This window comes from Hippocampus comes, unplaced genomic scaffold (genome assembly GCF_001891065.2).
Source record: "Hippocampus comes isolate QL1 unplaced genomic scaffold, H_comes_QL1_v1.1 scaffold217, whole genome shotgun sequence".
Taxonomy (NCBI): domain Eukaryota; kingdom Metazoa; phylum Chordata; class Actinopteri; order Syngnathiformes; family Syngnathidae; genus Hippocampus; species Hippocampus comes.
In genome coordinates, this window is record NW_017805334.1 from 406,570 (window position 1) to 473,877 (window position 67,308).

The 67,308-nt window shown below is 43.0% G+C and overlaps 7 protein-coding genes and 1 long non-coding RNA gene across 9 annotated transcripts; 6 read left to right on the top strand and 2 right to left on the bottom strand.

Moving 5' to 3' along the window:
* Positions 1-16,180: 16,180 nt before the first annotated feature.
* Positions 16,181-21,694, top strand: best4 (bestrophin 4). The gene is made up of 10 exons (XM_019871637.1): positions 16,181-16,251; positions 18,482-18,563; positions 18,652-18,805; positions 19,278-19,378; positions 19,456-19,689; positions 19,772-19,926; positions 20,041-20,118; positions 20,181-20,414; positions 20,487-20,641; positions 21,422-21,694. Exons 3-10 carry the CDS (start codon positions 18,654-18,656, stop codon positions 21,603-21,605), a joined length of 1,293 nt encoding a protein of 430 aa, XP_019727196.1. The 5' UTR covers positions 16,181-16,251; positions 18,482-18,563; positions 18,652-18,653; the 3' UTR covers positions 21,606-21,694.
* Positions 21,695-22,246: 552 nt separating this feature from the next.
* Positions 22,247-24,694, bottom strand: LOC109516846 (uncharacterized). Its single transcript, XR_002168432.1, has 6 exons — positions 24,562-24,694; positions 24,153-24,235; positions 23,288-23,349; positions 22,909-22,953; positions 22,634-22,671; positions 22,247-22,387 (listed from the first exon to the last, which is right to left on the bottom strand). It is a non-coding gene; the product is annotated as an uncharacterized LOC109516846 (long non-coding RNA).
* A 277-nt stretch (positions 24,695-24,971) lies between these two features.
* Positions 24,972-31,969, top strand: hectd3 (HECT domain containing 3). Its single transcript, XM_019871674.1, is given in 19 exon segments — positions 24,972-25,089; positions 25,375-25,803; positions 26,231-26,484; positions 27,033-27,168; positions 27,247-27,368; positions 27,451-27,564; positions 27,656-27,738; positions 28,354-28,519; positions 28,610-28,691; positions 29,010-29,192; positions 29,535-29,713; positions 30,226-30,379; positions 30,460-30,549; positions 30,662-30,868; positions 30,944-31,073; positions 31,275-31,349; positions 31,434-31,521; positions 31,595-31,663; positions 31,762-31,969. Coding segments are annotated over 18 exon segments (2,568 nt in total). The 5' UTR covers positions 24,972-25,089; positions 25,375-25,452; the 3' UTR covers positions 31,847-31,969.
* Positions 31,970-32,815: 846 nt separating this feature from the next.
* Positions 32,816-34,986, top strand: rps8a (ribosomal protein S8a). The gene is made up of 6 exons (XM_019871676.1): positions 32,816-32,908; positions 33,617-33,723; positions 33,934-34,033; positions 34,221-34,396; positions 34,590-34,719; positions 34,839-34,986. Exons 1-6 carry the CDS (start codon positions 32,905-32,907, stop codon positions 34,946-34,948), a joined length of 627 nt encoding a protein of 208 aa, XP_019727235.1. The 5' UTR covers positions 32,816-32,904; the 3' UTR covers positions 34,949-34,986.
* Positions 34,987-35,699: 713 nt separating this feature from the next.
* Positions 35,700-40,620, top strand: acadm (acyl-CoA dehydrogenase medium chain). Its single transcript, XM_019871662.1, has 12 exons — positions 35,700-35,831; positions 36,115-36,229; positions 37,292-37,389; positions 37,466-37,535; positions 37,605-37,705; positions 37,812-37,892; positions 38,233-38,363; positions 38,438-38,546; positions 39,229-39,369; positions 39,448-39,543; positions 39,685-39,933; positions 40,232-40,620. Exons 1-12 carry the CDS (start codon positions 35,817-35,819, stop codon positions 40,301-40,303), a joined length of 1,278 nt encoding a protein of 425 aa, XP_019727221.1. The 5' UTR covers positions 35,700-35,816; the 3' UTR covers positions 40,304-40,620.
* A 414-nt stretch (positions 40,621-41,034) lies between these two features.
* On the bottom strand, positions 41,035-42,538 carry LOC109516874 (replication initiator 1-like). The gene is made up of 2 exons (XM_019871666.1): positions 42,234-42,538; positions 41,035-41,750 (listed from the first exon to the last, which is right to left on the bottom strand). The coding sequence occupies exons 1-2, from the start codon at positions 42,406-42,408 to the stop codon at positions 41,038-41,040; spliced, it is 888 nt and encodes a 295-aa protein (XP_019727225.1). The 5' UTR covers positions 42,409-42,538; the 3' UTR covers positions 41,035-41,037.
* Positions 42,539-42,840: 302 nt separating this feature from the next.
* rabggtb (Rab geranylgeranyltransferase subunit beta) lies at positions 42,841-46,499 on the top strand. The gene is made up of 9 exons (XM_019871663.1): positions 42,841-42,968; positions 43,076-43,183; positions 44,206-44,403; positions 44,487-44,592; positions 45,239-45,291; positions 45,374-45,484; positions 45,624-45,749; positions 45,996-46,145; positions 46,212-46,499. The coding sequence occupies exons 1-9, from the start codon at positions 42,897-42,899 to the stop codon at positions 46,350-46,352; spliced, it is 1,065 nt and encodes a 354-aa protein (XP_019727222.1). The 5' UTR covers positions 42,841-42,896; the 3' UTR covers positions 46,353-46,499.
* Positions 46,500-47,585: 1,086 nt separating this feature from the next.
* On the top strand, positions 47,586-60,125 carry st6galnac3 (ST6 (alpha-N-acetyl-neuraminyl-2,3-beta-galactosyl-1,3)-N-acetylgalactosaminide alpha-2,6-sialyltransferase 3). 2 transcript variants are annotated; one of them, XM_019871665.1, is made up of 6 exons: positions 47,586-47,817; positions 47,912-47,977; positions 50,958-51,140; positions 54,715-55,124; positions 59,567-59,674; positions 59,808-60,125. In XM_019871665.1, the coding sequence occupies exons 1-6, from the start codon at positions 47,800-47,802 to the stop codon at positions 59,995-59,997; spliced, it is 975 nt and encodes a 324-aa protein (XP_019727224.1). In that variant the 5' UTR covers positions 47,586-47,799; the 3' UTR covers positions 59,998-60,125. The 2 variants fall into 2 exon arrangements, with proteins under 2 accessions (XP_019727224.1, XP_019727223.1); XM_019871664.1 differs by having other exon boundaries at positions 47,684-47,817; positions 47,912-47,956.
* The last annotated feature ends 7,183 nt before the right edge of the window (positions 60,126-67,308 follow it).

Consider the following 67,308-nt stretch of genomic DNA (forward strand, 5'->3'; position numbering starts at 1 on the left):
GAGTCTTCTTGCTCAGCATTTCATCATCTAACAATCATGCTGAAGGGTGCTGAAGGTGATGGTTGAAGTGTGTACTAATGACAAAATGATCACCTTTCTGAGTTAATAAATGCACATCTTAAATGTGTTTTTCCACATGTGATACCAGGCTCTAGGGTATTAAAGGTGAGTTTTGTTTGTAATTTTGGCCTTGGCTTCAGCCCAAAGAATTGATTCATTGCCTTGTTTTTATTGCTTCCCCCGCCCCTGTATGTGAGTGTTACTAAAGCACTTTTGTTTGATCACATACAATCACACAGTCTCGTTTTTTGTTGCAATTGCCATATGGCAGGACATGGGACCGAGACGGAAAGAATTCCAAAAGTTGCATTTATTCATGATTATGGACTACTCTGCTCACCAGCCACACGTTACGCTTTCACGCCTTCTTTCCTGAGATTTGTATGACCAAATTATGCACGTATCAAGACCATAATGCGTCGACACGGTCTATGAAGTATCAGAGGTGAATTCTAAACTGGTGATGACACCTGAGAGCATTTGCTCAAGGCTACCAAGCAATTCCAAAACTAAGGAAATCCTCAAAAGAACTGTCATAAAATAAAGCCCAACCATTAAACCCACCAATGCATATAATATCTAAAAAAAAAAGAAAAAAAAAGAAATCATTGCACCATGAGTTTTGTGTGGCCCTTGAAGGACTAAATGCCCCCCCCCGCACCTGTGTTTGAAGGCAAGCTTTTTCATGAAAATATCTAATTAAGGCAAGCGACTGCTATTCAACAACTTAAACATAACCACAGCTACCCGGAGAGCTGTCGTTTCTCCTCGGTCGCTTGCCTCGCATCGTTTGCAAGGTGACACAAATGAACAAACATAAGGGGACCATGCAACTTCAGACAACTTCACTGACCTGCTCTGATGCGACTTGCCGAAAGCTTTCCCAATTCAGGCAGCCTTGCGGTGCTCGCTCTCTGCCAAACAGCGGCGCGTTCACACAAGTCCTGAGCCACTTGCCGTTTTACGCGGACCTCGGTGTATCGAGGTGTCAGCCGCCTCTGGTTTGTGGTGCTGGGGGTGGTGGTGACGGCGGTCCGGGCTGGTTGCGCTGGGCTCAGATGTGCCCTCTCATCTCATCCGCTCAGCTGCAGTGAAGAATGCGAAGATGAGCCCAGCGAGCTGCTCCACTTGCTCTCTTGCTGGGAAGCTGAAGCGCCCCCTCCCCACCTTGCTCTCTCTTTCTCTCGCTCCCTCTCTTGCTCGGGCTGTCAGATGCTCACTCTGACTGATGGATGCTAGCTCACCATTTTATTTTCTCCTGTTCTCCATTGAATTCTCAGGTACTTTCTCCATCTCTCTTCATCGATGCGTGCACTGGTGTCATAGAGAGTGCAGCCTCTAGTGGCAGCCTTCTCTCCATGCTTCTCTGTGTCTAAAAATGTGCCTCAGGACTGCTGCTGTTCAACCCTGGAGCCTGGCTGTGCACCAACACTAGCAGAAAAAAAAAAGATACATAATGTCATTCTAATTATGCCAAATAGGGAAAAATAACTACTTAATATAGCAGATTCTTGCTTGTGATTAATGGATGTAACTCATCTAAAATGTAAAAAGTTTTTTTTTAACTGTTATCTGGTACCCAAAATTCATAGAGCATTCGTGCACACAAGTAGACTTTAATTTCCCAACCTTTATTGAGCCAAGGCTACTACTTTGCATTAGAAAATGTCACAGCACAGTTCCAATCAAAAATGTCACACAAATTATGCACATGCACCACTCTCGTTACTCAAAAACAGTAATTTCTCAAATTGTCTTTCACTGTCGAAAAGAAAGGAATGCCATTAATATGTTGTTGCCCACATAAAACGCCATCAAAAATAATAAAGAAAAATAGCACTCGACAGAACTGTAATGATTTCATAGGATACAAAGAAGACGAGTCAAAGATGGATGTTCTTAAACTACACTTTTTAAACTATTACTTGAATGCAAACCAACCTTATTTTCAAAAGTGTTTTTTTTTTTTTAATTCATGTAATTTTAATGACTCGAGCGTCTGTCGTTGCACTCGTCCCGATGTTCACGTTCAAGTCTGTTCAATTAACGTCAATTAATTTCAAAATTGCAACAACACAAAACACCAAAAAAGTCGCGAATCAGCAGTGATTAGCTTCGGATGGAATGCTTGGATTTAAAATTGAATTTTAGTTAACTGGGCTACAATTAAATATTGCTGACACTCCCAAGTTTCTTTCACGCAGAATTCGAATCGCTATTGTGATTGAATAGCACAGTTAACACACAAATAAGCGCAACCAGCATTGAAACGTAAAAAAAAACCCAAAAAACATATTTCGCGATTAAACGTCATTCCGGTGAAGTGGGGGCTTTATGCGAGGAACACAAGTCAATTTAATGTTTGGTAAAAAGTAACAAACCTTTACGTTGCCTCAACGAGAAGGTGGATTCACGTTAATCAACTCAACGTCACCCGGAAATAGCAAACGAGTTGGTGAGCAACGTGCTGCCTCTGTGACTCAATTGCGAATTACAACATCACCGAAAAGCCTGCAATAAAAATGTTTCGATGAACAATTTTAATACATTTCATAGTGATTGGGTATTAAGAATAATAGAAATGCAATGTCGAAATAGCAACCATTATTGCATGAGTAAGAAGTTTCTATTAAATGAGCCATCTATCCATTTTCAACACGTTTATCCTGAACAAGGGGGGCGAGAGCTAATCCTAGCTGATGTTGAGCGGAAGGCGAACGACACCCAGAACTGGTCGCCAGCCAGTCGCAGGGAACATATTGAGACAAACAACCATTCATACCCACATCGTCATTGAGTGGGAAATGATCCCACACTGCCCGTTCACAACTGAGGCGAGTTTACCACTACTCCATCAGCCACATCCATTAAATAGTATAGTACATTATTAAAAAAATTTATAAGATAGATGGCGGCCAGTGGTTAGCACGTCGACTTCACAGTGCAGAGGTACCGGGTTCGATTCCAGCTCCGGCCTTCATGTGTGCATGTCCTCCCCATGCCTGCGTGGGTTTTCTCCGGGTACTCCAGTTTCCTCCCACAATCTAAATTGACCTTATAGATGTTATTGTGAGTGCAAATGGTTGTTCGTCTATGTGTGCCCTTATAGGTGTTATTGTGAGTGCAAATGGTTGTTAGTCTATGTGTGCCTTGCGATTGGCCGGCAATCAGTCCCCCCCCCGCCTCCTGCCCGATGACAGCTACGATAGGCTCCAGCATGCCCACGACCCTTGTCAGGATAATAGATGGAAAATGGATAGGTGGGTGGATTTCATACTTTCACCGGGCTGTTGCCCCCCTTAAGGTCGGTTTCTTTTGCCTGAATACAATCTTATTTTCAACCGCAGGCTTTGAGACTCATTGCACATATTGCTTTTTGTTTACCTCACCTAACAACCAGTCACGGAGAAAGTAATGCATTTTCAATATCCCATAATGTTTGATCATTCATTGTGGTGTTGCCCATTATGGTGAAGTGGAGCATTTCATGAAACTTTGATACTTAGCAAAGATTTCAATCACAACAGTTTCTTATCGCCGTACCCTTAACTGCTCCCAATTGTCTTCATGCTGCATTGTCAAACGAGGCTTAACAGGCCCGTTGTGTTTGCAGGCAACCATGTTTATATTTACTAAGATGTGATACCGGACTAAATAAGGCTTGTAATAGAGGTTCTTATCTTGGGATCGGTGTGCCCGCTTTTGCTTTGCTGCTGCAAAATGGGTATTGAAGAGGAGAAACAAGGTAGCATACATCAATACGGCCATGGAATAATAATGCAACACTTCAGTCTGGGAAGCTAATTCCATTACAGCGACACAATAGGGCTTCGACGTCACCACATTCTTCCCGGGAAAAGAAGTAAGACGGTATTAGACAAAGACCTGGGTTCATCATGCGCACACAAGTGCAAAACAATTTTCTTGAGGGTTGCCCTTCACGTGACGAGAGTGTGTAAAAGCATATCTGTGCATGTGTGTGTGCGCGTGTCTCCAAAGGATCACGGATGCTGACAGGGGATAAAGCCCCTCCGCACTCAAATCGATATGGCTTTTGCCTTCACGCAACGCTGTCACAACTAGAAAACTGAGGAATTGACTGAACGTAGAGAGGAAAAAATAAAAAACACAATCATTTGTACCACACAGAGAGTGTGGCAAATCACAAAACGAGTATACTGTAAATCATGGTGCTCATTTAAAACACTTTGGAAAAACGAGACTAAATTGCTCAGCGGTCAATTGCAACTGCACTCAGTTCCAGAAACCTCTTATGTGCCACCAGGCGACATAATTTGCTTGTTACTTTTACTACACGTTAGTTGTCTTCTTTTTACACTTGTACACAACAATTAGCAATGTCAAAATACGACTTAAAATTGCTTCCACATTTTATGAAGACTTTTAGAATTTCATCCAGAAACTAAATATATTAGTTACACATTATACTTGTTGAAATTAGAGGCAGCGTAAGTACCTTAAATTTACCGAGAACATATAAATGTCGTTTCAACGAAATGGAAGATCGAGCAATACTAAGCTAGCATTAGCACTGTAAACAACGTTAGACGCGGCTCCTACGCTGGTTGAATGAGTTACGTGTCCAACACTGAACGCAGCTGCGATAGCTGCCGTTCTGGCTGTTCTCCTCCAGCATGAACGTGAAGACGAGTGGCATTTGAGTGATGGAGTCCTGCGGACGATTGCAAGTTGTCGACTGGAAGCACAGCAACACAAACATCTGCCCGAGGACCTCCAGTTGCGAAATCAGCACATTCTCTGCACTTTTTGTTCTTTTATGTCCTCATCATTTATTGTCTCAGGCGTGTCATACTTGCAATTCTGGTTGTTTTTAGGGCCGTCTGCTATTGTCGTGTTGTTTATTTGGTCGAGATGAGGACACAGGTTTAGGCCACCACTGGGTGGTTGTTTTAATGATCTTTTTCACAGCAGTCATTTCATAGTACACCGAAGTACAGGAAACTTTGGAAAAGGCCGTCGCGGAACAAATCGTGAAATTTTGTAGTGTGTCTGGATAAAGGTATACATCCAGTTCCTATTTTTTTTTATTTTCTGGGGCTTGCAAGTGAGCTATTCCAGCTGATTGTGAGCTCGAGTTGGAATGCACCATGGACTTGTCACCAGCAAATTGACTGGCTTCGAGACAAATATAAACCTTCACACTCACGTTTACACCCATAGTTAATTTAGGGTCTTCAGTGAACCTAATATGCATTTTTTTAGAACGCCAGAGTGCCCAGAGAAGCATAGCGTATGTAGAGTGGTGCTTGAAGCAAAAATTTGAGATAGTAGATAGTAGGCGGCAGTGAACTCAACTCAGTTCATTTCAGAACAAGGAGATAATCAATAATTCTACAAAAAAAACATGTGGAGCGGGGCTTTAAGCTGTTTCATGCCACTCCCAATTGACATTCACTGTCAAATCATACATAAAGCAAAAAGGAATTCCAAGTTGAGTATTTAAAACAACCACATATTTTTGCCTTTAAGGCCATTAGCTTAATGCTAACACATGCTGGAAAAGCCATGGCTGGGCAAACGAATACGTCTATGTGGGGGTGTTATAAGGCTTGATATTCTAGCACAAACAGTGCAGCAACACATGTAGAATGGCAAGATACTCACAGGCATATAGTCTTTATAAAAACAGCAAATATTACTGCAGTTACGGGGGGGGGGGCAGCTATGTGACCTTTGCTGGGTATCATCATCATCCATCTCGCAGCTTTGTCCTTGGTTACGAGTGATTCATCCCTCAGGAGAAATGAACAAGCATACCTGTTGGACACATCCCATAATACATCTGTGTTTATGGCGAGACAATCCGGAGGGCAAACTTGGAGAGAAAAACGACACGAGAGGAGCACCAAAGCTTTAAGGGGAGCTTCATCTTAAGCCAGACGAGACAGATCTTGCGGCCGCATAATTAGATTTAAATTTTCGTGCAGGGAGGAGTAATGATGATTGCTTTCTGCACCGAGCTTCTTATGCAGGTATCAACAACGATGAGAAATCCAAATCCAGAAAGTGAAAAACCGTGCCACAATTTGTCTTTCGCGACAGGTACTACGACTCGCCCGGCATGTAGCCTCTTTTTTTACTTTGTGGACTTGAATTTGACACCGCTGGGTATCCTACCGAAATCACGCCAATAAGCATATTGTACATGCAGAGGGTGAAAATTCTTCTTTTATGTTCCCGTCCGTGCAGGACTGTTTTCGTCAATGATGACAAAATGATTTCCATGACATGACACCCGTGTTTTCATGACGATAACGTGACAGCGACAAGCCAAACACGGCAATTTGATGACCTCGTTCGTCCCTGCTTCTGCTGATTTTTAACAAATCTTGCATCCCTATCCAGACTCGATAGATCAGTCATTGTGTTCATCAATATCACCTTAGCTGCATCTTCCTCTTTCTCACTGCATTGCTGTCAAAAATCCACACAGCAATAATGAAAGAAATGTTGGCATTACGCAGTTTAATGTGAAGACCCACTAAACAATAAACGGAAGCACAAATTTATCCCACTCATGCGACGAGATTATTCTCAAATGCCCAATTTGGGAAATATAGCTAGTGAGAGTTTGAGGGCAGAAAGTCATCCAGGGACGCATATTTTTACACCGCACACACATTTTTTTTTTACACTCTATTAATCTACAAATGATTAAAGTTTGCGCCAATCCCACAGGACATTACCACACTTTTCTCTTTAATGTGCTAACTTGTTTAAGTGTTGACAGATAAATTTGCTATTGCCAGGAGAGACCCCTAGTACAAAAATAAACATAGGCACCGTTTATTTATTTATTTTAGACAAACGAGAAAGAAAAAAAAAATAGAGGCTCACTGATCCTGATGTCGGTTCTGCTTCCGCGCTCCTCTCAATGGATATCTTTTTTTTAAGGTGACGTTGCATCAGTTCCACTCTGTTACTTATGATCGCTTGGCATTATTTTGTCAGTTGGCAGGTGACAGCGCAGATTTTCCCAAGCAGGGAAGTGCCATCCAAACAGTCTCTCTGTCGATTCTCAACAAGCACATCTCTGCAAACAAAATACTTCCCAAAGTCATCAAGCCGTTGTTGAGATTCAAAGCGAAGAGATTGTATTTCTGAACATCGACGTGTTGTGTTCCCTCGAGAGTTTTGTATTCCTGACTTCAGGTATCAGATGCTGCTGTTCTGAATAGTGACGCCGGAGATGAGAAACATGAAACAAAGGTGATGATGATGATTTTTGGATCCAGGGACCGCTGACAGTAGAGAATTATCCCAACACTAATTAAAAACAACCACCATGCGCACCCTTCAATGACATTCAAATTATTTTTGAGCATCTCAACTTGAATATTTACGGCCCGTTTAAAAAAAAAAAAAAAAAAAAAAAAAAAAAAACTGAACATAGCCAAATTCAATTGAATTCATCCAAAAATTGTCCGTGGTCACTAGTTGGTGTGCACTGCTCATACTAACAACATGGCTGTCAAGTTGTTTACAAAACAGGCTGAATCTCATTTCTATATTTGCAACTTTCTTCTTTCTCGCAACAGAGGAGCAAGGGGAGTGAGGGGGGGGCAAATAGGGTTATATGGTCTATCTACATGTGCTGTCGCACCATTTGTGTTGTGTTGTGGGTAACAACACAGCCACATGGATGCTAATTGTTAGCTCGCGTGTCTATTGAGTTTCCTATTTTATGTTAGCGTTCAGGTAGAGGAGGCTATGTAGCGTAGCTTTAAATACACAACACGTAATTCTCTTTTTATGCTTAGTTTGGCAGTGACTGTCATCTAGTGGCAATATAAAGTCTGAAGCATTTTTTTTTTGACAAATACTTAACTAAGCTGCTTGTTGTGAAGCGGGTTGAGTCACGGCACCACTGTACAGATACTTTTTGATCTTCCAAGCCGCAAACATTTAATTTGCCTCACCTAGATCACTCTACAACTCACATCGACAGAGAAAAGAGAATGAGAGAGAGTCCAAGTACTGATGATTGCCTGCAGGGATGTCACATCGATGTGCTGATACAGCACAATGATATGACAGTTTTTAATTGGCCCAAAGCTAAGGTAAGGAGGAGTAGTTGGTTGATGATACTGACATAATTTACTGCAAATTATTCTGCAAACCACAAAATAACCACTGACACACTTCAATTAACTTTTATACAAAAACAACATATCTTTCCTCTTTTTCCTCTGTCACAAAGTTGAGTGCAACCATTCCTGAAATGTATTCGTGGAGAAAATGAGAGAAAAGTGCATTCCGAAGTTACTTTTGAAAATATTTCTTTGGCATTATCAGGCAATTAGCTTCTCACAGTCATCAAACGCTGGGGGGAGGGTTCAGTTTTCAATCTCGCATGCAAAGTAACTCTGCTCCTCTGTGACTCACATCCACCAGATCGCACAATCTCATTAATGGCAAGCTTGCATGCGCTGTCACACAAACACACACATACACATAGACGTACAGTAGAGTGCAAGCATGCAATTTGGCCTCAACGTGATTAGCATATCATTTTGCAAAATGAAGGGTGGAGATGAAGCGTCCGTCCGGATATCAGACACACACACACGGTGATGATGACACAAGTGCTGATGTCTCCTGATAGAGCACAGTAATTAGATCTTCAGACTTCAAAACATTTGCCCGAACGGAATCATCCGATTATTGTTCGCTTACACTTTCTTCATCCCATCGGGATTATTTAAAGACGCATATTTGAGCTAGTACATTATCTTATCCTTTTCCTTGCCGTTCTTTGCAAGCGCTTTGTGTTTTCTCGTTACATTGTTTTCCTGGTTCTTGTTTTGACCAGCGTTTTCTGTTGTCCTTTAAGACGGTATTTTTTCGTTTGTAATAAATATTATTTTTTGAGACGAAGGCCTTGTCAGTGTCTGCTGCTTCGGGGATCCACTTATTCTTGTTCGCTCTGTTTGCATACGAAGCAGTCCTTGTTTCCTGCCTTGTATGCAACGTGACACAATTAGCTTCTCACAGTCATCAAACGCTGGGGGGAGGGTTCAGTTTTCAATCTCGCATGCAAAGTAACTCTGCTCCTCTGTGACTCACATCCACCAGATCGCACAATCTCATTAATGGCAAGCTTGCATGCGCTGTCACACAAACACACACATACACATAGACGTACAGTAGAGTGCAAGCATGCAATTTGGCCTCAACGTGATTAGCATATCATTTTGCAAAATGAAGGGTGGAGATGAAGCGTCCGTCCGGATATCAGACACACACACACGGTGATGATGACACAAGTGCTGATGTCTCCTGATAGAGCACAGTAATTAGATCTTCAGACTTCAAAACATTTGCCCGAACGGAATCATCATCATCCTTGTGGTGGATACAAACATTTTCCAGGCAAATGTGATGAAGATGGTGATTGTGGGAAGATAGAAGCCGCAGGCATCGACGATCAATTTTATTTATGGTTACTGTAGGTGGTAAAGACTCATCGGGGACCCGCTGCGCTTTTCTAACAAATCCAAACAACCCACAATGCGTATTAATAAAGATAAAAAGAGGGTGATGACTTTAATGATGAAATACGGGACAAAACAGCAAAAGATTCAGTATTAACTTCTTCCACTAATAAGGGTTTCTTTTTGGCTACGGGTTGGTTGCTTAGTCCGTTTCCTTAGTGCAGGTTTTGGCAAATATTACACAAGGAATTTGCAGGGTTATTCTCAGCTCACCCACCACATTCCATCCATCCATTTTTTTTTTTGAGGGGCAATTTCAAGAGTCTTCAGTGAACCTGACGCTTATTTTTCCAGGAAGTCAGTTGCCCGAGGAAATTCCAAAATAAGCTCTCTAGTTGTCAGGAACTATTGCTATTAATATTGTCCACTGACATGTTGCAATGCATCGTCTCGTGCTTAAACTGTGTTTTAGCATATGTCAACCATGAAAGTTTTCCTTGTGACTTTCTTTTGCATCTGAATTTTAAATGGTGTAAAATGAAATATAGAAAGAAATAGCATTTCTTTTTCTCTTTGCTAAATCCTCTTGTCAGTTTCTCGTGAAAGCAGTTCTCCCGAAGGTTTTCCTGCGTTCATTTTTCAAAAGAAACTTTGCAAATAAATGCTAATCAATAGACGGCAACAATAGGCACATGGCTCTTGTTCCAAACATTGCAAACAGACAAGATAATAACAATTAACCAAAATAGCTCTCAGCAGGATCGTGTTAGGAAAGAAGCGCAAAACAATGAAAGAATTCAATGGCATGGCACGAAATGAAAAGCTGAAAAATGCAACCTGAAGAAAATGGACTTTCAAAGGTCAATACTTTGTTTTCCCAACCTCGTGGGCTCTTTGAAAAAAATGTTGATGGCAGTATTGTTCAAGACACACAAAAACTTGCAGCAGACCATTGTAAAGGGATGAATCCCTTCCAGCTAAAAATAGATGCCACCAGAAAACTAAATATGTGACTGTCTCAGATTCCATCAAAAATATGAACCTTAAAGCCGACACCGATTTAAAAACAGTTCCGCCGACATTGTGCCTACCGTATATTTGTTTCCTCCACGTCATCCTGTCGTCGTCAATGCTTTTCACAGCATCACTACTTATTGAGTTTGATGTGTTACATGCCAACTTTGCTCATTAAACTCCGTTTTATAATATTTTGTGTCACATCTGCTTTAGGGATCCAAGACTCAGCAGGACGCCATTATTACACCCAAGTTTGTGGACGACTGTGACTAATTATTAACCCCAAAAAATACGAGCGTTGACTTGCAGCAGTTCTCCGGCTTCCGTTTAGACAATTTAATTTGTCTCAACAACTGCTCCTCCGAGTGTGGGTTTTAGCACACGACCCAGCATGCCTTCTCGTGTCCTTCTATAGGGATTGGGGAGGTGTTTGCCAATGCTAATTAGGACCAGCTGGCATGTGTCGGCAATCGACACCATAATGGATTTTCAACCACAGGGGCGAGTAATTTTGCACTTAGCGAACTCTCTGAGTCTGACAAAGACTTTTCTTCACAAATCATTTATGAGGAAAAATAACCCAGGAGCATATTGCGGAATGACAACCCCACCCCCCTGTTGTCACGGGACGGATGTAGCATTGAAGTCAGATATTTTCTCTGTCAGGCTCATTTGGCTATGAATAAAACCTCCGACTGCACATGAAGTGAATGTTGCGTAAATGCCAGACGAAGGTTATCCAAAGCAGTAGCCGTTCTCCTTTTTTTCTTTTTTTTTTTTTTTCAATTTGCTGAAAATCACAGTAAAGAACATTTAAACACCTGTTCTCCTACCATTTCCAAGCCATTTCTTAGACCGCCGCAATCTGTCACATGTTAAGAGCTTATGGGGAACATTTGCAACTACAATGAAAAAGATCATTCAAGCACACCTGCTCAATTGTGAGACTTGTGGAAAGCTTCTTCCCTACCTGTCAGTCACAGAGTCCAAAAAACTGAAACTCACATGAAACATGGATAGTTTCGGGCAAAAAGTGTGATCTTCAAAGTTGTGTATCAGACACAGATGTATATAAATACCAGGAAAGAAAATGTGAAAAATTCTTGTTTCATGTTGTTCTTTTGATGCCACATCAAAACGTTTTTTTTTTTAATAGTCTGTCTGCAGAATTCTCGAATGAATGAATGCATTATACCAGCAACACTTCCCTCCATGTCTTCAAGTGTCTCTGGACTAATCATCTCTGAAAGCATCCTTTACCACAATACCCCAAAATGTAAAGCCCGCTCTTTGTCTTACTGAATAGTACAAAGTGATTACTCCTGGGTCTGGACCTCACTTGGAAGTCTCCTTTGATAAAACAGTCTGCCAGATAGGTAAATGTAAATAGCAGGTGGGCGGGGAGGGGGGGGGGGTCTTTTGTTACCATCCAAACAAATCTCCAGAGTATTAAAAAGCTTTCTCAGTGAACTCCCAAGTTGAAACTATTGGAATTGCAAATACGTTCAATACAGTTTATTGTGTGACAGCTGAAAAACAGAGCAGGGAGATTTCTCTGACTGTTGATGTCGCCGTTTTTGTATTGAGCGGTATAGAGGGAGCCAGGTGGAAAAAGGGCAACTGGGAGGAAATTCATTCCGGCCGTGATACATCAGAGCCGCAATCTATAGGCCGTAAAAGACATAGTCGTTTATCCTGTCCGGATGAGGATAACGTTGCCTATCAGTGTCAAGTTTACGTCAAGTGCAATGTGCCAAACACTTACATGGCTGGTCCAAAGTGCCGGTGGGCTTCATTACACAATCGAGGGGCAAGTCAAAGGATCATGAAATGACACCATAAGTGCTGACCTTATTCTAAACTTAACTCTTCACCGCCGTATTACGATCACGGTACTTAGCGTGGTAAAGTGGGAGCAGGCATGTGCAAGTATTTATGTGTGCCAAACGTTCCGCTTATAGCACCTCCCTAGAATTTAAATAACACTTCCATCAAACTTCATATACAGCTGTCACTTCAGAGAAGCAATTCCGTACGCTGTCACCATTTGTGTTTGTCCTGAGGAATGGCGATTTGGAACATATGGTCATGCAAATGGGGAGGATTCTATTTCGCTCCTTCTGCGTTCAGGTGAGATCATCTGTGAGGTCGGTGATCAGTTCCATGAGTATGGATTTAAATTTGAGGCAAGTGGGTCCAAGATTTTAAAACCAGAAATTGGCACTGGTTGCTGGAGAGATGCTTGTCGTTTTGACATCATTGACAACATGTCACCAAACTGTACTGAAAAGAAGTTTTAGTCGAATGTAGGAGGCTGGACTGTGTCAGAATTGTTTGTTATTTATTCCTTTGTTGTGTGTTCACAAACCCCCCATAGAATTTATTTTGTGATTTCCTCGCTTGATTTTCTATTTTTGGTGTATTATTTTTGCTTTTCTTAGTGTCTTTGAATTAATCGTGAATTTACGTTTTTTTTCGGAGGCGGTCTTTGAACCAGAAGAGAAGGCACGGGAACGGAGAAGGACGTGTCTTTATTTGTTGAGGCTGTGAAAAGCATTCATAAAGTGTACGTTTTGAAAACCAACACCACATCTCTCCTCTTTTGGAGCTGCAACACGAATTTACTGAACCTTATTTTGTCAGGTGGTTGCAGAAAATAAAATCATGAGTACTGTATCCAGATTCCGGATTCCAAGTCGAGCACTCTTTCATGTTATGTCACCACAGAACTTCATCGTAAACCAAAGACCCCTCCCCTGTGTTGCATATGGATAAAAACGAGGATTACAAATGAAAGTGTTTCTCATGCTCTCTTGATGAGTGTTAATTTTGCCTTCCGGCTCTCCCCACTTCAGATAACGAGAGCTTAATCCACAAAATTGTTTTCTTCAGGTTACTAATGCAGCAAGTCTACTGAATAATCTCACATTAAAGGATGGCTGTTTATAACCAAATGTCTCACCTTGATTTCCTGGGGAAAATAGTACAAAGCTCCTCCTCTTCACACACACACGTTGCCTGGAGATATATCATTAGCATATATTTACACACAGGGATTTACCTTTAGGATTTATCATGAGGCTTTAGAATAAGAACCAGAGAGAGAGAATAACAAAGACGAGCAATGCCAAATTCCAGGCGGGAGGGCACAAACTAAACTATCATTTTAATTTTGCTCTTATCCTTTCCTCTCCTTCCTCTTAAAATTACTCTCACAGTAGGGTGAACAAGAAAGGTTGTTTATGTGGTGGGTTGGTAACCATAAAGATAAACTGAGGTTGGGCAGTCGGTTGGTTGATTGGTCAGTTAGTTGGATGAGATTGGATTTCATTGGAGTGGGTTTGAATGGAATGAAATAGTTGTACAGAGATTTAAATTGAATCGCGTGAGAAAGTGTGTCGGGCGGGCAGGTAGAAAGAGATCCCATTCGATCCGTAGCGACCGTGACAAGGTCGGACCATGTCAATGATAACCAATTTAAAGTGCTTCTCCAAAACATTGCACACGCTATCGATGCGTTACTATGAAATTTGAATGGATTGTATCGCAGGGGGATGTCCACTGTGCCCTTGCTTTAATGGCATTGTAACTTGACAGACTTGCAGACACATTTGCAATAATGCGCCCCATGGATCACAGATGAAAACCCGCCCGAATCCCCCCCCCCCCTACCCCCCTTCTCTCTTTCTGTCTCGCTCTCTCTCCTCGTTCTTCCTGTGAGGTCATCACCACGGCATCACTAGGGGTTTATTGCATAGAAAGTACCGATAAACCTTGGCGAGAGGTGATTTAAAAGTAAAATATATGCAGTCATCTTCACATCGCTCCCAACTTCTTCAAACCATAGGAAACGACAGTAGACATGTTATGCAGCAGTGCAGAAATAAAATTTTACCAATAATATCTCCGGCATTTTTTTTTTTTTTTTTTTTTTACAGTGAGACACTATGAGCCATTAACTCGTCAGCCCATAATATGTTTGTTTGTTTGTTTTTAAAAAGGAAATAGCACAATTAATATTGTGTTTTATGAAATCAATCATAAAATAAAAAATAAAAGTCAAAATATGATTAAATAGAATGTAGAAAAAAAACAGTTTGTGCATCACGATTTAATGCTGCAATTCAATTCGTTGCGTTGCACCATATGCTGGGGCTGTATAATACAGTTATGCAAAGAAGAATAGTTTCACAACTGACTGTAAGATGCTGTAATGTGTTGCCCGATTTTGTTGAAATATCATTTGCTTTAAGGGGTCTAAAAACTGAGACTATTGATGCTAATGGTTAGCATGTCAACACATGTTTTCCATTGTATATTAACATTAAACTAGCGGGGCCTTTCTTTAGAAGACAGTTGTTTGTGGGGGGGGGGGGGGATTGTTGTTGAGTTGGGCAGTCAGCGTCAACAGAGAGGGGCATTAAAGAGCTTAAAGCTTCTTTTTTTATTTTGTTTAATTCAATAAGGTACCGCTCGGTTGGAGAGGGCTATGATGCAATAACTTTTTGTTGTCAGCTCACATATATTGAAATGAACCTGTCAGTTCTGTAAATGCGCCATTTCCTTCTGAGATATATCCATCCAATCAAAGATGATTCAGTATGCATCTTGGTATATTTTAAGGTGGATCGATTCGGTTCGATTCAATGCATTCGCATCAATCAACAAATGACTTTCCGATGCAAATTGTTTTTTTTTGTTCTACCCCTATTATTTTCGATTAAAAAATACAGATTTATATTTATCCATGCCACCCTCGCATCGAAACAGAACAATCAACTGCTCTTCCACGAGAAGACAAAAGGTACATAATTTAACCCGTATATCCGTATCTACTCTTTGTTCATCGTTTTGCAGAGTGGTGAGCGGTGATATTTTTTTTTAATTATTCACATTTTAGTTTAATTAAAAAAAAATGTCTGTTCCAATACTTTTGGTGTCAAAAGGTGCTGTGTATTGATTCGTTTAACACGTAATGTAATTATAAGCTGGAATTCGGAACTTTTGGCAGATAGACATCTTTGGATCTGAAACCCAAATGTCTAGAATTGACCTTGCTGTTCCAATTATTTTGGAGGGCACTGTGTGTGTGTGTGTGTGTGTGTGTGTGTGTGTGTGTGTGTGTGTGTGTGTGTGTGTGTGTGTGTGTGTGCGCGTGCACTACTGTAAGAATCTTGACAACCTCTTTGAAAGTGAATAATATCTTATAAATATTCATGTTCTCGATTGCTTATCCTCATGAGTTGCAAACTCATGGCATAACTGCACACACACACACGCACACACACATGCACGAGCACCAACATTTACATACTGGTTTGGGTTTTTTTGCATTAAGTATAACAACGTGAGGAAAAAAAACTACTAAAAGCCGAAACAAAGCTTAAAAACTGAAAAAAAAACTGGAAATATCTCTAAAACCTGATGTGCTACATAAAAAGTAATGGCATTTTTCAAATCAGTGTCAAAATAGGTTCAAGGACACCAAACGCCATCTCTGATTAAAATTTGCTGTTGACCAGTGTAATACACCATGCATCGCTGCAATACAGTTAAGGTTTGTGACATCAGAAGTTCTGAAGGTTCTTATTTTAAAAATAACAGCAACTCAGTCGGTGGATGTTTTTCAGAGATCGCAGGGGATGTCAAGGAGAACAGAGCAGAGGCTGTGAGCATTTCAGAAAGCCAGCAAATAACGGTAAGCAAGCAAATGTCATTTGGCCCAGGTGGATTTCTCTCTGCTTGGCTTGTGACATTTCAGTCACTGTATGGGAATAACGTTGCCTTCAGCAAATGCAGAAAGTAAAGTCAAAATAGTCTCCGAGTGCATTCAGTTGCCTTAGACTGATCTTCCATATCCACTTTTTAAATACCATCCCATAATATGAAGCATGTACACAATGTTGCATGTACGCTGGTGCCCTGCTGATACCCGCGAAAGCAAAGAAGTCAAATATTAATTAGCGGATTTGCAAGATGTATTCAGACTTACCTTGACGATCGTAAGTCTACATACACCTGACAAATGCCGGTTTTCTTGTGATATAAAAGAATGGGTCAAAGATAAACCATTTAAAAACTTTTTCCACTATTAATGTGATGATCACATTGAAATTTATTAACCCTCACCATTTACCGCGAATTGCTTCTGATTAACTCTCAAGGACCATTTTTCTGTAGTTGTTTTCTCGCAGATGCTTGAAAGTTCAACCTTGGTTTCATCGGACCATACACAAACACAACACCGCTGGTCGCCAAAAGAATAATCTACACACAGCCAAGCATGGGCATGGCAATGTCATACTTTGGAGCTGTTTTTCCTTCAGCTGGAACTGTAGCCGTAAGCAAGGTCAAATGAATTATGAACAGTTCAAATTAGCAGTCAATGTCAGCACAAAGCCTTCAGGCTTCTGATAGAATGCATAAAACGTTTGGAAAAGGTCCACTAGTACGACTGATATTTATTTGGGATTAATCAGAGGCACTTCAAATTGAGGGGTGTGTTGACTCCCATTTAACCTTGAATTCGACGGCCACATTATAATGAGTGTGACCAGAATGTATCAATTTATTTTCATTTCCCCAATGAAAAATTATTTTTGAATCATTCGTGTTGTGCATGTTAAAGGTCACATTAATGGTGGATTTTTTTTTTTTTTTACATCAAAAAAAAATCAGTAGTTGAACAGAGCTGTGTATATTCTTTCCTCTTCTATTCCAATTTGAGGGAGTCAGACTCTTACAGGAACTGAGGCTCGGAAGATAGTTATACTGTATGACAAATGGCGATAAAGTCAAGATTTGCTGCCTTTTTTACCCCCCAATTGAAAATGTGCTGCTAGGAACTGTCACATTTTTAGCACACGAGTGACATCTAGTGGTGAACATTTTCAGACATGCGTGCATCTTTGAACCATGATTACGTCCACACGTCCCCTTCGGTCTCCCCACGCAGCAACACGCGAACTCTTTCCCGGAGGATACATTTCAGTAAGATGCTTCAAAATGACTTGAAGCAAGCTTTAGCGAAAGAGAGAGGATAAAAGTCGAAGGGCGGGGGTGGTCCCTCCGGCGAGGGGGGTTGTCAAAAATTGGGACTTTGAAGTAGATTCACAAATTAAATTAGGAGAAAGGGTGGATAGGCTATAAAAGTGTAACCACAACTCGTGGCACGCCCTTCAAAAATTAAGTTTCGACTAAGCAGAGCTGTAGTCAAAATGTCTTCAATTAATTTTGAGCGTAAACACGCACACAGACAAACACACACACACACACACACACACACACACACACACACACACACACACACACACGACAAGTTGCTAAAAAAAAAGTCTCTGTCAGGTCTCTACGAAGGGTGAATAGTTTTGCTCCACTCTATTTTATTTTAAAATACTTAGCCTGGAATTGGTGAGAAAGAGAAGTTGGCATGACATCCCAATGAGCGTGAGATGTCTTTCTAAAAGCAAAGCACGAATGATTTACAGCATAAGTGAATGTAGCCATGTGAAAAACAAATAAATGAGCAGAGAACCGCTGCCACGAAACTGACCAAGACCCAATCTGGTGATCTAGCGTTCTTGTTTGCACTGCTCTTATCTCACTGATGGACAATGCGACAAATCATTCTGAAACATATTCATATCGGTGCGATGAGATTGTCTTTGTGACACACACACACACACACACACACACACACACACACACACACACACACACACACACACACACACACGCACGCACACACACACACATTTGAGTTCATCATTAGCATTAGCTTATGTTGCCTTACGTTTGTGGCCTCAAACAGCACTTTTATGAACATTGGTGTCGCGGAGGGAGCGGTGATAAGGTTGATTTGTGTGGAAGTTGTCTTTGGCACAATGTTCCCAGCACATCAATTAAAAATAAAGGTGTGTTATGACAAGGGGATTGCTCAGGAGAGGCTTTAAATTGGGAACCAGAAGAGCAAAGAGCCTCTTTTCGTCAGCTCCAGCGTCCCCTTTGCAGGTGAGCATCCAGGTGCGTTGTGAAATGCAATGGCCCTCTTTATTTGATATTGAGCCCCCCACCACCTCTGCCCATCCCGCTCTTACAGGCATGACTGTGTCATACACTCTTGAGGTGGCTAACGTGAGGTTTGGAGGCTTCTCCAAGCTTTTGTTCAGGTGGAAGGGCAGCATATACAAGCTGCTCTACAAGGAGTTTCTCCTCTTCTGCGGGGTCTACGTCTTTTTCAGTGCGCTCTACAGGTGGGCCATATCTTCATATTATTGGTGACGTGAGAAAATTGGTATCCTGAGCTCAGCATCGTATCATCACACCATGATCTTATTGTTATGGTTGAACAAATATTGTGAAAACACTGTCTTGTGACAATTTTGTTTTTTTTGGTCAAAATATCATTAAGTGTAATGATATCATTGGTATCGTCAGCAAAATATCATGGGACTATATTTATTGGTATTTTTTAGCTACATTTCCCAATAACAACATATTGGGATCCTATTTTTATAGTTGGCTAAATAAAAAAATTCAATTTTGTGATGAATGTGTATTGTTGGAAAAGACGAGTAATAACATCATATTGCAGTGTTATTGGTATCTTTGTTCAAATATACAATTGGCCTATATAATCACATTATTGGTTCATTGTTATATGTATCAATTCATCATCTACCGATATCTGACTCCGGTTTGTTTTGATGTTTTGAACACACAAAGGTTGATGTTGACACCCAAGCAGCAGGATGTGTTTGAGCGTTTCGTTCTTTACTGTGACCAGTTCACCAACACCAGCTTCATCCCTGTTCTCTTTGTTCTTGGTAGGTAGAGTAGCTTTATTCCTACCTTCTATCTCGGACTATAGAAACATTGGCATCAATCTTTAACTATCTTGCAGGATTTTACGTAACATTGGCGTTTAATCGTTGGTGGGGTCAATACACCAGCTTCCCGCTGCCCGACAACCTCATGATGGTGGTCTCTGGGAACGTCCACGGAGCCGACGAGAGGGGTCGCCTGTTGCGGCGCACTCTCATGCGATACGCCAATCTGTCATCAGTGCTGATCCTGCGCTCCATCAGCACCAGAGTTCGCAAGCGCTTCCCCACGCTGGAGCACGTGGTGGAGGCTGGTAGGTGCCACGCAAACACCAGTTTGACATCCAGGCAGTTGCCCACCTGTATAAATCTAAAAAAAAAAAATTTTGTCTTCAGGCTTCATGACATCACCCGAGCTGAAGATTTTGGAGTCGCTGCATTCGGACTTCAACAAGTACTGGATGCCGCTAACCTGGTTCTCCAACCTGGCGTCTAGAGCGAGAGAAGAGGCCCGCGTGAGGGACGACATCGCTTTGAGACTCCTCATGGATGTGATTCACTTTACTTTCTTCTTCAGATGAAACAATCCACTGTCAGGCATCGTATGTATTTTCTGTCCTGTTGAATGGATTCCCTTGAGAAGTCATTCGTGGCTGTCATTGCAGGAGCTGAATAACTATCGGGCCAAATGCAGCCTCTTGTTCCACTATGACTGGATCAGCATCCCTCTGGTCTACACTCAGGTGAGACGACCACACCTCCTCCTTCCATCGTCTTTGTTTGGCTCCACTGTCTCGTTATACAGGTGGTGACGTTAGCAGTCTACTCCTTCTTCGCCTTTTGCGTCGTCGGACGCCAGTTCCTGAACCCGGAAAAAGGCTACAAGGACCACAAGCTTGACCTTTACGTGCCCATCTTCACGCTGCTGCAGTTCTTCTTCTATGTTGGATGGCTCAAGGTGGGAGAGCTGATCATCAACCCGTTTGGAGAGGATGACGACGACTTTGAGACCAACCAGCTGATTGACAGAAATATTCAGGTGCTTGCATTCTATCCCGACAACTTCTGCTTTTTTTTGAGGTGTTACGGTGCTGACATTGTGTCCTTAAAGGTGTCCATGCTGGCTGTGGATGACATGTACCAGAACCTGGCACCACTAGAGAAAGACAAGCACTGGGCCCAAAAACATTTCTCCATCCCTTACACTATGTCCACTGCAGCGGACCGCCTGAGACCTGCTTTCAAAGGCTCCACCTTTGATATGAGGTCTGTCATGTCCTCGTATTGTGTCATCTGTATTTTTAGCCAGGTGTCATGACATTTTCATGTCTTGATACTGTCTGCATCGCTAGTCACATTGTTGACAATAAATGACAATACTGTACGATGATAACTTGATTGTTGGGAAAATATGAAGATATCAGCGTCTTTGGACAAAATTATAAGATCATACAGTATTGTGATATTATCAGTATCGATATTCAGGTATCAGACTTAAATTTAACGGTCTGATTCCAATCCTCTCTCAGAGCGAGAGTTCAGTGGGCTACTATAGTTCTGAAATCAGACCGATCATGCGAAAATTTGGAGCATCCTTAACCACATAACAATCTGTATCATGACAGTATTGATATCATTGGTCAAATATCATAATGCGATATTAGTATCACCTGCTGAATAGTACATCAAATAATACCTCCAAAATACTGCATTTTGATAAGCATATGGGTATTGATGGACTATCATACCACTTCCTGATCACATTGGTATCAGCCCAAATATCTTATCGTGTGACAATAATTGGTAGTTTTATGAAATTATTAGTGCATAACACTGGTATCATTGGCCAGCAATCATCCCGCATCTTGCTAGTATCCATTATGTTGGCCATCATCAGGCTAAACACATTGTGTCATCAAAGTATTGATATCATAGTCAAATATATTGTACTAGATTGGTATCAGTAGCTATGTATTAGTATCAGTAGCTATGTATTAGTATAACCGTCCAAATCCTCGATCTAAAATGGAATTGTCATATTTGCAGGATGAGCCTGGAGGATGTAGAGCTGGAGCAGCCTGATACTTTGCCTCGACGGGGCTCCTCACTGGAGGATAAAGACTGCCTCCGGCTGGGGCACAACCTTCCATCGTTAATGAATGTGTCGACACATAACTTTATGGAGGATGTCAACCAGGAGGATGAGATCCCTTTTACACAAGATGGTTAAAGCAGAATCTACACTAGCCCACCATTTTGTTGGAACACTGAAAATTGATTTCACCCAAATTAAATGGGAAGTCAATTCCATTTTCTTTACAGCAATATGTTCTACGCACCTCCACTAGTCTTTTAAGACATTGTGATTGTGGAATATGAGTTAAGCAGCAAAATCCACCCGTTTTAGTCATCTCAAGGGTGGGCCATTTTGCCACTTTCTGCGAACTGAAAACATCACAGCTCACCTGTTTCCTGAAGCTGAGCCATGACTGGTTGTAACCAGAGCCCCGAGAAACTGGTGTCATTTTCAGTCAACTGCACAGGGCAATATGGCAGGCCCTGAGATGAACAAAAACGGGCGGATTTTCCACTCAACTCGTAGTCCACAAAGGCAATATTAATCAAAATCCCATGTTTACACGACGAGTAGGACTGGACAGAACTTAAGTAAACGTTTGGGTTCATTTCCCCTTTGATGAATTTTCCCACAATTCAAACATCTCAGTTCCTGTGTGTGAAAATAAGCAATAAAAAGGGTTCAACTGACCCACAATCGTTTTAGCTAAAATAGAAATAACTTTACTGACATTTGCTCCAAGGTTAGATGAGGTCACTATACGTCAGCTGCCATTTGAAGTAATGAAAGAATGCAACATTTGACACATTCAATTTAATTAACAGATACAAGACATACTTGTAAAAAAAATCTGTGACAGGACAAAAAAACAGCACAATCCAAGTCGCCTCTGGAGTATGGAAAGAGTCTCCAATCACCACACTTAGCCCAAATCACTAAAAAGAAAAGCGAACATTTATGGGAGAGGGAAACGGCTCGTATTGACATTTAAAGCAAACGTTGGCAGTGTTCCAGGGCTTAAAGTCAGGTTCTGGTAAACTGGATTTCACATGAACCTGTGCCAAGTCCCGACATTTTTCTACCCCAATATGAAGACACCACAGCAGAGATGGTCGTATCTGGCATGGGGAGCAAACGATTGGGGATTTACATCTGCATATTAAAAATACGGGCGCACACACCTGAAAGGGAATCCCCCAGTCAGCAGGGGCCCAAGTCACTATAGAGAAAAAAAGCAGACATTTAAGGGAGAGTGAAGCACACGCCACATTTGCATTTAAATACATTAGGAATGTCTCAGGGCTGCATTTAGGTTCTGGTAAACTGGATTTTACACAACCTGGGTTAGTCCTCATGCTTTTTCTCCCAATACAAAGATTCCACAGCAGAGAGGGTGGTCTCTGGCATGACAGTATATGATTGGGGTTATATCTATCTATAAATAAACATAACACACCTGAAGCCGGGCCTGCCCAAAGCCAGTCAACTGCTGCATTTACCACTGGGGACAGAGGAATAGAGTTTGAAAGTATGTCCATATAAAAGTTAACGAGCAACCGCAACTTGGTGTGCTAAGTGTGAAAGTTCACCATGGTGTTAAGTCTGCATAATGTGTTAGAAAGACATCAGCGCACACATGACGAGTAGGCATGGGCCAGTATCAGATTCTGATGGGATGGTAATTGAGCAAAATCGCACAGTAATGCAGTTACAGCTCAAAGATATATGTTTCAATATTTGCAGGTCCCACTGAAACGGGTGATTTTTAAGTATGTGATCTACCTTAGTACTGGTAACTGGCCCATGCCTAATGACAAATACAATGTACAACTCACCTTGAGTTCAAATTGAGAGTCACTACTGATATCGCGACGTGGCCAGCAGTTGCAAAGTAATGCTGCAAGACAAAAAAACCTCACTAATTGAAACCACTTGCACTTTGATGTTACCTCACAGACATGGAAGATGTTTGGGCAGCAATAGTGGTATTTAACAGGCATCACTCAACCCTTGTGACAGTATTCAAAGGCAACTTTTCCGAGGCTACATTTGTCCAAAATGGCAGTACGTATGAGATGCGTGTGCGGCCCAGCACTAGGCCCGTTCCGGCGAGGGTCCAGGAACGGGCCACTCTCGTCGGGCCTCGCCCTGCAGCCACTCAGCAACAGAAGGTTCTAAAACAGAACCTGTGGGGCTGAGGACATGTGCAGGGACTTCCTCTTCCAGCACAGTAACACTGAGCCAGACACGTCGCCTGGGCAGCTGACTGTGTGCTGGTTGATATAAAAAAATGCCGTTATCTATTTGGCATTTTTGGTGAGGGGATTCTAACTATTTTATCCGAGCACTTAAAATTTATCTCACATAAAGTATCTGATCAACGTAACTTCCAAAACTGCCAATGGAGAACCGGACAAGTTGACTACTCTAATTTTGGCTTCAACCTCACAATTAGCTTAGTTGGTTAGAACTAATGGAATCTTCTGGTGGTAAATGTAACTTCCATAAAATCTTATGACGTTTTTGGTTCTACATAAACAAAAACCACGCAAATAAAAGAGACTCCAGAAATGGTGAATCTCGAATAGGTGGTGTCTCACTCTACTGGGAAGTTGGGAGTCCAAGTTTGAAATGCATGCCTTCAATTGTCACAAACCAATTTAAACGTATTACTCTGGTCTTTACAGCAATGTTGTTTACCTATTTCCAAGGACACAAAGTAGTTTGTTCGTTTCATCCCACGTCTACGGCTCTGATTTCATTCCACTGGGAGGCCCTCATCCCTGAAACAAACAAGTTTGAATTCAAAGCCGGTCTGATGGTCAATCACGAAAGACTGCAGGACCCCGACGTTTAAAATACTGGATATTATACAAAAACGTCATTAATATATGTTCAAAGTATTTTAACTGCGAGTATTAGCACAAGAGCCCTTGAAACCTTTAGCTTTAGCGGTGCATTCCTTAAAAATCGCTCACGTGCATCGTGCCGACCTCGTGCATCGAGTTCCGTCACAATTATTTATGCTCACAATTCAAACAGCATATTAAAATTAACATTATAATGACGGGAAACGATTTACACAAACTGTAACGCGTGAAAATCCTACCGAGGTCAGCTGTACGAGAACTCGACATGGACGACATGTACCACGTGTAAGACATCTCACAGGATCAAGAGCGAGAAGGAGAGAGCGGAAGTCACGTGCCAAAAATATACCCTCTGTCGCTGTGCATTGTGGGGAAAAGTGGGACGGCCTCAAAATCAAATGACATAAATTTCCTTTTACATTCATATTTTTAATGGTTTGTATTTTGTATTACTTATTGGATTTTAAATATTATATTCGTCAATGTTAGTGTCGCTTTGTACATTTTTATTTGATCACATTGCTAATTTACGAAACAATGGTTTTTTTTTTAATTCAAAATCAATAAATTAATTTCTATTTAAACGTTTTTACAGTAAGAAAACCGACTACCCTACCAAAAAAAGACAAATCACATGTAATTTTAAGTACGGAAATCAGAGCGGGTCAAAAGAATCGAAAGCACTTCCGTAGTGTACCGTCACGTCTCCCTATTATCAACACCGATTAAAGATTCAACGAAAAATAAGGCGCTGGCAGCCATTAACGGTACGTGGAATATTAGGTCAATTTAGTTAAATGTCGTTTCTATGTAGTGTCTACCATTTGTTAAGACCCTTTGATAACTTGTGGGCTGCTCAATTCACAACACATTGCTAGCTTGCCGTGTTAGCTTCCTCGAGGACTTGACTGATTTACCACCAGGTCCATCGGAACTTTGCTCACCGATTCACCTTTAGACTCTCTGTGTGAGAGCTTGAAAGCAACGCCCTGCGCGTGACTGCTGCTTTTGTGTTTGACGTTCAGAAATTTCGTTTTTGTTTCGTTTGACAGGTGGGGTCCCAGCGCAAACGGGGAAGACCGTGGGGTCATGTCATCTGACTGCCACTTACATCCATCTCCACCATCATCATGTCTCTGGGGGACAGTCCTCACTTGCTGCTCGGCCGGATTCGCTTTCTGAACCGTTGTATTGAGTGTTTCCGAAAGAGCGAGCCCCTTCCCGACAGCCTGTGTTATGTGCCCAGAGAAGTGTGCTATAAAATCTGCAAGGATTCGTCCTCCAGCTCCTGCGCCGCTGCCTCGGGGGCCTCCACGGGAGGCTCCGGTAAGACTGTGGTATCCGTCTTTGACAGCCCACACCAGAGTCCGATTAATAAGAAACTATGCAAGTACGCCATTGAGCTAAAGAAAGGGATGTGTATCCGGACCTCAGGGGAGGAGTACTGTAACAGCCAAGGTCTCTGGGTCAAGATAAATAAGGTAAGAAGCAGTGGGTCCTGGCCCCGGATGCAATTACCTTCTTTTAACCATGATGTCAAATTTCCGTGCGGCAAAAGCTAAAGACATTTTAGTTACTCCACTGATAAACAAAAACGTCATTTAATCAACCATGGTGGAAACGCGGACAAAGTTAACTTCACCACTAAGGGACAGGCTTATTGACGTTCCTGTTGCTTGGATAAATGGCACTGACATGCTCTTGACATTGAAATAGTGTGTTATAGTATACTAGCAAGCTAGCCATAATGTTTTACTACAAACCCAATTCCAGTGAAGTTGTGATGTTGTATTGAACATTAATGAAAACAGAATACAGTGATTTGAAAATCATGTTCAACCCATATTTAATTGAATACAAAGACACAATGTTTCATGTTCAAAAATGTGTGTCTGTGTGTGTGTCCAGGAGCAGCTGGAAGAACACCGTCCTGGGCAAGAGCTCGAGGAAGGCTGGATCCTGGTGTGCAAGCACACTGAGGGCGGCGACAGGCTGGTGCCGGTGGAGTCGCCCGAGACGGTGGGCAGACAACAGCAGCTCTTGGGCTACGACCACAAGGCCTGTAACAGGTGGGAGCACGTGGTGGACGTGGAGAATGCCATGTTCCTTGGATCCAAACCCAAGATAGCGGAGCCGGACACCGCCGCGGTAGAGAAGCTGAGGTGAGTCTGAAGTAATAAATGTTTAATTAGAAAGCTGCTGAAGTGTACCGATGTCACGGACTGTTTTTTAAAACAGATATAATTTCACTGAAAATGGTGCGTCGTTCCACTGGTCATCACGTTTTTACAAAAAAAAAAATGTAATCAGATATGCAAGTAAAGTTTTCTAGATAAGCTTTTTTTGTGCTGATTCAAAATCTGCCCTCATGTTTTTTTCTACCACATAATAATAATAATAATAATGATAGTGCTAAAAATAATAACAATGATAATATGTATGGTAATATATTTAATAGTATTAATGGTCAGGTGAAGCAACAGGCGGATTGTTTTTTTTCTGAAACATCATAGCTATAAATTACAATACATGGTAAAATCTGAACTGTGCAATGTTTTATAGGTTAAACCCCCCAAAAAATGAACTCGAGACCTGCAAAATGTTTGACTAACGAGATGGACTCAAATGCACAACACCAGTCACAGATTCAAACCAAAGTCTTTTGTGCTCTTAAGGATGTTCAAATAAAACATTGACTCATTACTGTTAGGTATATACCTCCAACGTGGACATATGAATGCGATGAGGACCTGGTGCACTACTTCTATGACCACATTGGCAAAGAGGATGAGAACCTGGGCAGCCTGAAGCAGAGCGTGACCAGTATTGACGTTTCTTCATGTTCGGTGAGTAGCAAAGACGACTCAAGTTCCAGACAAAAAGTTTGTCAAAACAATACGGAATGCTGATCACATCACTGCCAGGAGGACCCCAGCGGCGGCGTGAACAGCTTGACAGATGGCGACACCAAAACATATTGGGAGAGCGATGGAATGCAGGGACAGCACTGGATACGCCTTCACATGAAGAGGGGCACTGTTGTCAAGTCAGGAGCCACCGCCGCCAACAAAGCCAGTGTTGCGTTGTTGTTGTGATCCAAGTGCAAATGTTTGTCCGTTGTGTTGTAGTAAGCTGATTTTGACGGTGGACTCCACAGACGACAATTACATGCCAAAGAGGGTGACCGTCTACGGAGGCGAGGGAGACACCCTGAAGAAGCTGAGTGACGTCACCATTGACGAGTGAGCCTCTTAAAATTGCCGCATTTCAATCTGCAGACTCTGATTCAGCACAGTATAACTTTTAAACGCCTTTGCCTCACTTTGTCTGCAGCAATCTGATTGGGGAGATATGCGTGCTGGAAGACATGTCATCTCACCTGCCAGTCATTGAGGTCCGAATTGAGGAATGTCGGGGTGAGATTTGATTTACAGATGCAGGTGGGGCGAGGTATTGGTTGGAAGGAGGGAGCAATTATTTGTACAATTGTAATTTTGGAAGACAGTAGTTATCGCAGGATTTCCGTTCCACAACCCCTAGCAATAGATGAAAATCTCTGAAGTCACAGTTAAATATGAATTTTATGAATTAGAGGGCTCCAGACTGGTCCTTTATGGCGGCATCTTGCTCCGAACATTTGGGAGCAAGTTACTTTTTCATTTACACGCGCTCGTGCTGCCAGGATTTTTTTTTAAATGACTATTCCTGAATATTTTTTGTTGCTGACAAACTTCTGCTCCACACTTGATCCCAATTATCAGTAATATAGTGAAAATGAGTGGCGTGAAGATTTACGTCTTTAGTGGACTTGCTGTGTGCGCCCCTAAATTTATGACGTACGGGTTAGATTCAGCGAAACATCATAAATTACAATGCATGGTCAAATCTGACTCCTGTTCAAGAGGGCGAAAAAAAAAATAAAGGATGAAAGGTTGACAATAATTCTTGATGCTTGACAGATGGCCAATTGATAAAATGTTTTTTTGAACCATCTATCATTTCGTGTATATGTGGCCCTTTCTTTGGAAAAGATGAGGGTATAGATGTGCGCATCCGAGGCTTGAAGATCAAGTCGTCATGCGAGCGAGACCTTGGACTGAACGCCGACGTCTTTCAGTCCTCCTACTTGGTGCGCTACCCCCGTCTGCAGGGGACGCCGGCTGATGTCCTTTACCGTCGAGCGCTGATCATCCAGAGGTCGTAAATGTTTGTAGTCAAGCAAGCCAAATGAAAAATGCTCATATGGGCTAAGTGTGAAAAATCATCCCTTGATGTTTCTTTTCACAGGTTCATTTGTTTACTAGACAACGTTCTCCCGCACTTTGTGCCTGCCTGGGATTACAGCCTGGGCACCTTCAACCACATCAAAGTGAGTTTATTGGTGTTTCATATATTTAAGATGAACTTGTTCATTTAAACTGTGATTTTCAAGGATCGACTTTGTATGGACGATCGACTGTTTGACATCTGACACTCACATCATTTGGGTTGACAGCAATTGTTGCAGTCAGATTTTATACATCTCACCAAACACTTGGCGTCATCTATCACAGACAGTTGTGATAGTATCCCACTTTTGAAAGGTTATGAATAAAAGTACAGTCTGCGCGTGAAAGACATTTCTGATGCAGTTTTGAGATTTTTTTTTTTTTTTTTTTTGGCTTTGTTTCTTTGCACTACCTTCCAGAGCATAAAGCAGTTCCTACTGCAGTCCAAACGCCGCTCTGCGCTGGTCACGCAGTGCCTGAAGGACTCAGAGACCAGCAAGCCCAACTTTCTGCCGTGCCTCTACATCAACAGGCGGCTTGCCATGGAACACAGGGATAACCCCTCGCTGGACCCCAGCTGCAAGAACGCCGTGTTCAGTCAGGTCAGCTCTGCTTGATTTTATGGTGGCCAAAGTACATAATAGAGATACTCAATCAACTCCTTTTATCAAGTGAGAGTCAAAAAAGAAAAAAAAAAGTCTCTGAAATGTAGTCTGTAGAGATTGAAGACATTTTCGACCAGCCTATTTTGACAAAGTAAAGAGTACAAAGTACAGATATCTGTTTACAAATTTAGGGAGTTAAAGAAAAACATCACAAGTATAAACACTCCAGTACAGATGACAAATGCATCTACGTGTAGTCACAAAATGTGTACCTCAATACTTGCCACTACTGCACGTCACAGCTATATTGCGGTCACATTTGTACTTGTAACCCCGCAGGTGTACGAAGGCCTAAAGCCATCCGATAAAATGGAGAAGAGTTTGGATTACAGGTGGCCTGCTCGTTACGACCAGTGGTGGGAATGCAAGTTCATCGCAGAGGGCGTCAAATAGCAGGGAGGCGCCAGGTATGACGGAACCTGAAGAATCCTCTTTATTAATTGTACAGGCAATACTTGAAGTAATATTCCAGCACTATTGACTGTCATATAAGTGCCAGGACAATGAGACTGTGGCTTCTCTGTCAAGCACATGGAATTGGGAACTAAACAGGAAGTTGTGACCAATCAAAATAAGAGCAGTACAGTACCAGTTGAAAAGGATGGAATTAAATGTCTAAATCAAAAAAGCCCTTTCTTCACAAAAAGATGACCACCAGCTCGATTGGGAACAAAAAAGGAAGTTGGGACCAATCAAAATAAGAGCAGTACAGTACTAGTTGAAAAGGATGGAATTAAATGTCTAAATCAAAGCCCTTTCTTCACAAAAAGATGACCACCAGCTCTGGTGAAGAGTTCTACTTTGGGATTGGGAACAAAACAGGAAGTATAGACCTACCACAATAAAAGTAATCACAAGACAAACCGCTCCCGTGCCATGCTAAGGTCACATATGATAGTTCCATGCGCAAAAAAACAAGAATTAAAGCTTTATTTTTTCCCAAATATTTGTTTCATGTGTTTTTTTTTCCTCCTTTTCCATTCTTTTTTTTGGGCTCTGTTTCTCTTCAGGGTGCCTTGGAGGCCAGAGACTACTACGTCCCCAACCCATCCTGCAAAGAATTCCACAAGTATGAGTGGATTGGGCAGCTCATGGGTGCAGCACTTAGAGGGAAAGATTTCCTTGTTAGTGATTCTTGTCTTCTTGATTCTTTTGTCTCGTTTTCAGCCAAACTTAATTTGTTGTTGTTGTTCCTATCTGACAGGTTCTAGCTCTGCCCGGCCTGGTGTGGAAGCAGCTGACCGGCGAGGCAGTCAGCTGGAGCAAAGACTTCCACGCTGTTGACTCTGTGCTGGTGAGGATGTCTGTGTACTATTTTTATTTTCTTATGATATATTCATTTACCATATTTTGCCCAAATCCTCAAATAGTGTCCTCACCAAAAAGCTTTTCGGCTGCATTGTCAGGTCAACCTGTTGGATGCCATGGACAATATGGACCGCGAGACGTTCGAGTTCCGTTTCGGCGAGGAGCTGGTGTACACGACGCTGCTAAGCGATGGCCAGATGGTGGAGCTGGTCCCAGGCGGCGGAAATGTGGCCGTCCGCTACGAGGACCGCCGCGAGTTCATCCGCCTGGTGCAAAAGGCTCGACTGGAGGAAAGCAAGCAACAGGTGCCTTTCCGTGCTATTATCCCGACGCTCGCCTTTTGCCCTTTACGGATCATCCGTCTGTTTGCGGAATCGCAGATCGCGGCATTACAAGCCGGGCTGCTCAAGGTGGTCCCACAGGCGGTTCTGGATCTCCTCACCTGGCAGGAAGTAGAGAAGAAAGTTTGCGGAGACCCAGAGATCAGTGTGGAAGCACTCAAAAGACTCAGTGAGTTGACTGCACAAATAATCTTTGTTATTGTCGCTAATGACTGTGATAGTTAGCATCAGGGGAGGAGAGTTGAACAGCACTGATGTTATCTATTTGTCTGATTGCGGGATGCCGTGTCGTTGTGTAAAAATGTAAATGCAGGTGTAATGCCAGATATCTGTGTGGAAGAAGCTAATGTGTTTCTAATTTGCTTGCCAGCTTGCTATGAGGACCTGGAACAAAATGATGTTCGTGTGCAGTATTTGTGGGAGGCGCTCACCAACTTCACGAATGGTAAGTCGACTCACTCTCTTCATCCTCAACGCATGAATCCATCATCAAACCTGATGACCCCTCACCCGCCCACCATCTTTTCAGAGGACCGTAGCAGATTTCTGAGGTTTGTGACCGGTCGAAGTCGTCTTCCCGCCCCCATTTACATCTTTTCTGACAAGCAAGTATTTTGGCAAGTATAATGATAACTTAACCAGACTCGCAAATGGACATTTTAACCTTTAAACGTTTACTTCCTGCTGTAGCTCTGAGAGCGACGCGCTTCCACAGTCTTCCACATGCTCCAGCACACTCTATTTACCCAACTACCCGAGGTAGTCAGTCAGCCATCTGAAACGCATATTCGGACTGCGTTTATATGCTGTATTTATGAGCCCGCTGAATGTCGCATGTGTGGATTTTGTCATTGAAGCGCCAAAGTTTGCGAGGAGAAGCTGCGCTACGCCGCCTACAACTGCGTGGCCATCGACACGGATGTGAGCCCTTGGGAAGAGTGACCCCTCCAGGAGTTTCGCTGCACTTGCATCACTTTTGAAAAGGAAGAACTGCCAAGTCATCACAGCTGTAAATAATAGAGAAAGAGAAAATAATAAAGAAATGTACTGTTTATGGAAACTTGACTTTTTCTCTCCTGTGATATCTGTGCATTATTGTTTGTGTGACAATCTCAAGAAGATGTAATAGTGATTACACTATTGTAACTATGGCATGTGTAATATACCTGTGATTGGCTCACAGTCGTCCAGGGTGTACTCCCCTCTCACCCAAAGCACCACAAAGGAGCCCCCAAGAGTACTTATCATTCAACAGAGCCTTGAGTATTGAGGAAGAACAGGAGAGTAACAAAAGTTGAAAATGCCACTTCAGGGTTGACAACATTGTCACTCAATTTCCCAAGTGAGAAGGTGACAATGTGGAAAAACAGTCTGTTGTCTGCCTGTCAAGAACCCCCAAAAAGGCTTGGTTTTTAAAGATTATCGAGCCTCATTTTATACAGTATAAATTGCAGGGCATGATAAAAATCCGTATTGCGCAAGCTTTTAGAGGTCAAACTTAAAAAAACAAAAATGAAAATATCTCAAAAACGTAATCTGATGGGGAGAAAAATGTTTTGACATTTTTTAAAGCCGCTTAGGGAGTTTAGGGACAAGTAACGCCAGCTCTGATTAAAATTTGCTATTGACCAGCGTAATTGAAAAAAGAAAGCTCTTCAGATCTCATTAAGACGTCTAGTTGTCGTGAAAACAATTTTGTGGCTGGTGAGTGAAAAAATTATTAAAACTGACATTTCATTCAAACACAGGACAACATAACACGCATTATTTGACAGCAAAACATTAAAAGTGTAAAAAATAGATACTACATTTGGGATGCGTAGAAAATATTTTATATATTATATCTTAATATACAGTATTTGTTTCTATTACTATAAATTATAAAGCAGCATATTTACAAACGTCAAACCGCGTTGTTCAACGTGAATTCTCGCGAGACGAATTGGCTTCAAACCTTCCCATGATCCCTTGCGATTCCTCTTTCTAGCCGGCGCCTGAGAATGGGTACGACTTTTCATGTTTGGGTCGGAGGGCGAATCCGTGTCCATCTGTCGTTTTATACTAGACATTTTGAACTTGCTTGTAAATATATAAATGCTGAGTAGAAATTGAGTAACTATGTTTTCAGTTTGAGTATGTGCGGGCTGGTTGTAATGTTTTAAGGAAGTCGTTTTCCGTGGACGTGTGAAATGCTCCAAGATGGCTCCTCGCTAGCCGTGTCTCGAGCTTTTGATGCCGAATTACGGCATGGCACGCGTGATTGTAGTTTTGGGGACAAAATAAGGTATTTTATCATAGTGTGCTCACGAAGTTGGAGGTTTCCTTGTCATGTAGAAGCTGGTAAATCCAATCATGTGATTTGGACAATCGACGTTAGCGTTGCTGATAATCGCGTAGCATCTTCAAGCTACAACGTGCCTTCTTTACAATTGGTTAAATGTCACAAACTAGCTAAATGTCGTTTTTGTATCCGCTGCTTGCTGCTGTTATAAACATTACAGATTTTTGAAGTCGTGCAGTGCTCTTCCTACGGTTACTGGCTATAGTTTTGACGATGCTTGAGTGACATGATGAAGCTGTTAATGCGGAATCCGAATGCATAGTGTGGACAACCTACCTTGGAGAACTGATCGCTCAAGCATTGTCTGATACTGGTTCGTGTGCATGTGCTCATGCTTGGCCCGCCTTCTAAAACTTCCGATATAATCTTAGGTATCTCGAGGGACAACTGGCACAAACGCCGTAAAACCGGCGGCAAACGTAAGCCCTACCACAAGAAGAGGAAGTATGAACTCGGACGCCCTCCCGCAAACACAAAGGTAAATGTCAAATGTTGTGGTTTATCCTTTAATGTCACGTGAGTGATGAAAACTGGACCTTAGGTAGGTCTTATTTGTACTGTTTTGGTGCAAAGCTTGGGACCTACCCGTGCTAGGCCTTGTCATAGTTACACTGACACACGATTAAGAAATAAGAACAATTTTGACTGGATGGGTTTGATAGTAGTTAAAAGAATTGCTTTTCTTTAGATTGGCGCTCGCCGTATCCACACCGTGAGGGTCCGTGGTGGGAACAAGAAGTATCGTGCCCTGAGATTGGACGTTGGCAACTTCTCATGGGGCTCTGAGTGTAAGTCTCCAAATTTAAGGTGGTTCTAAAGCTTCCTGAGATGTTCAATGAAGATAACTAACTGTCCAGTTCTGCTACTGAATGAATGCAAGTGCTGATATTTGACACTCTGACAATCTCCCTACTGGGAACACTTGGTAGTCATAAATCAGGTGGTAGTTGAAAACCAGCATTTCATCTCACACAGGCTGCACACGCAAGACCAGGATCATCGACGTGGTCTACAACGCCTCCAACAACGAACTGGTCCGAACCAAGACCTTGGTGAAGAACTGCATCGTGCTGGTTGACAGCCTCCCTTACAGGCAGTGGTATGAAGGTCACTACACCACTCCTCTGGGACGCAAGAAGGGAGCCAAGCTGGTGAATGACCAAGTTTTACATACAAATAAGTCTGTCGTCTTTCCGTGAAGATAAACTGTCCAGTTCTGCAACTGAATGGAAGTGATGTTCATAAAAACTCTGAGAAAGACCTGTCATCTCAACCCAATCGCTCTTGAGATGTGTCAGATTGTGACGTTTTGGAGCTAAACTGTCATCAACCCTTGCTCTGCAGACTCCCGAGGAGGAAGAGGTCCTGAACAAGAAGAGGTCCAAGAAGACCCAGAAGAAATATGACGAGCGTAAAAAACTGGCCAAGATCAGCCCACTCTTGGAGGAACAGTTCCTACAGGGAAAACTTCTTGGTGAGCCAAAAGAAAAAAGAGCAGTCCCGCCTATTAGAATGTATAGTAATTATGTCGAAATGAAGTGGGGTACTTGAGTAGCCCGAAGTTAATGTAAATTCCGCATTGTCCATTTGCAGGTTGCATCGCCTCCAGACCAGGGCAGTGTGGCCGAGCAGACGGATACATTCTGGAGGGCAAAGAACTGGAGTTCTATCTGAGGAAGATCAAGGCCAAGAAAGGCAAATAAATGTTTTTCACATGCCAATTAAAAAAATAAGAAACGTCTCAAATTCGTCCTGGTTTTTACTCTCTTAAGAACACCTGTCTTCAGGTAAATCGTGTTTTGTAAATATTATAGACTAAAAGTGCTTTCAGATGGTTGGTATACAGCGCTATGGTGTGCCCGCACTTCTTAATTTTAACCTGTAGGGTCGGTACCCGGTGGACTTCGCAAAAGCACAGAACTCTCTCTTGCCCTTGTTGATACTCATATGGCTTATTCAGTGCAACTAAAATTTTTTAAAAAGGGGATTTTTTTTTCAAGCCTCCAGCACCCATTTATTTTGCGTGTGCGCTGTACATAGACATGTCAACAAAGAAATGCTAACTTCAGAACAGTTACTCCTGGTGCTGCGTCATTAGTAGCTAAACGAGGAAACCGTGTAAATTGCTTTGAGTTCCAAAGGTAGGAAAAGTTCTATCTTAGTGACAGCCCAATTACCATATGTGCATCCACTTTTTGGCCATCGTTTCCTATAGCTATTTTCCTATAGCTATCTGAAATGTAAAAGTTCTGTTAATAGGTGCAATGGGGATGTATGACAACTGTATGCCTGTGCAGATACATCATATTTGACATTACTAACTTTAAACTTATAATTTACCATAAAATGCTCAACGAACGGAGCCTTATGAAACCTCCGGTTTTGCGTTGGCTCGCAGTAGCATTCCGAAAGACGTTTGAAGGGTGTGAAAGGTGAAGTTCCACACACGAGCACTAGGGCAAAGTTCACTCCGACAGCCCACTGGGGCCACGTGACCGAACGCACCACCGTGATTGGGCGAGCGGGCAGTCATATTCGAGGGGGGGCTCAATCTGAGTTGAAGTCGCAACGATGCTCTTGAATAAGGTGAGTTTTTAATCATTTTTCAAACGTTATCTACTTGTATCCAAAGATCAACCAAGGAGGTGAATCGAGTCACCATGTGCTTGTTTCCTTTATAAAATGACGCGTCGATGTGTAGACGTGCTAGCAAATGAAGTACACATATGGCTGACGTTAGCTTGTTTTTAACGGTATTTTTAACGGCTTTTAATCTTCAAGTGTATTCACAAATACCCCAATCGAACTGCTGTAGTGGTGTTACTGGTTATTCGGGGACTGAATTGTGGTTACCCACAACTACTTCCAGGTACTCAGAGCCGGGATGCGCTGCGGCGTCGTTCGGCTCCAAAGCTCCAGCGCCACCGCCGCTGAAGCTAAAATCTCCGGCGAGAATACCGCAGCAGCTACTGGCTTCTCGTTTGGTGGGTGGTCTCAAGATCTTCACTTAACAGTTTTTTTTTTTTGTCACCTCGGTTGATGGAGATGATTTATTGATTGGTGGGTTAGTTCAGAAACACAATTGTCCAAACACAGCTGGGAAGTCTAAATTTGAAAATCGAGTTGTCAATCAATCCTGAAGCGGTTTCCGGAAAAGGTGCAACCGGATTGGAAAATTAATAGTTACCTTATGTATTTATGTACACCCTGAACTGGTTGCCAGGCGATCGCAATATTCATAGATAATATCAAATTGTGGAAAAGTATCTCTTTCGTTGGCTGATACTAAGGGAACTGTAAAATTAAAACATTACAACACACAATTGCTCTGCTAAAACAAATAGGTCTGCAAATTGGCATGGCATACTAATTTGCCAAAGTGTCAACATTGGCAGCAAAGATACAAATGAAGCTGCTTGTTTTGACAGTTACATAAAATACTCTGAAAATGCAAAATGTTGGCCGCTTTATTATGCTGACTGAGTGTCCAACCCTGTTTGTACACTTGCTATCATTTAATCCCACTGGTGCCCCTTTGTGGTGACATCTCTGGGCTTCTTTCTTACTTTAATTTTCATCTGACGACCATCCATACTTTAAATCAAATGTAGCTTTGTGACACTGTGTGTTTTTAACAACCCTCAACAATGCGAAATAATCACTGACTGATTTTGGCCAAATTAATGAATGGGTTGAAACACCTGTGTGGAGGTGCAATTATGAAAAGTTAAAAGTCCCATTCCTGTTGCATCATTTCTCGTATAATCAAATTGCTCGGTCAGAACGAACTGTCATCTTACAATATATTTTACATTTTTTAGTAGAGTCAAAAGTTCTCTGTCAGCCCCCAGCGTGAGACCATCAGTTTATATATTTTTTAAATGGAACTGTTTTACATGACCGAGAAATAATTCTCTCCAATCATGCATCAAAAATCTGAGAAAGTTGCCACAGTAGAAAATATATTCTGTCCATTGGTAGAAAGTGCTCATTGAGGGAGTGCTCGTTTCACACGTTTAACAGTCCTTTTGCTGTCTGTGCCGCAGAGTTCACAGATCAACAGCGAGAGTTCCAACAGCTGGCTCGCAAGTTCGCACGAGAGGAAATTGTCCCTCACGCGGCAGAGTATGACAGAACCGGGGAGGTGAGTCTGGATGATGCGGTGTGTCAAGATAAATTTGCAGCATTACAATTTGACTTGCTTGCCTTGCGGTTTGCAGTATCCATTACCTATCATCAAAAAAGCGTGGGAGCTGGGTCTGATGAACGGTCACATTGCAGAGGAGTATGGTACGTTTGCATGGCACGTTTTTCAATTTTTCATTGAAATGTTAATTTGTTGATTGTTTAAAATATAAGGTGGAATGGGCTTGTCCATCTTCGACAACTGCCTGATCACGGAAGAGCTGGCCTACGGCTGCACGGGAGTCCAAACTGCCATCGAGGCAAATTCTCTCGGGGTAAGAGCTCTCAATTGTTTCTGCTAATTCCACGGCAAACACTTCAATGGTAAAATATTTCATTTGAATTGTAAAAAGGGTCATGATGTGTCTCCGTGCCCCACAGCAAATGCCTGTCATTATAGCTGGTAATGAGACACAGAAGAAGAAATATCTGGGGAGGATGACTGAGGAGCCGCTCATGTGTGTAAGTACATTTTTTTTTCCTTTGGTGGTTTTTCGCCCAGTAAGCATGCTCGTAGTCGAACTGTTGCAGGATTCTGCAAAGACTTTTCATGAGTGGCCGGCCGTCGATCAAGTTTTGCTGCCATTCTGAAATTTTAATCGTGGGTGATTGCAGTCACGATGTCGCAGGTGTAACACCCAATTCAAATATTTTGGGTCACATAAGCTTTTACAAGAAAAATCACATTTTCAGGTACAAAGTGACATGAGCCAATACGAAGCTATGCACAACCCTTGTGAGGGTATGTGACTCGGAAAATGGATGGACATATTTAAATCATGTATTCTGTGATGTCCTGCAGGCGTATTGTGTCACAGAGCCGGGGGCGGGCTCAGACGTGGCAGGCGTCAAGACCCGGGCAGTGAAGACTGGCGACGAGTATGTGGTCAACGGCCAGAAGATGTGGATCACAAACGGCGGCAAAGCCAACTGGTAATGTGCACTTGAACAATGAATTTGTGATCCATCTTCTCTGGATTGTGTTTCATTTGTTCTTCTGTTGCCAGGTACTTCCTGTTGGCCCGCACTCACCCTGATCCCAAATGCCCCACCAACAAGGCTTTCACTGGCTTCATTGTCGATGCGGACACGCCCGGAATCCAAGTAGGAAGGAAGGTAAGATGTTTAGCGGACAATTTGTCCTGTTTCCAAGGCCTTATGAGCCTTTGAGTGAATGATCCTTTATGGATCAAAATACCGTTTTGTTCACATGGTAACTCTTTGTAACCCACGTGTTTGAATCAAATTTCTTCCATCAAAATACACAAAGGTTAAAAAAAGTTTGTCTCAGGCGAATGCGGAATACTGCTTTTATTGCTGGAATAATTGGAGGCGGAGCTAAAGGGTTGTGACAAAAAGCCCTTCTTAATGATGCTAACTTGTCGATTGACTACATCTTCGCGATCCCTCAAGTGACTTATGGGGGACGTTTCTGTGTGCCCTTTGCAGTGACAGTCAAAATTGTAGCTCTTCGCCCGTGACTGGTTGACCACTCCTGGTCTAAATTAATCTCTTGAGCTCAATGTGGCAGTTCCTTGGCAACAAGATGCCACCGAAAAAATGTGTGACTGGCATAATTCACATGGAACCATTCATACAACAGAATTATCAATTATTTCGTGAGACATACGTTTTGTGACATATTTTTAAAGTGGCCTCTGAGTCCTCTGAGATTTTTCGAATGTAAAATAATTGGCATGGCTCAAAGGTGGGAAATTATTCAGAGGGGTGGTCACTATTTGACAAACAAGCAATTCTAATTGTGTGCGTGTGTCGTCTCCCCCACTTGGGACCTCAGGAAAGGAACATGGGCCAGAGGTGTTCAGACACACGAGGCATCACTTTTGAGGAAGTGAGGATTCCAAAGGAGAACGTCCTGCTCGGCGAGGGTGCCGGGTTCAAGATCGCCATGGGTGCCTTTGATAAGACTCGGCCGCCCGTAAGTAACATGACGGCAAAGTCGTGTCGTTTTGAACATGACATTTAGTAAATTAGATATGCTGATAATGTTGCACAGGTGGCAGCTGGAGCCACCGGGCTGGCTCAGAGGGCCCTCGACGAAGCCACCGCTTACGCTTTGGAGAGGAAAACGTTTGGCAAAGTGATCGCTGAGGTTTGTTTCAAAGTGTTAAGAAATGCAAATGTATTTTATTGTGGGATCCGTTGCCTCCTTCACACATGCATACATCATAATTGCCCCTAAGACGATAAGCCATTTTACCAGCAGTGTAAAAGGGAGCATTTTCTCTGGCAGCACCAGGCCGTCTCCTTCCTGCTGGCCGAAATGGCGATGAAGGTGGAGCTGGCGCGCATGGCATACCAGCGCGCCGCCTGGGAGGTGGATCGCGGCCGGCGCAACACCTATTACGCCTCCATCGCCAAGGCCTTTGCCGGCGACATTGCCAACCAGGTGGCCTCGGACGCCGTGCAGGTCTTTGGCGGCAACGGCTTCAACAGCGAGTACCCGGTGGAGAAGCTGATGCGCGACGCCAAGATCTACCAGGTGGGCGGGGCTGCGATGATTCCGCAATGTGATGTTTTGCCAGGGTGGGAAGTACGGAACCAACTACAAATGCTTTGTTACTGTGTTTAAGTTGATTTTTCAGATCTCTGCATTTGAGTTTATTTCTCTGCCACTTTTAAACAAGTACGTTCTACTCTTTTGTCAAAATAGGCTTGTAAGTCGTTTGTAAGTAAAGGTGTTCACTTGGGACTTGAAGAGCCCCCCTGCAATCACATTACGTACTTCCACGGCCAGCTAATGTGTTGTAACATTTGCTTTTTTTTTTTTTTTTTTTTAGATCTATGAAGGCACTGCTCAGATCCAGAGGCTCATTGTTGCCCGCGAACACTTGGCAAAAGCTAAGAAATAAACCTTGTGTGTGTGTGTGTGTGTGTGTGTGTGTGTGTGTGTACACGTGTAAAAACACAATCAAGTAACTCATTTTTTCTTTGCATTTAATTCCCCTTTGTCACCTGCTGCCTTGCTCAATGGAGTCCAGATTGGAGGTGTGCCCATGTAATTGTAACCCTTCAAACGAATGACACACATGCCATCAGAATGTGAGTTGAAATATGAAAGTCCGATGTACAAATGCCAAACTGAGAAAAATAATGTCCTCAGTGTTTTGCTACAAACGATATCTGTGTCTGTTACCTGTTCTAATAAAGCTGTGACGGAGGCAAAAAAGTTACCTTCTGGAGTTTATAATGTAACTTTATTGTTGGTGAATCCAACTCCTGATGTTAATCACTAGGCCATGCACTTTTAAAGTAACACAACTAGTGCTAGTTTGTTGGAACACAATTAGCATTTCCATGGGAAATTTTGATTTGTGTAAATCAAACATTTATGGCCCAATCTTTGCAGACCAGTAGCTTGGGACATGCGTATTTCTGTAGGATTCCAGTTTCCTCAATGATGGCTTCTCCCCGCTACCTTTATCGTGGGTGTACATGAATGACAATTGAGTGCCTTGATCATGTCGACCATGAGATTTCTGGGTTTGCAGTGACCGACCCTGTCAAGGATAGCATTTGCTTAACAATGAGCAACAACGTTTTTCTCCTGTTTTTATAACAAGATGAGCAACTAAAGGTTTTCATTTTATCCCGTGTGCATTCTCATGTGCCTGAACATGTTTTGCTTAAGAGTGAATGCCCTACCACAAAATGAGCAAGCAAAAGGTTTTTCTCCCGTGTGTATTCTCATGTGCGTTTCCATGCAGTCTTTTCGAGTGAATGTTTTTCCGCAAACTGGACAACTAAAGGGCTTTTCTCCAGTGTGCATTCTCATATGTGATACCAAGCTTGCCTTTTGAATGAATGTTTTATCGCACATTGAGCAACTAAAACGTCTTTCTTGCTCGTGTGTTCTTCTATGGGCTGTAAAGTGTGCCTTTTGAGAGAATGTTTTTCCACAAACAGAGCAGGTGAAACGTTTTGGACGCATTTGTGAAGTTCTCTTCCAGTAACCTGCCGAGTTTAAGTCGCTTCTACAAAGTTCTTTAGTCTCGTCAATATCTGGCAATGAAGCTAAGAGGTCACCGGGTGGTGGTCCTCCTGAGTGGTCACCACTTGGACTGTGAGGATGAAGCTGTGGCAAGTCAGGAGAAGGTCCATTTTCATTGCCGACATCACCTGGCTCCTCTTCCTTCTTAACGTTGAGGGGCTGTTGATGCTTCTCTTCCATAACATGATGGGGCTGTGGCTCTTCCTCTTTAACAAGCGAGTGCTGTAGAGACTCCTCCTCCGAATTGGAGCTACTGTGTTGCAGCTGAACGGGGAGTTCTTCCTGATGAGCAGTCAGCACCTGGACATCTGCAGGACACAAGCAAGAGTTTAGATCAACTAGTCTTAAATTGTGAGGTGGGAGGGAGGCTTCTGTCAAGGCATTTTGTTCACAACAACACTACGACAAAAGAAATAGGTGCTGTCTGCACAATCTTCGGTACACAGCCATAAAAAGCTTGTACAATTTTAGATTATATAGTCTACTGTGGTTAGTTTTGTTAACCGCCGTGTGGCCATTTGCATGGGAAGTTTAAATTATATCCAAGGGGAGACTGCGGGCAGCGAAAAAAAAAAACTAACTAAATTAAAATTGTGATATTCACTTAGTAAAATACGACTGTCCTCCATCAAGCTCGAGTAAAATTTGAAGGCACTTGGTCACATTGAGTAGGTCAAGAACCATACTCTTCGTTGCAGTTGCTTTGAAAAACAATGGTCTGATTACATATTTACACAAAACTCTCGTTCTGTAAAGTAAACAAAACATTGTGGGAAGTTAAGAGAACAGACCTTCGGCACATAGCACAATATTAGTCTTGCAAACAGCCTCCAGTTGTCTTTGGCGCTCGGTCTCCTCTCTCGCACGGCAAAGCTGCTTCTCGTACGACGCAATCGTTCTTTCAAACAGTCCGAAGATTTCGTCGGCGGCCTCAATAAGCCGCTCCCTCACTAACTCTTTCAACATTTTCACGTCGGTGACTCTTGACGACTACACTGACATCTTTAGCTTATTGGTCTGCTTCATCCTCTTTTAATTTACGGGCGGAATACATCTCTTTGGAGAATTCCGCCACCTGCTGTGCAGGGATGTGCAAAGGGGTTTGGCAGGTGACGATAACCTTCGCTTTAAAGGGGAAATCAAACAAAAATATTCTTCATAATTTATAACAACGTGTTCCGTGAGCCCCTACTGTTCTTAAAACCGTATTCTGATTAGTATTGCGTTTGAGGAACATGAATTAAGCAAATACAATTATTACACTTGCACTTCGCCCTCCAAGGTGCTGGTGGCAGCAAAGCCCCTTCTGTCTTTCCGTTCGTCTGTCACTGTTGTTGACAATCATCGAAGAAGAGCAGGTCCCTGTATGATCATGCGTCAAATTTCGGCATGGTAAAGATCCTTTATCTATCTATCTTGTTGAAAGTTTTAATATGAACATGTAGCGAGCGTGAATGAAGGCATCATTATGCTCCGTTGAGTACAACTTGGTCATTGTCAAGAGATTGACATGGCAGCTAAAAATGGTTAGCATTTGATGTAGCATTTAGCGCGTTTACATTGGAATGCTCGAGCTGTTCATACTTCAGTGGTGCTGTATTTGTTAACATTTATTAAATTTTTTTAATGTCAGGGTACTCAAGTGAAAGACGTCTTCATTAGTCCTGACGCCCCCCACACTCTCCTGCTGGACAAACATGCAGACTACATCGCTGCTTATGGCTCCAAAAAGGATGACTATGTGAGTGTTCAACGCCATTTCTGTCAGAAAGGTTGTGTCACAAAATATTGCTTAAATTCAACCCTTAAATGAAATTAGGGTCTTGAGTCAGGGTTAGTGTTTCGAATTAGTGTTTCAAAACATGGTAATTGTTTCAAATGAGTTGTCAAGCCCTCCCTGAGCATGCTTTAAGATGTATAATAACACCCCAGTTGGTGTTGACTGTAAAACCAAAAACAACACAAATAATAGCACACATTGTTTATTCAAATACAAGGAAGGGATGCTAAACTGCACACACAGTGGTGTATAGTTGGCTGCAGGCCTTAAAGTACGAGCTGCCGTGATGTTCCTTTTTTTTTTTTTTTTGGTGATCAGCAATGAAAGGCATTGATCGATCACATACTTTTCCATGGAAATAAATCATCCGATCACGATTGGAGGCCACATGATGGAAGCGCCAGTAGTTTCATGCCAAGGTTGGCGTGTTCCGTATTTGAAATTAGGGTCTCAAATCAGGATTAGGGTTACCAGCCAGGGCAAGGGTTAAGGGTTCTAATTAAGATTTAAAGACAGGGTGGGGCGTTCAAATTAGGGTGTCTGTCATGGAACGTGTTTTCCATGTTGTTGGTCTTCCTGGCCGCTAGAGGGCACACATTCATGTTGGGCTACAATCTATTGTACTTTTTTTTTCTGAAATACATTTGTACCTTTTTTTTTTTTTTTAAATAAATAGTGCCAACCACAGCATATATCTGTTCCTTGGTGGAAACGTTGCAAAAAAGAGTTGAGCTGCCTGTTAATCTTAGTACATCGGGATTTAAATAAAATTGAATACAATTTCAATGCTGGGTTAAGGTTTCAATTTAGCGTTTCTGTACATCGTTAGGGTTTCAATTTACTATTTCAAGACAGGATCGCAACACAGGCTATTTAAGGCAAGCATTTATTTGTCTTCAGGGAATGACACAGACTAATTGGGCGCCTATTAAAAGAGTCAAGGCCTGCTATTTGAGGAAATACTGTCATGTGTGCGTGAGCAGGAGTACACGCTGTCTGAGTACCTGCGAATGAGCGGCATCTACTGGGGTCTGACGGTGATGGACCTGATGTCCCAGCTGCCGCGCATGAACCGCCAGGAGATTGTGGATTTCATCACGGCGTGTCAGCACGAATGCGGCGGCGTTGGCGCCAGCATTGGCCATGACCCGCACTTGCTCTACACGCTCAGCGCCGTGCAGGTGATGACACATAAGCACACATGCTCTCCTGATTCCGCTGGCCCTCCAGTCCTCAACGTTTTTTTCCCTACCCCCCCTGGCAGATTCTGTGCTTGTATGACAGCGTGGACGCACTGGACGTGGACAAAATTGTGGAGTACGTCAAAGGGCTGCAGCAGGCCGACGGATCATTTGCAGGAGATAAATGGGGTATGGAACTAGAATAATATAAACAATATCAGAGAAATTGGCACCCCCACTTCAACATTGGAACAATATGATTAACACCAGTAGAATTTCAAGGTTGGGGTCTTAAATTAGGGTTTGCAGCCACGTTTCTATTTTCAAATTAGGGTTTTGTGACAAGATTAGGGAAACACTAACATTTCTAGACAAGGGGAGGGGTTTTAACTCTGGTTTAGGAATTCAAGGTAGGGTTGGCGTTTCAAGTGAGAGTTTCATATTAGGGTTTTAAGAGAAGGTTAGGGTTGCAAGACAGGGTTTACATTTCAAGAAAAGGCTTGGTTGCAGTGCAGGGTTAGGGCTTCAAATGTAGGTTGTGAATTGATTAGGGTTTCAATACAATCTTTATTTTCATCTAGGGTTTTTTTTGACAATAAAGGGTTTGAATTAGGGTTTCCAGACAAGGTTAGGGTTTGAAGTCAGGATTTCAAAATAAGGGTTTCACAACAGGTTTTGAAATTTACATTGTTGTTCATCTGGACCTGCTCCGGATTGGTGCAAAAGGATCTCATTCGCATTTGTCACATGTGATGAATTTAGTTGCTGTCTTGACCTTTTGGTTGGTGCTGGAGTTTGTTCAAGTCTGACATTTTTATTTCTTTTGCCTCCTCAGGTGAAATCGACACAAGATTTTCCTTCTGCGCAGTGGCCACCCTTTCGTTACTGGTGCGTCATTTTCATTGCCGTGCTTCTTTTGCCTGCCCCAGTCCTCATCCATAAAATGGCCGCTGCCCCCCCCTCCCAACAGGGCAAGATGGACGCCATCGACGTGGACAAGGCGGTGGAGTTCGTCTTGTCCTGTATGAACTTCGACGGTGGTTTCGGCTGCAGGCCCGGGTCCGAGTCTCACGCCGGTCAGGTAAACGCCATCTTAACGCCTTGTCGTGTTCATATTTAGTTCAAGCGCTGGGCAATCATCTTTTCGGCTATGTGGAAGAATCATGGCAACTGCTCTTTCCAAACTTGCGGTCAGTAACCGCAGCGTCTCGTTTTGCCAGATTTACTGCTGCACGGGCTTCCTGTCGCTGACAGGTCAGCTGCACCAGCTCAACGCCGACCTGCTAGGCTGGTGGCTCTGTGAGAGGCAGCTGCCGTCAGGCGGCCTCAATGGGCGGCCCGAGAAGGTTCTTCCAAGTGTTCACCGTCTCACTTTTGCGTCATCATCAGCTTTCATTGTCTCTTTTTGAAATGTCTGCTAACGCACACCGATATGCTACAAATGCACCGCTAAAGACTCTGAGAGCGGTTGCTAATATTTTGCTTATTTTACTTGAGCAATATGAAGGAGTCTGGCAATAAAAGACATGTTGTAAATGTTGCGGGATCCAGCAAAGCATCGTGGGATATTTCACCATCTCGGCTTGTTCCAGCTTCCGGACGTTTGCTACTCCTGGTGGGTTCTGGCATCTCTCCGGATCATTGGCAAGATCCACTGGATCGACAAGGACAAACTGCGCTCCTTCATCCTGGCCTGCCAAGACGAGGAGACGGGAGGCTTTGCCGACCGACCGGGAGATATGGTGAGCGCAAACGTGTCAATCGACCTTTCCGACGCGGTATCATTGCTAACTCGTCCCTTTGCGTAGGTGGACCCGTTTCACACTCTATTTGGTATCGCCGGACTCTCCCTGCTGGGAGATGAGAAGATCAAGGCAGTGAATCCTGTACTGTGCATGCCCGAGGACGTGTTGCAGAAGCTCGGCCTGAAGCCGGAGCTCCTCAGCTAACCCTCGTATGTTAATTTGTTACACTCGCACGGACACACTCCGAAATTGTCATCACTAAACATTCCTGTCTGTGAAACTTATCATCAAACAATATTGAAATCCGATATCACACAAGGATTCTCGTTTCCATCCATTTCCAAAAACGGCTAATTTACAATATGTGGATCGAATGGTTACTTAAAGAATGAAATGTGAATTGAGCGCCCCATTTTATTTTGTCATTGAAATCCGATATCACACAAGGATTTCCATCCATTTCCAAAAACGGCAAATTTACAATATGTGGATCGAATGGTTACTTAAATAATGAAATGTGAATTGAGCGCCCCATTTTATTTTGTCTTCTGTATAAAAATCATTTCGTGTGAATATGAATATGTAACTTATTTGTTTCCTTCAGGCAATAAATGTTTAGATGTGCTCCTCAGGTAGTGTTACTTCTGTTCTGTCATGCACCGCTAGATGGCACTGTTACCTGTGTGAATACACCACTCGCACTAAATCTATTCCCCCTATACTGTACTCCACTAGTAAGGACAAAACGTAAAAGTATTGGACAAAAGAGTAATGGACAAAATTATGGCCAAAGGAGTTATGTAAATGTTGAAGTTACGAGTATGGGTTCAAAACCAATGTAAGAGTTTCAAATTAGGATATGAGGCCAAGGTTAGGGTTCAAATTAGGGTTTCAAGAGAAGGTTACAGTGGGTTAGGATTTCAAAACGGTAGGTTTCAAAATTAGGTTTTGAAGCCAAGATTAGTGTCTGAAATAAGGACTTTCAAGTTTGTGATGGGGTTTAAAACAAGGGTAGGATTTCAACTTGGGTTTTAAGTTAGTACTGTATTATTAAGACATGGTATGGTTTCACAGAGATAGGCTTTCAATTGGTTTCAAGTTAGCATTATGGTTTTAAGACAAGACTCGGGTTTCAAATTAGGGTTTAGGGTTTCAATCCACAGGGTATTATATCAGGGTTTCAAATGAGACTTATGCTTTTGAAGCCAAGGTTAAGGTTTCAGGGTGAGATTATGGTTTGAAATTATGGTTTCAAAACGGGTTTACGGTGATCCAAATAAGGGTTTCAAATCAGTTTTAAATTTGGGTTTCGAATTGGGGATTCCAGACAGTGTTGTTCTCAGTCAGGAAGTGGACACCAAGGTCACGTGTCTCGCGCTCAAGCAACAGTAGAGCGGGAGGGTGAGTGGGCGGATCCTTTCGCTCGTGCGGACCAATAGGATGGCAGCGTAGTCTCTGTCCGCAGCAGCTCCACTTTGGGAGGTGGAGGGAGGGTAGGTGGAAAAGGGCCGCAGAGAAGACGAATAACGGTACCAACCCTACAGTTGCTTTTCGGCCTTTTTTTTTTCCTGCCCCACCGAATGTCCCGGGAGACCTTTCATGGTGCAGCGCTGCTGCTGACGAGCGTTCAACGAGCAACGTGGAAATAAAGATGGCCTGGATGTGGAAGGTGAGCGAGTGAACGGAGGGAAACGGACCAAGCGAGGGGAGTGCGGGGGGCGTAGTGTGTGTAAGTGTGTCTGTGTTTTTTCCTGCCTGGATAGGAAGGAAAACAACGCGTGAAGATGACATCGTGCACGCCGATGAAGGTGATGCACAACGCGGGCAATGTATGACCTCATTTGGCGAGGTCCGCTTGGCGCTACCCCTTTTTTTCGGGAGGTCTATTTAAATTAGCGTGAAAGTGGGCCTGTTGTCATGCTGCCAGGCGTGTCATTGTGCATGCAGGTGTTTCTGGATATCACGTGACGCATGTCAGCATCATTAACAAGTATTGGTTATCATCCACGTGAAAATGTTTTAAGTGTGAGATGAGCTCACGGCCTGCCGGGGTGCCCCTCGAATGTGAACGTTTCGGGGTGTATTCTGGGGTCTGTACTTTCAGTGGTGTGCGTCACATACCGACAAGCTCGTTCTATTTCGACTGTAACTCCCCAAGTGGATGTGTCCGAGAAAAAGAGGTGCTGATATACAGATTTTTTTGGTCCCCGAAAGGCCAACGTAGTCAGCCTTTGCAGTGCATTATGGGACTTGTAGTGTCAGCGTTGGGTCCCCGTGTGTGACATCATTTCTCGCTCGCTCAGATTATGTTTACATCCAAAAGTGGACATACAAAAACAGGCCATGTGGTCGAATGTTTTTGTCCCTGAAAGCAGTGTTTCCCAACAAGCGGTAGTGTGCACCTGGGTGTACGTGAACTATTGAATTGGGGGGAAAAAAGTAAAACTTTCATCGTGGGTCTAAATATTGTTGTTCAGTGTTTTGTACTTAAAGTTCAAATGCCTGTTAAAAGGAGCTCCATTTTTTGTGGTAAATGAGATCTTTTAAATGGTGATTTGAAGCCAATTATTTTTAGCAACATAAAATTGGGTAACACAAAAAAATCTCAAGTACCCATGCCTGGAAAGATAGAAAAGGTTTGCCATTTTGGATTCAAACAGACATTTTGGCCATTTCCAGTGGACCGGTAAAGACTGACTCATCGAAAAGATTTTACACGCGCCAGATGGACGACGCTGTGTCGTGTCAAGAGTGTGGGAAGCCTGATTTGCATTCATGACACACAGGCGCTCCCAAAGCCTCGGAACCGACCAATCAACAGGCGACCTTGTGTGAACAGCTCTGCGCAGACTGCCTAAATGGCAAAGTGATTCACTCCAAGGCTAAGCGTCCAAGCCGGCAAAGCCCGGCTTGATCCCATCACGTCAAGTGTGGGATCGCCACCTCGTCTGTGACAAACCGCCGTAATCCTCCTTTTACTTTCTCACCGGCTTTTTCTGCCTTTCCCTCGACTTACTCTGTGGAGCGGCTCACCGCGAGCTCTCGACACCCTTGAGGCAGACCTCTGAGCCAGCAGAAAATCCCGTTATCTGATTTGGCATCGTTGCGACTGTTTGCATGACGCGAACATTTTAAACTTAAGCTACTTGAGTAAATTAACATAGTTTTTTTTTTTTTTGGATTAGGAAAATACTACAGTGAATTTTGACGATTCTTGTGGGATGGGGACTAAGCCCTGTCGCAAATGTCGTTCATTGTGAACCCCCCCCCCCCCACAGCCCCATGTCTCGTTGCAGTTTTCATCTGGTGCCACCTTCGAAGAAAAAAAACTGAAAAATTGAAAGCACAGCTTGAAAAATCCCGTTTTCTAGAAGCCACAACTTCCTTGCCTGGAGTGACATAAAATACTTGTTGGACCGTGACAATTACATTCCACACAACAAGGCAACAGAAAACTGTGTCATTGCGGCACTGTGGAATGCCTTTTGATGGTAGAAAATTGCTGTGTCGTCTTTGTTGCAAAGGCAGGATTTTTTTGACCTACTTGTACATTGTTATTATAAAAAAAACGAAATGTGGTGTGTGTGTGTGTGTGTGTGTGTGTGTGTGTGTGTGTGTGTGTGTGTGTGTGTGTGTGTGTGTGTGTGTTTTCGAGAATAGAAAGGGCAAATATTAGTGCTTCATCCTCGGGGGGGATTATGTTCCATTAGATGTGAGGTCTGCATTAGCCTAATGGCTTCTCACTGAGCTCACATCAAGGTCACGCAAGGCTGGTCACCTTTGTTTTTCAGGGCACATGAAGCTCCCTTAGGGACTCTAGCAGATTAGCGCTTGTTTGACGTGGATTGAAGGATTTTTGCTCCCATGTCATCAAAAAATACATAAATAATAATAATAATATTGATTAAAAAAACAAATCAACATGAGGTACCGAGGCAATCGCGCCCTCTGTTGGAGTTGGATGGAAGTGCAAGCATCAAACTGTGACTAAATGTTTCTCTTTTGATTTTTGAGTACTTTGACTTACGTTTGGACAGCATATGTAGCAAAGCAGCACCAGAACATAACTCAGACCAAGTTTTCTGATACCAGGCAGTACATTTCTCTCCAGAATCCCTTGATATAGTTTCAAAATCTCATTCTACCCAACACGCACGCAAGCTAGGCAGCCCCAGAATAGAACTGCCTAACTTCTGAGAGGCAGTTACTTAGAAAAAAAAGCTTTCTTGGTGTTTTTATTTCCTGGGCTGTTTGGAGGGTGTATCCCCCACCCGAGAGACCAAATAGTGCAAAACAGCCTGCAGATAAATTGTTAAAAATATATTCTAATTCCCAACGCAATTAGCTGTTCCCAATGAAGCGCTTGTTGACGGAGCTGGAGTGCGGCTTGCCCACACAAGCGCCCCTTTGAATGCCCGTTTCAACCAATCATGTGCCGGTAAACAAGCTGATTTTCACCCTTAGAACAAGGTTGATTATTAATTGTTCAGGAATTGTCAATTGCATGCACAGCCATGCACAATTCATGCTGCAATCTATTCACGCTCTCTCTCGCTCCTCCTGACTGCTTCCTCTCAATCTGTTCTCACTTTCTCCTCTTTAGACCTCGTCTCCATCTTCCTTTTCGCTTCCTCTCTCTCCTTCTTTCACGTCCTCTTGCTTCCTACCGCTTCCCTCCACTTCCCCTCGATTCTTTTTCTTTGATGTCACTTCCTTGCTCTTCATCTCGCAAAGAGACAATGCGCTTGTCGCTTGTTTGTCGTTGTTGCCAAGTGCTGTAAAACGTCTTTCTTCATTTCTCGCCCGCAGAAGAAGTCGGTGATTGCCACTGGCCTCGTAGCGGCGGTGTCACTCTTCGTGGTGGCCGTCCACCTGGCCGAGAAGCCCTACTTCCCGTGGCAGCCCGCATTCAGTGGCCACTGGGCGCCGTCCAAGCAGCCCTACCAAGCTTTCAAACCTCACCCAGGCTATGTCAGCATTCCCAAGATGGAAGTGAGTGTTTTTTTTTTCTTTTTTGGGGTTGTAAAAGGAGTTTGACATGACGTTTTCAGCTGAGTTACCCAGCCAGGTGACACGGCGACAGTGCAGAGGTGCAGGGTTCAATTCCGACTCCGTCCTTCTTGTGTGGAGTTTGCATGTTCTCCCCATGCCTGCGTGGGTTTTCTCCGGGTACTCCGGTTTGCTCCCTCATTCCAAAAACATGCGTGGGAGGTAAAATGGAACACTTAAAATTGCCCCTAGGTGTGAGCGTGAGCGTGAATGGCTGTTCGTCTCTATGTGCCCTGCGATTGGCTGGCAACCAGTTCAGGGTGTCCCCCGCCTACTGCCCGATGACAGCTGGGATAGGCTCCAACACGCCCACGAACCTCGTGAGGATACAGTAAGCGGATTAGAAAATGGATGGATGTCACCCAGTCATACTTTCCAACTTCATAGTCTCATGCCGTAAACAAACCTGCATGATTTGTCAAAAGGGCTTCATGTCGGACCCTGACAAATAGGCCTGAATGTCATCCAATCTATTACGAAGGTGCATTTCATCAAGCGTTGGCTTAATTCATGAAGTCATCGGATGGGGGAAAAATGTCTTCGTTTGATGTTTGCTTGTCGCTATTGTACCGCGCTCCGTGATCCCATTCTGCTGCCTTCAAAAGGCTCGCTGCTAGATGCTCCCCGTGCAATTTATGGAAATTGAAATATCAAAGCGTCTTAATTCCCAGACATTACAAGTCGAGGAGCAGGCAGTCGGGAAAACCAGAGGGGCTCACTGCGGAAAAAGGCGAATTAATGTCAAGCTTTGGAATTTATTGCTCTGAACTTCCTTCCTTCCTTCCTTCCCTTAACATGGACCAAAACGCCACCGTAGGTCATTGTTGGTGGCTTTTGTCAACAAAAGACTGACTTGGATGCTTTTACAGTCTTTGTTAATAATTGTGGTATTGTTGTCTGACTTATTTTTGCTCTATATACAAAACTTTTTTATAGCGGTGTTTGTTTTTAAAGTGCTCTATAAATACAGTTGAGTTGAGTTTTGGGTTCAGAGACTTCATCTATTTGTGCTGTTACCAATTTTATTTTGTTAGGTTTCTATTTCCTGTTTTTGTTTTCTTGATAGGACTCGCATCATTGCCTGTATCGGGCAACTTTTTGTGAACAAAGCACTTTTATTTGCATCTTCTCCGACCAAGTGTTTGTGCTATTACTGCTTTTATTTTGGTAGGTTTGTATTTCCTGGGTTTTCAATCAAAGGACTTTCATTCAGCGCAAATTATTGGCAATTTGGAGGACGTTGTTCACCCGTCAACAGACAAGCACAAGAACGTCTTTCAGGGGAAAATGACTCAGCGTAGGCGGACGCGTCCGCCAGGAACGATTGCGCTAATGTAATAATCACGGCCTATTAATGAAGGCCGCCTTGCACATTTTAATCAACTGCGATGTGAAGTTCACGGCACAAAGGCGATTGAGCAAAATTAACGTTGCATTTTCCCCAAATGCCCACTCTCCGCTTTTTAACGGATGTGGCAGGATTACAAAATATGCCTGCGGTAGATGCTAATGTTTGATTTTATTTACAATAGGGATGAGCAAACAATCGTGCTCAAGGGTCACATTTTATTTTTGAAATGGACAAATGGGCCAGGTCATCTGCAGATAACGTTAAAGGAAAAAATTTATGTGATACTGTACCTTTCTTTTTCTGTGGTGGTACTGGTGATTGGCAGCCCATCTTAATGGCACATTACTGCCACCAGTTGTTACTTAAATCATTTGTGAATGGTCAATTATATTATTTATAGTTCATTGAATTATATTTAACCAGCTCTTTAAAAAAAAAGAAGCTAATTTGTAAAATTGCTTATACTTAGGCGTTTTTTTTATTATTCAATATAGCAATGTATTATTCAATATAACAAATTATTTAATGATGAAGAAAGAAAAAGCCTAAAAATGAATGACTACAGTACTTCAATCTCGGAGAACTGGATGAATAATTGTCATGTAAATCAAGATTTGTAATCCCTGATGGTAGAGCGATGAACGTTCAGGCCCGTTTTTATTTGGGGGACTATAAAGTGTAAAGATCCATGGCTTGAGGGCTCCTCGCAGGCATCTGAAAGTGTAACCGATTCGTAGCTATAATGTTCTACAGCCACTTAACGACGACGCTTCCGCACCTCTCGGTTCTGCGTCGTAACCTCCCGGGGCCCATCCAATTAACGTACTCGCTGACGGGGATATTATACGCCGCTCTTAAAACCCAGATAAGTTATGATCGCATCCATATATTTGATGGGCTCCTTCATACGCCTCCTTGGCCAAAAACATCCCTATAATATTGTCATTGCACTCATATTAAAAGGGAGTAAAAGTGTAGCGTCGGTATGATTACGTTGAGTGCGGTGTTACCTTACAAAGTGGTCCGGACAATGTCTGAAGTCGCATTTAAACATTCGTTACCATCTGACGTAAAAAGAGATGTTAACCACTGCCTAATAAAACTACTCTCCCAACCCGCAGAGGGAACAGGAAGTTACTCATTACCTTTTACACAACTATAAAGAAAAAAAAAATGGTAAAAACTAGACAAGCAAACTGTATGGCGGATAGCTTAAGAAGCTAACATAGCAGTTGACATCGTCTCGGCACAGGTACAAGTCACTGAAGATCCAAATCAAGTGCTTTGTTGACAAAAAATTGTATTACCAAATCTGATAAGTGTCCTATCAAAAGGAATAAAACAGGAAGGAGATGCCTACGCTGTAAAAACACACAGCTTGTATTTTGGCGGGCTAACACAGTCATTTAAGTTGGAACAACTTTAACAGACAATACAAGACAATGCATCCTGATTTATATAGTGCTTTCACAACCGCTGCAAACAAAGCACTTTACGAAACAGTTAACATAAAATAAAATAATAAACATGTAGATAGATGACTGACATTGTGGCAACAATGTTAGTTAGCACAACAAAGCAAGTAAGATGTTTGCTCCATAATAATTTGCTGAGTAGTTTTTATTTTTGTCTTGAAGTTGGTGGATAACACAAGGGACACTTAGTTCTATAAACTTATTTCTTTGTTGAAAATGGAGGAAGGCCAGTTTTCACATTAGCCAAAGTTAAAATATTTTGTTGAATTGCCCCCTAACTTCAAGTTGTGGTGAAGTTTGTTGCCTTGAAATTTTGAGCTGACTCAACTTCTCAACTGCTGAACAGTTGGACTCAAATTAAAGCAATACGCTCACAAACAGTTCGTTAAAAATCAGCCCTTGGTTAAAGTGATGAAAAAGCAATAGAAATTGACCGAAAGAAAACCAGCAACACCACAGATTGACGTGTCCTTTGTTAACAAAAAGTTGGTCGCAACCCCCTCTGTTCCTATTAACCGAGCAAAAACAGGAAATAGAAACCTACCAAAATAAAAGCAAAAAAACCGATGGACTGAAATTTGAACCGAAGAGCCAAATCAAAGTCCTTTGTTCACAAAAAGTCAGTGGCAAAAAAAGAAATGCGTGAGACGCTAATCTTGTCCTGCTTCTTTTGCCCCGTTGACCACGGCAGCCCCTGAAGGTGAAGTGCGAGCTTTGCAGCGTGGTATCCAGTTCGGGCCAGATGCTTGGCCAGGCGGCGGGGGCGCTCATCGACCGCTCGCCGTGCATCTGGCGCATGAACAACGCTCCCACGCGGGGGTTCGAGCGCGACGTGGGTCGGCGCACCACGCTGCGGGTGGTGTCGCACACCAGCGTGCCGCTGCTGCTGCAGAGGCCGCAGCACTTCTTTGGCCAAAACAACGACACGGTGTACGTGGTGTGGGGCCCGCTGCGCAACATGCGCAGCGACGGCAAGGGAGTGGTCTACAACATGTTGCGGCAGGCGGCCGACAGCTACCCGCACGCGCGCATCTACGCCACCACCGATGACAGGATGAACTACTGCGACATGGTCTTCAAGAAGGAGACGGGCAAGGACAGGTGAGTCCAAATAAAATGTATTATTATTATTATTATTATTATTATTATTATTATAAATGGCGATCAAGCACAACGGTATCGAGGCCGGAAGTCATTATGCGCAAACCATAGATTTCAAATTAAAGCTTTTATGATGTGCAATTTGATCAGTATGACCCTATAAGGCGAAAATGTCACCAAATTGCATCCATTTTCTGAACCGCTTTATCCTCACGAGGGTCGGTGGCGTGTTGGAGCCTCTCCCAGCAGCCTTCGGGCGGTAGGCGGGGTACACCCTGAACTGGTCGCCAGCCAATTGCAGGGCACACATAGACGAACAACCATCCGCGCTCATACTGACACCGAGGGACAATTTTAGAGTGTTCAATCGGCCTGCCATGCATGTTTTTAGAATGTGGGAGGAAACCGGAGTACCCGGAGAAAACCCACGCAGGCACGGGGAGAACATGCACATCCATATTTTTCACCCCTCAAAGAAAAGTCACTAGTAATGTCAAAAATCATTGAGCAACAACTCTAGGAAGTACTAAAAAAAAAAAAAAAAAAAAAAAAAAAACAAGCAAAGTCTGTTTTTCCCTGTGCTTACTATTAGCGTAATGTAGGAAATGTTGCCAGAACACGCAGCGAGAGGATAATTCGTGCTGTGCCGACTGAGTGGATGGAGCAGCGGGTGATTTTTACTTTTTTTTTTTTCTTCAAGTGGCCTCACGGGTCCTCATCAAAGTTAACTTACACTTCGCCGGAGGCCATTTTCTAAAAAGAGACGTTTACGAGGTGCCTCGTGAGATGGCGATCGGGCGCAGGCGAAAAGTCCACCGTCACTTTCCTGCCTTCTGAGCGGATTATCGGAGCGTAACAGAGGCGTGACCGGGCGCCGTATGTAAGAGACGACTTCTGTGATGTGGTGGCACTTGGCTGGGAAGTTTAAGTTTCCTACCCTGTTGTTTCGAAAGCCAACGAAAATTGTGCAAAGACTGAGAACTCTCTCGTATTCAGTTGTGGGAAGATAATAACGTCAAGCAGTTTTTCATCATTTCCGGTTTCCTGATAAACTCAAATGGGACCCTGGGATTAGTTGCCCTTCTCGCTCTACAGAAGACCTTGAGTACATTCATTCGCATCAGTGGTAATCTGGCGGCATCCCGAAAAAGCGCCTTCCCTTCATTCCCCTGGCATGGCCACTTTAGAGTGCCTCATTGTCAGCTGCGACTGTGCGGTTAACTAATGGCACCCTCTACTGGTTGAGGAGACCTCCTATTCCACTTTATTTTCACCCAAAACCTATCGCGGGTGTTATCCGTCAGCCATAATCTGCAAACAGCACACACAAGGTTTATCGGCGCCACCCGCCGAGCTGAGCAGTGGCTTCCTGCCGGATGCTCTCGGTCAACGGCGGCAGATAAGCGACCTCGCTTAAATCATGCTGTCACGCCCGCTTTTCCGCCAGAGTATTCATTTGACGCCAAGATGCCATCTACGAGTTTATGGTGGCGCATTCGACGTGTTAGCCAGCTTTTGTTCGTCATTAAAATATTTTTTCAGCGGATTGTGCAGGGGACTGCACGGTGGACAAGTGGTTAGAACATCTGCTTCTCGCTTCTGACCTGCGCGGTTGGATGGAATCTTGGTGGAAGTTTACCTGTGTGGAGTTTTCATGTGGAGTTTGCATGTTCCTCCCTTGCTTGACACACACACACACACACACACACACACACACACACACACACACACACACACACACACACACAGAGAGACAGATGCCACAAGATGACGCTAAAGCACTATTTATATATTAGCCAGGGCTTTTCACATTTTAAGTTTCTGACCGGTCAGTCAGTCAGATAAAAGCATACAATGCCATATGAAACTCATTGCACATTTTTGTGTTATGCATATTGCACGCGATGACATTTTTTCGATGTATTGTTAAGCAAAAAAAAAACAAAAAAACAATAAAAATACTGGTGGCCAGGTGGGCAAGTGATTAGCGGGTTGACCTCACAGTGCAGAGGTCGTGGGTTCAATCCCGGCTCCGGCCTTCCTGTGTGGAGTTTGCATGTTCTCTCTGTGCCCGCGTGGGTTTTCTCCGGGTATTCCGGTTTCCTCCCTCATTACAAAAACATGCGTGGGAGGTTAAATGGAACACTCCAAATTGTCCCTAGATGTGAGTGTGAGCGCCGATGGTTGTTTGTCTCTGTGTGCCCTGCGATGGGCTGGAAACCGGTTCAGGGTGTTCCCCGCCTACTTCCTGAAGACAGCTGGGATAGGCTCCAGCACCCCCGCGAACCTTGTGAGGATAAAGCGGTTCAGAAAATGGATGGATGGATAAAAACACTTTTGGAAGGAGAATAATCACAAAGGCCGCAGGAGCACTTATTCAGCGCGTGTGTGTGTGTCATTTCATTGGAATGTACAGTCCATTGTACTTTTTAAATGAATACGACAATAAACTGGAAGTAGAAAGAAATTGTTGTGCAATAAGTAGCCTGGTCCCGGCAGATCGTAACGATCAAGTGAAGAACATGTCTTTTGTTAATTTGATAGCGTCTACGATACACGTCTCCTCTCCAAAATAATGAAAACCATCTCTGAGTGCAACACAGCTGAGCTGTTACACAGATTTTTTTTTTTTTCGTTTCAAAGGCCAATTTTTCCACGCGACTGAACGCCGACAAGACGCTCGCAGCCGATTATGAAACTCGATCACACAGGCGTGACATCAGCGTTAATAAAGTGAGATTAAAAGGATATTGGGCACGTCAGCCAGTGTGCAGCATCTGCCGCTTTGTGATGAGACCTCCATTTTGAAACTTTTGGAGTGTCTTTTTGTCCTTCAGGAACAGAACATCCAGACGTTCATGATATAACACCAGTGGGAATGTTCTGTTCTGGTTTGTCAACGAAACTGCTTCGCAATGTGATGGTAGGGGAGGGGGGAATGGCTGCTGAAAGCCTGCGTCGGAGGTGACATTTTGTCTGTGTGTGTGTGTGTGTGTGTGTGTGTGTGTGTGTGTGTGTGTGTGTGTGTGTGTGTGTGTGGGCTGCTGTGTTATGCTTTACATCGTGTACTGTGCATGGTGTTATGTTTCTGAGCCATTTTGATTTTTCACACTTTGAATGTCACAAATGAGCACCTCAACACTTTGATTGGTTGGTGATCCACCTTGACCTTCAGGAAATCACCCGAGGTTAAAGGTCACCAGTAAACACGTTAGAAAAAAAATATATTTGGGGACAAACTGCATTAAGTGATACCTCGCGTTAAAGGTCATGGTGATGTCATTTCAGATATGTAATTATTTTGACAATATGACCTCGCGTGATTACATAATAACCCCAAACATTAAATGTCACCAATACCCATAGGTTAAAAAAAAAAAAAAAAAAATTGTTCAACAAATCACATCATTTCATACCTCAAATGAAAGGTCATGATATGCGCTTTCGGATATATGTTTTGTCAATATGACCTCATATGCTTACGTAATGAACAAAAGCAGAAAATGGCACCGATCGCTTCAATGGGACACTGAAGAGTCCATCAGTAACAGAGACCAAAATCATTGCGCGACAAAACATAATTAGTCATACTTCAAATTCAAGGTCCTGATAATAGCAGTCATTATTTTGTCAAAATGACCACTTGTGATGATGTAATTAGCCCCCCCGGCAGATATCGATTTTTATTTCTTTATTTTTCATGCCGATGTTGATTCTGATATTTTGGTAGAATAAATTTCTGAATATCTGAATAACTTTATTATTTTTTAAAAATATACAATGACCAAAATAATGTTTTCTTTTGGGTCCCTTAATCGAATGCCTAAAAATATGAATTACAGCCACAAACATTTCACTGTTTTACAGCACTCAAGCTACTAGACATAATGACAAAAAAAAAAGCAGTTTTCTGTTTTTGCTCAGAAATTTCACCAAACTCCACTCTTATAAAACTCAGACCACATTCACATCACGCCCCACACCAAACATTCACGTTCCAAGGTCCAAAATGATCTCGCAACAAACTTATCATGTCACAACAACGCAAATGAACAGTCATCATGACAGCTTTTCGGTTTCCTGTAAAAATATATATACTGATTGAAAAACAAACTAAATTCTCCCCTGTTTCAGCACCAATTTCAAATTCTTGAGGCATCATAAGTAGCTCGTTAGTGGCCTTTGTACAACAAAGCAATAAAAATAAGCAGCAGCAGCAGCGGCAGCAATTCATGTGGCTTCTTATCGCCCTGCAGTGGAACTGAAGAAACGCTTGAGCGAGCCGATGCGGGCGGCATTGCTCATTCGCATCATTAAAAATGAAAAGCAGCGCCGTGTCGTCCTTGTAGGGGGGGTCCAAATAAAAAATACAAAACAAATAAAGGTTGGCGGCCTTACGGCGCTGCTGATGATTTGTGCGTGTGTTTGGTTTGTGTTTACAGGATCCAGTCGGGGTCGTACCTCAGCACAGGCTGGTTCACGCTCATCCTCGCCATGGACACGTGCAAAGAGATTCACGTCTACGGCATGATCAACGACACCTATTGCAGGTGAGACTCCGCCTCTTTTCACTCTTTGCTACCAACACAGCTCGACTCAGCCCGGTTTTAGTTTTCTGCGCTTTCCTCTTCAAAACAATGCAGTGGCCAAAAACAAAATGGAGCTTCTTTCTCCCGTCCGCAGGACCGAAGGCTACCGCAAAGTCCCCTACCACTATTACGAGGCCGGAAACCGGGATGAGTGCGCGGAGTACCTGCTGCACGAGAGCGCCCCCTACGGAGGGCACCGCTTCATCACGGAGAAGACTGTGTTCGCCAAGTGGGCCAAAAACCACGCCATCAAGTTCTTCAACCCACCCTGGCAGCTGTCGTGACGCTCGAAAGCGCTTATTCCAAGAGTCATCCATTGGGTTTTTGCTTGTTTGGCGAGTAGGTGACGGATAGCGGGCGCTTCTTGTCATTGACGACATGCAGCAGTCCAGCCAAGACTTTTTTTTTTTTTTTTTAATACCAGGACTAATCCGAAGGAAAAAACTGTTGTGGTCACTGCAGGTCCATTCTGGTGGCCTCAGAATCGAGACTTCGCTCCCCCTTGGCAACAACCAAAGGCAAAGATATCGGTACTCCAAACTGTCACGAAGCATTCAAGGATGTTAGCTGTTTTTTTTTTTTCCAGTGCAAGTCACAAAGCAGTCTAGCAAAGACTTCAATTGTCACTTCTTCTTGGTCACGGTAGGTATGGTCTGACGGGTTCAGAATCGAGCGTTTGCTCTGAATGAGCCACAAATGAAGGCAGAGGCAGAAGATGTTGCCACTCCAAACCCTCCTCATCTTTTGAGGGTGTTAGCACTTTTTTAATGTTTTATTTAGCAGCGCTGGTCATGCAATAGTTCATTGTTTTATTAGAAGGATAAAACTCAAGGAAGAAACTGCCCAGTCACCAGTTAGCTGCTTTTGCAGACACTGACTGCAAATGTAACCGATTCCTGGCCGAGGAACACGCAGTCTGGTCAGAATCGAGTGTCCACTCTGACTGAACCCCAACTGAAGGAAGGCATAGAAGACGTTGGCACTGGTATAAAACCTCACAAAGCCTTTGAGGTTAGATCATAGTATTTTATTTAAAATTTGTTTTTAAATTTTGCAATGGAAGTAAAGCAGCAGTCCAGAAAATACCATTTCCTTCAATTGTTTTAAAATAGGTGGAAAATCCTGGCCATGGTTGCCGCGCAGAACTAAGTGTCTGGGCCGAGTGAGCCACAACCGAAGGCAGATGCTCTGTTATCTTCAGATGCAAGACATGGACATCATTTTTTAGACAAAACTTTCCATTAGTTGGCGATGAGTTAAGCAGAGGTCATGTTAAAGAAGAACGACAGTCGCCAAGTATGCTAATGATCATGAAAGGCTCTGACAGGCCTCGGAATCGAGTTTTTGCTAGGAATGAGTCACAACTGAAGGCATTTGTAGAAATATTTAGCACCACACTCCAGTTGTAGACTCTCAGAAAGCCCTCAAGGATCTTATTTTGTTGTCAAACTATCCGGCGCTTGTTGTTTCTAAAGGCGGCCTCTCACTCAAGTCAAAACCGAAGGCAGAAACTGTTCCTAAGACAGCTCGCTGGCATTTTTTTCCACACGTCACTGCGAATTTAACGGAAGACGCGTCAAAGCAGGAGTGGGAGTCAAATATCTGCTGTGTCTTAACTTGCAACCGAAGGCAAATGTGCCGTTGTTTGCTGTGTAAACCCTCACAACGCCTTCGAGGCTGTCCGCCGTTTTATTTATTTTGCAGCGCAAGTTAGCTCCACATGTTTACTTGTAATTTATACTGCAGAGATCCGTGCAGTTGGACTTCGATGAGGTTACACTCCTTCATAAAGTTGGACCTCTTTTTTCTTCTTCAAGTCTCGCTACATGTCGCCCGGTGATTCATGAGGCTCCAAGCTCATTTTTCCTTCAGGCTTTGTCCTCAATCGGCTTTACTGTAGCAGAGCGAGACAAATCACATCCTCCCGATGCTTTCATTTCGATTGCAAGTATTTTCTTTAAACCACCGTGTTTCCTCAAATAGTAGCGTCTGGTGCATCATCGCTTCACATAAACGCCTTCCGCAAATAAAAACACGGTTAAATACTTAGCCTGTTTGAACTCTGTTGCTAACCAAAACAGCAGCACAAAAAGAGTCAGATGAATGCAGAGACATGGCGTTATGTCACGTTATTAAACATGTTCTTAATTTATGCTGAGACTGAGTGAAAATTAGACCATAGACTGAGTCTGTGGCCACTCCGCAGTGTCGTTTGTGGCAATTGTTATTTTATGTTGCGAGGCCACTTATTTGTTCCACCCGGTTTTCCCTTTCCAGTAATACACAGTATGATCTTATGTGATGCTCATATGCCGTCTTTTTAGCCTTCAAGTAGACTCCAACATGGGGCTGCCTCCATAATGGTCCTAATTTGCCAATTTAGCGGGAACAAATGTAGCAGGCACATGTTTAGCTAGCTAGCTAGCTTGCTAGCTACACAGAAAAGAAATGGCATGTTGAAATGACTCCATTTTATTTTGTGACTGCACACAATACAATCATCTGGATTTCATTTTTTTTTTTTTTTAAGTACTGTAGCTGGAACCAGATGATTTTATGTCATGCAACCACTCGACGAAATAAAAACACCATTTTCTTTTCAGTGTCATACAGTAACCACATTCATTCTGTAGCTCCGAGAACATACTAGTGACTCAGTCCAGTAGATCCTTTTCACCCTTCATGAACATTCTTAGCATGTAGCGACATTCAGTCTAGAAACGCACAAATCAGACATTTACTGTTGCCACTTTCAAGCAGAAATCTCGTCAAAGATCTGACTGACGCTTGTTATCTTTCGCACAGAAACCAGAGAAAGATATTGCTGTCCTAGCGACACTGGCAGGGCTCATAGGTTAGATTTCCGCAATGCTTGGGGTCACTGTGAACGCCGACAGGCAGCATGCCATTTATTGACCACTTTTTTTTTTTTAATTTCTAGTAGAGACAGGAGGAATTTGATGATGTCATCATGCATGTTTACCTCAAAGGTGGACACACACAAACGCACACACAAACACACACTGTGATTGTGCAGTCAACCGGCAGCGCTCAGATCAGTTTACATGCAACTGACTTGATTTTAAGAGATTTGGCTGCGACCCTTTTCTTCTGTGTTTCCAGTTTTCTGTTTTTTGGTGCCTCACGGGCCACTCCAGTTGGTACACCTGCAACATTGTAATGAAATCCAAGACTAGATAATTCAGCCTTTACAAAAATATAAATCTTTGAACGGTACGTTTATTAATATTGTGGGTTTTGCACTGCGTCATACTGACAGTTTTTAATTCTGTGAGGGCGGGGGGAAAAAGACATTAGATAAAGATAAAAGATCGTTTTATGTTTCAGGTCAAAGTGTCCTTGTTAACACGTCCTTGCGTGCTTGTGCGTGTGATATTGAATGTAAACCATCACTGAAGTATTAACAAACAGAATTTTTACCGGTGCAAGATTAAGCATCAACGTGCTACATTGTTTTTATTCAGCAGGAAAAAAAAAAAAAAGAAGCTCCATTTCAATTGTCTGTCATTTGCTTTGTAACTGTACATGGCATATTGTGAATTGTTTGTTTTTGTTTGTTTTTCAATTGAACATGAATGTATTTTGTTGTTTTTGGCATTAAAAGAAGCAAAACGCACTTGAGTTCCGGAATGTGGTACGGCTGTGTTTATTTGCTCGAAATGCATTTCATGTTATTCGTGTTATTGCTGTTCGTCCTTCCGAAGAAAAGAGGACCGTCTTTATACAGTATCCGTCCGTCTGTGGGGCGTGGTGGGGTTGTGCAAACGGCTGACAAGGCCTAGCCGTGCCCTGAGTGGTCTCAGAGAGGGGGGGGCGAGGGGGGCTCAAGACAGTTCGGCGGCAGCTTGTGAATGAGGCTCGTCAATGACAGGAGACTTGGGTTGTTCCGATTGCCCCTCACCATGTTGGGCAACCCTGGGGAGGGTCTTTCATGAGTTCTGGACAATGCTGAGGTGCTAAAGACAGGTTTTCAGGGTATCCTGAAGCACTTCATTTGGATGCTGCGGCCAGGAGATCATCGACATCCTTGTGCCAGTCTGGTCAAGAATCTCTGGATCGGGGACTTGGTCCTGCCATTTGACTCTGTGCAACTTGCGGACGCAGTTGAGACCGAAGTGGTTGAGCTTCTTGGTGTGCCTTCGGTATCGAGTCCAGGACTCACATGGAGTTGTGAGTCTGATGACTCTGTAGAGTTTTGAGCTTCGTCAAGAGGCTGGTGCCCCTGCGTTGATCGCACCGATAATCGCAGCCGACCCGAAGGCAGAGCTGGCCTTGGCAATTTTGTTATTTACCGCTTCATCAATGTGCTCACACCGAGACAAGGGTAAACTCCCTCTGCATGCCAACTTGTCCGCTGCAGACAATTTTGAAGAAGCGCTCAAATGGTTTGGAACAATTTGAGTCATCTTGATGCGCAGTTGTGGCCTGGTGCGCTTGCAGACTTTCGCTGGGATTGTATCAGCTCCCGGAGCTTTTATTTTATTTGACATCTGCTGAATGGCTTTCTCGACTTTCGGCAGGGTGGATAAGTCACATCTGACCTTAGTAGTACATTGATCGCTCCCTTGTCTGTCAGCATTTTAGTATCGGGGAAGAGATGGCAACTTGAGGACCGTGTACTTTTGTTGAGTCGACTCAAAGAAACACTTCTTTGTTTTTAGTCTGTGCCTTAGTGGTTTTCCTCTGCTCATCCTGGCATTCAGCATTTGGTAAAGTCCACTTTGTACAAAGCTTATTTCGCAGTCGAGTTGCTTCTAAAGGTAGTCTGCTGTTCTTCGTTACACATGCATCCTGCCTATCCTTTTGTCCAACGAAGGCATTATCGGTGCCAAACGTGCATGGAACATCACTTTTGAGATATTTTAAAAATAGACACATTAAACTATTAACTGGTAACATGCAACTTTTATGTCCGCCCCTTTATTTTATTTATTTTTTTGCGAAAGTAACAGCATAGTTAGCATCTGCAAATTGCAAATGTTATCAATTTTGGGGAAGTTGACTACCCTGGGATTCTGCCTAGCAACAGCAGTAAACGTCATCGCGCCGTGACTGTTTTCTTGGCAGGTTTTCCTCGAGTGAGCATATTACGCAATTTGGAAATGTTTACAATTTTGCCTTGAGGGGATATTTGAACTCATTTTAGCAACACGTATGTAATAATTACAAAAAAAACTACAAAATCCGGAAACCCTCTATAATACTCCCATGTGCCGTCCTCGTTATTTGACCAATGGCGGTATTAATCGAAGTAAACTTGGCTTCTCCTTTGACTTGTAGCATACTTGAATTATGAGGTGCTTAAATTTGACACCCTACTGAGAGAAGTCAATAAAAAAATGCAGCCGAACAGTCAGACCATAAAGCCAGATAAACAATCACATTTAAGGAGTTTATCAGCCGTAACTTGTGTCACCGAAGCGGGAGAAAAAGCCTGCGGGCCCGCACGTGGTGACGCAAAGGACAAGTTACGGCATCGTTGGGGGGAAATCACTCAACACCGAAACGACTTTGGACACAAAATGTAAATCTCCCTGCGCACACATCAGCATCCGAGGGGAATTTTCTGCGCATCAGCGTGCCTGTGAATAAAATAAATGGAAGGCAGGAGGCTACGAAAGGCGCCGCATTAGAGCCGCGCTTTTAAGGGCAGCACTTAGGCACGCCAAATGTGAATTCCCATTAGGCGGAATGGAGGGCATCAATGTTTGGGGAGCTTCACACGGGGATTGGATGTCGGACAAAGAGGAATAATGCAGCTTTTTACTTTTCGGAGGCTTAAAAGTCATTTTGTGCTGCAGCTCAAATGGCCTATAAAAGTTACTGCGTCTCGCAAAGGCACCGAAGTCGAAAAATGAAGCCAAGTGCATTGAAAAAGCTGAACAGGAAGAATGTGCGAATATATTGAAACGTTTACAGTCACAAATATTTACTCCACAGTGGCAGTTCCACGTTTCTGCCCAAAAAGCGTGTACGGTTTTTAAAGCACATGTCTGGAGAAATACGGTGATACTGAAAACATGGGGTTATAAAAAAAATGTTTTAGACACTTTCACTTTTCACTGGACAGTGACAATATGGTTTCTGTACAATAAAGACATATTTTCCAGGATGACAGGGGCGGCTAGGGGCTCATATTTTGCTGCTATAAATAACGCCTGCAGTTAGCCATCAGGATAATGGCATCGGGAGCGCAAAGGAAGCGCGGCCAGCTTGTTTGGCCTCCGGAAGTTAAAAAAAAAAAAAAAAAGGCGACATTGGCAACGGTCGTATCTCGCAGCCTTTTTCGATTCCATCACGCCCGAGAGAGAGGCATTTCATTTAAGACAGCCTCGGTAAAAGCCTTGTACCGACCCATCAACAAATATAAGAAGCAATTCAGTGGCTCAATGTGTGCTGTCATGAAATGCAATACAGGGACTGCAGTTGTTGATGTGTTTTCTAATTGACCCGATGACACTTCCTGTGAATTGCCTGCCAGCCTGCTGCTGTTCTTATGCAAATGAGATGACTCCACTGTGAGTCATCGGTAAAAACATGATGGTGGGTACTCACAAAAGGAGTCACTGGATGCAACAGAATGACGAGTGAAGAGAGGCATTGTGGGTAATGGTATTGTCTTCCTTTTTTTTGGTTTTGTTTATCAAATGCGAAGAAAAAAATAAAGATCATGAGGTAGCTATCAAATCTAAAGACAAATTATCGACTTTTTTTGAAAACCTCGCTTTAATTAACTGCGACCACCTGCTTAAATTGCAGCAAAAATTTGCCCTGAAAAAGGCAAACATAATAAGCGGATAACCTTACTCGACTTGCCTGCATGTCTCGTCTCCCGCCTGACGTGGTCCAACCTCGCTGTGAGTCTGCACAAGCAGGAGCGCGAAGATGAAATGGGGCGTCCTCGTCATTTGTCACGGCGCCCGGGGGTAATCACCGGAGTGAACAGGACGGACGCTCTAATTATGGAAAGGACATGAACACGCACACACAATCCCACAACGATCTTGTCAAGGTCTTTCTTGTAGCTGCGAAAAGTCCAATAAATCAGCAGTGAAGCGTAGACCGGATTACTGTACGTTCATACATACATACCCTAACTCTGCCTTGAAACCCTAACCGCAGTTAAAAACCCAACTATGGCTTCAAGCCTCACGTGAAACCCTATTTTGAAACCTTAACCCTGGCTTGACACCCTAATTTGATCACCGAAACGCGAGTCTGAAAGCCTAACCCAAGCAACAAACTGTCATTTTTTTCGGCTAAAAACGCCTTACTATACGTGATCAGTTTTTCGGGTTAAAACGCCTTACTATATAGGATCGTTTTTTTCGAGTTAAAACGCGTTACTATACATGGTCGTTTTTTGGCTAAAAACGCCTTACTATATAGGTTCGTTTTTTTCGAGTTAAAACGCGTTACTATACATGGTCGTTTTTTGGCTAAAAACGCCTTACTATATAGGTTCGTTTTTTTCGAGTTAAAACGCGTTACTATACATGGTCGTTTTTTTCGAGTTAAAATGCCTTACTATACACGGTGGTTTTTTTTTCGTCTAAAAACGCCTGACTATACAT

What these genes read in the sequence shown, in the direction of transcription:
- best4 (XM_019871637.1), top strand. Translation starts at nt 18,654, where the DNA reads ATGACTGTGTCATACACTCTTGAGGTGGCTAACGTGAGGTTTGGAGGC. An exon ending in CCCTGTTCTCTTTGTTCTTG is followed by an intron (nt 19,379 to 19,455) that starts GTAGGTAGAGTA and finishes ACTATCTTGCAG; the next exon opens with GATTTTACGTAACATTGGCG. An exon ending in TCCCTCTGGTCTACACTCAG is followed by an intron (nt 20,119 to 20,180) that starts GTGAGACGACCA and finishes CTCGTTATACAG; the next exon opens with GTGGTGACGTTAGCAGTCTA.
- rps8a (XM_019871676.1), top strand. An exon ending in GCCCTCCCGCAAACACAAAG is followed by an intron (nt 33,724 to 33,933) that starts GTAAATGTCAAA and finishes GCTTTTCTTTAG; the next exon opens with ATTGGCGCTCGCCGTATCCA. An exon ending in GCAAGAAGGGAGCCAAGCTG is followed by an intron (nt 34,397 to 34,589) that starts GTGAATGACCAA and finishes CTTGCTCTGCAG; the next exon opens with ACTCCCGAGGAGGAAGAGGT.
- acadm (XM_019871662.1), top strand. An exon ending in AGCTACTGGCTTCTCGTTTG is followed by an intron (nt 36,230 to 37,291) that starts GTGGGTGGTCTC and finishes TCTGTGCCGCAG; the next exon opens with AGTTCACAGATCAACAGCGA. An exon ending in CTGAGGAGCCGCTCATGTGT is followed by an intron (nt 37,893 to 38,232) that starts GTAAGTACATTT and finishes GATGTCCTGCAG; the next exon opens with GCGTATTGTGTCACAGAGCC.
- LOC109516874 (XM_019871666.1), bottom strand. Translation starts at nt 42,408, where the DNA reads ATGTTGAAAGAGTTAGTGAGGGAGCGGCTTATTGAGGCCGCCGACGAA. An exon ending in TATTGTGCTATGTGCCGAAG is followed by an intron (nt 41,751 to 42,233) that starts GTCTGTTCTCTT and finishes TGTGTCCTGCAG; the next exon opens with ATGTCCAGGTGCTGACTGCT.
- rabggtb (XM_019871663.1), top strand. Translation starts at nt 42,897, where the DNA reads ATGAAGGCATCATTATGCTCCGTTGAGTACAACTTGGTCATTGTCAAG. An exon ending in GCTCCAAAAAGGATGACTAT is followed by an intron (nt 43,184 to 44,205) that starts GTGAGTGTTCAA and finishes GTGCGTGAGCAG; the next exon opens with GAGTACACGCTGTCTGAGTA. An exon ending in CCGAGTCTCACGCCGGTCAG is followed by an intron (nt 45,485 to 45,623) that starts GTAAACGCCATC and finishes TCGTTTTGCCAG; the next exon opens with ATTTACTGCTGCACGGGCTT.
- st6galnac3 (XM_019871665.1), top strand. An exon ending in TGATGCACAACGCGGGCAAT is followed by an intron (nt 47,978 to 50,957) that starts GTATGACCTCAT and finishes TCTCGCCCGCAG; the next exon opens with AAGAAGTCGGTGATTGCCAC. An exon ending in TCAGCATTCCCAAGATGGAA is followed by an intron (nt 51,141 to 54,714) that starts GTGAGTGTTTTT and finishes TGACCACGGCAG; the next exon opens with CCCCTGAAGGTGAAGTGCGA.